Genomic DNA, 52500 nt, shown 5'->3' on the forward strand with positions numbered 1-52500 from the left:
ACACACACACACACACACACACACACACACACACACACACACACACACACACACACACACACACACACACACACACACACACACACACACACACACACACACACACACACACACACACACACTGAGTCCTCTGGTGGCCTGAAGAAACACACACTGAGTCCTCTAGTGGCCTGAAGAAACACACACACACACACACACACTGAGTCCTCTAGTGGCCTGAAGAAACACACACACACACACACACACACACACACACACACACACACACACACACACACACTGAGTCCTCTAGTGGCCTGAAGAAACACACACTGAGTCCTCTAGTGGCCTGAAGAAACACACACACACACACACACACACTGAGTCCTCTAGTGGCCTGAAGAAACACACACACACACACACACACACACGCACACACACACACACACACACACACACACACACACACACACACACTGAGTCCTCTAGTGGCCTGAAGAAACACACACACACACACACACACACACACGCACACACACACACACACACACACACACACACACACACACACTGAGTCCTCTAGTGGCCTGAAGAAACACACACACACACACACACACACACACACACACACACACACACACACTGAGTCCTCTAGTGGCCTGAAGAAACACACACACACACACACACACACTGAGTCCTCTAGTGGCCTGAAGAAACACACACACACACACACACACACACACTGAGTCCTCTAGTGGCCTGAAGAAACACACACACACACACACACACACACACACACACACACACACACACACACACACACACACACACACACACTGAGTCCTCTAGTGGCCTGAAGAAACACACACACACACACACACACACACACACACACACACACACACACACACACACACACACACACACACACACACACACACACACACTGAGTCCTCTAGTGGCCTGAGGAAACACACACACACACACACACACACACACACACACACACACTGAGTCCTCTAGTGGCCTGAATAACACACACACACACACACACACACACACACACACACACACACACACACACACACACACACACACACACACACACTGAGTCCTCTAGTGGCCTGAAGAAACACACACACACACACACACACACACACACACACACACACACACTGAGTCCTCTAGTGGCCTGAAGAAACACACACACACACACACACACACACACACACACACACACACACACACACACACACACACGCACACACACACACTGGGGTCGCCTGTAAAGTTCCACTGGTAAAGACAGTAGTAACCCAGTGTTGAAGCTTCTCCTCTGCTCATCTGAGTTGTTCTGTCGTTCCTCTCGGGGATTCAGATGAAGGTGCAGAGATGAGGATATGCAGAACTGAAGCTACAGCAGATCAACATCCAGAGACATGCACTGAAACCCCCCTGTGTCACTGCTGACCCCTTGTGGAGAGATCCGAGCCGCTCTACATACCAGTGATGCTCTTTCCCAGCACTAATATATAAACATTCCTAAAGCAAGACACATTTACTGGAGAAGAACAGTGACTGCAGATATTAAAGGATTAGTTCACCTCAAAATGAGAATTTCCTGATAATTTACTCACCCCAATGCCATCCAAAATGTTCATGTCTTTCTTTCTTCACTGGAAAAGAAATTTAAGTTTTTTGAGGAAAACATTTTAGGATTTTTCTCCACACAATGGACTTCAATTGCAACCAACTTGTTGAAGTCCAAATCAGTGCAGTTTCAAAGGGTTTGAAGCGCTTCACAGGGCTCTCCAGCTGAGGAACAGGGGCTTATCTAGCGAAACCATCGCTCATTTAAAAAATAAAATAAACATTTATATACTTTTTAACCACAATTGTTCGTCTTGTGCTGGTCGGCGACGCGCCAGGGATTACGTCATAACGTTGGAAACGTCACGATTTTTTTGATATATATATAGGCCTATATATAATAATAATAAATTAAAACAAAGATGTCCGACGATTTTGAAGTTGGATGAGAAAACGGGAGAAAGTGAGAAGGGATTTTTCGCCCTTCCCTGCCTTTTTTAAGCGGAGTACACAGACAAATAACTTAGATGACGTGACGCGTGACGTTTCCAACGTGATGACGTAATCCGTGGCGCGTCGCAGACCAGCACAAGACGAACAATTGTGGTTAAAAAGTATATAAATGTTTTATTTATTTTTTAGAAAATGAGCGATGGTTTCGCTAGATAAGCCCCTGTTCCTCAGCTGGAGAGCCCTGTGAAGCGCTTCAAACCCTTTGAAACTGCATTGATTTGGACTTCAAAACGTTGGTTGCAATTGAAGTCCATTGTGTGGAGAAAAATGCTAAAATGTTTTCCTCAAAAAACTTAATTTCTTTTCCACTGAAGAAAGAAAGACATGAACATCTTGGATGGCATTGGGGTGAGTAAATTATCAGGAAATTTTCATTTTGAGGTGAACTAATCCTTTAACACTTGTTTAATGAAAAATGTGTCAAAATAAAGTGAGTTTGTGCTTAAAACATGAACAAATATCTGCATGTGAAGTCAGAAAAATAATCCTTATTTAAAGGGAAAACAAGATTTTTTTTCCCAGACTTTCTTGTTTAAAGCACAAACTCACTTCATTTTGATCATTTTTTCTTAATATCTTTAGTAATTTCCCTTCACCAGTAAATGTAAGAATGTTTAGATATAGTGCTGGAAAATGAGACAGAAACACTGAGGAAGAACAGCATTTCATGCAGTGCATAATCTTCCTCTAATTATGTTTATTTAATATGCCAAACCTTTAACCTGAAGAATCAAATTGGATCTTCTTCATCCTCACTGGTCTCCTTGCACAGGGTGAGTCCTCCTGCTACAGGTCAAAGGTCAAGCGTTTGTTCCCTGCAGGGTGACCTTTGACCTGGGGAGTTACTGAGGTCAGCATCGTTCTGCCTTCACGTCACTGAAGTCGTCTAATAAATAGTCAATAATTATAAATACAGAGTTATTTGAGTATCACTGAGATACTATTATAGTTTTATTAACAGTTTTATATTTTCCATTGACATTTTAGTTAAAGTTTTAGTCATTTTTTAGTAGGTTTTTTGAATATTCATAGTCTTTTTTGTAATGAAAATGAGAATTTAAAAAAAATATTTTATTTCATAAACATTTCTTTTCATTTCAAGTAACAACATTTCTTTTGTGATTTTAGTAAACAATAATAACCCTGACTAAATAATTAAGAAAATAATGAGTAAAAATATAATGAACATTTATACAAATTATATTTTGCATGAAGAAAAAGAAAGTACTATTAAGGGTTTTGGCTTTGTGACATTATTGTAATGATGATTAAGCACTTTTAACCCCTCAAATTCATATTACTGTAATGCATTGTTTTAAAGTGTTGTTGTTTTTTTCAGTTATGGTTTTTCCTTTTGCTAATTCTCATTATTCTCTATTAGGATTCTGGTTAGATGATCATTGTAATTCATTTACATTTGCATGCATTTAGCAGATGCTTTTATCCAAAGCCACATATAGAAGAAACAATATTCATAGTCTTTTATCTTTTTTAAGTATTATTTTTAGGATAAGAGTATCACTATAATTCTTATTTTTGTTGAATTAAAAATGAGTATGATACCAGTATACAATCAGAATGAATGTAAAGGCAGCATGAAAATGAAATGTTGTGTATTCTCTGTCGTCAGAGAAGATGACTATTATCCTGAAGGAATGTTTGGTCTCGGGTAACGGCGTATTTCTGCCGTCTAATAACAGGCTTTAGGGCGAATTCAAGCTTGTTTCGTCCTGACGTGAAATAATCTCCTGTCAGACGAACTGCTTTTGCCCCCGAGGAGCCGAGAAACATCCGTCGGACACACAAACATTAGAAGAACTCTCGACTGCAGGACGTTTGAGGACGTCTAAGTCTTCCAGATTCAGCTCATGAGAGGCTGATTAACTCTTCACCCGCCAGAGTCCGGACACAAACCTGAGCCTTTCAGCAGTTTGATCATTTCACAAAATTGTCATGGCCCCCAGAATATTTTACTGTATGAATACCTGAACATGCAAAATATCCAAAGAAAGAACAGAGCATCTGCTTTTAAACAAACAAAAACAACAAAAACTTGAATGTGGGGAAGTTTCATAAAAAAAAAAAAACGTTTTTTTGAACAAAAAGCTGATAAAATCATGTTTTTTGTCAAAGACTTCATTCCTGTGATCAAAGCTGAATTTTCAGCATCATTACTCCAGTCTTCAGTGTCACATGATCCTTCAGAAATCACTCTAATATGAGGATCTGATGCTCAAGACACATTTATGATTATTATCAGTGTTGAAAACAGCTCATATTTTTTTGTGGAAACTGTCATACATTTTATTTTTCAGGATTCTTTGATGAATAGAAAGTTCAAAAGAACAGCATTTATTTGAAATAGAAACTTTTGTAACATTATATATGTTTTTACTGATCAATTTTCATGCATCTTCCGCAATATAAGTATTATATAAAACATATATTGCTGACCCCAAACCTTTGAACGGTAGTGTATGGAAGGTGTTTTACATTCAACATAAGAAAATATGCATATACTGTAGAAACCAGTGATTCTTGAAAAATGTCACACAAAATCTTATAAGATAGTTAAAACATCAACAAGTTTATGGGGTTTAATGACAGACATTTGAAAGCAAACTCTATCGCCCTCTTGAGGACTGAGGATGTTTTCTGTCACAGCAACACGAGAACACACTAATGTTCAGCAGTTTGTGTCTGTGCAAGTGTGTAAAGTGTTTCTGCATGTGTGTAAAGTGTTTCTGCATGTGTGTAAAGTGTTTCTGCATGTGTGTAAAGTTTTTATGCATGTGTGTAAAGTTTTTATGCATGTGTGTAAAGTGTTTCTGCATGTGTGTAAAGTGTTTATACATGTGTGTAAAGTGTTTCTGCATGTGTGTAGTGTTTTTGCATGTGTGTAAAGTGTTTATACATGTGTGTAAAGTGTTTCTGCATGTGTGTAAAGTGTGTAAAGTGTTTCTGCATGTGTGTAAAGTGTTTCTGCATGTGTGTAAAGTGTGTAAAGTGTTTATGCATGTGTGTAAAGTGTTTCTGCATGTGTGTAAAGTGTTTCTGCATGTGTGTAAAGTGTTTCTGCATGTGTGTAAAGTGTGTAAAGTGTTTTTGCATGTGTGTAAAGTGTTTATACATGTGTGTAAAGTGTTTCTGCATGTGTGTAAAGTGTGTAAAGTGTTTCTGCATGTGTGTAAAGTGTTTCTGCATGTGTGTAAAGTGTGTAAAGTGTTTATGCATGTGTGTAAAGTGTTTCTGCATGTGTGTAAAGTGTTTCTGCATGTGTGTAAAGTGTTTATACATGTGTGTAAAGTGTTTATGCATGTGTGTAAAGTGTTTCTGCATGTGTGTAAAGTGTTTCTGCATGTGTGTAAAGTGTTTATACATGTGTGTAAAGTGTTTCTGCATGTGTGTAAAGTGTTTCTGCATGTGTGTAAAGTGTTTCTGCATGTGTGTAAAGTGTTTCTGCATGTGTGTAAAGTGTTTCTGCATGTGTGTAAAGTGTGTAAAGTGTTTCTGCATGTGTGTAAAGTGTTTCTGCATGTGTGTAAAGTGTTTCTGCATGTGTGTAAAGTGTTTCTGCATGTGTGTAAAGTGTTTCTGCATGTGTGTAAAGTGTTTATGCATGTGTGTAAAGTGTTTCTGCATGTGTGTAAAGTGTTTCTGCATGTGTGTAAAGTGTTTCTGCATGTGTGTAAAGTGTTTCTGCATGTGTGTAAAGTGTTTATGCATGTGTGTAAAGTGTTTATGCATGTGTGTAAAGTGTTTATACATGTGTGTAAAGTGTTTATGCATGTGTGTAAAGTGTTTCTTGCATTAGTGAGATTCATTGTCAGTCGTGACCAGATGTTAGCTTTCACATGGAGATGCAGAAACCATAAAACTGATCTAATGATGGATATTCTCTTTTCTTGAACTACTTGGCAGGCTTGAGACGTAATAATTATGCGAAGCTCTTCAAAGAGCGTTCCAGGTGCTCGTGACAAGCCCAAACACAGTTCCTCAAGAGAACCTCACAACCACAGACCTGCCAGGACTGTGTGAACTCATGCAGCTTCAACATCAGATTCATCAAGATGCACTAACCTTATAAATCCCCCTGGATCATATTTGATACGCAAAATGCCTCTAAATGATCAAAGCTTTGTTTGCACTAAATAGTTTACAGTGTTTTATCAGTAAAAGCTCTTAACTGTACAGACGTCCTCCTTCAGCTCGAGCTTCACGTGTCTTTAAATCTGCTCTGATTTTCATCAAGTAAACGCAAGAATAACTTTGATATCGTTATTAATATTTCAACTGAACTGAGGTTTACTTGATTATCCATCATCATTTATTAGAAAAAACACGAGTATCAAATATGATCATCAGGCTTTTGAGGAAGGTTTATTTGTTCGTCTCTCGATCATCTTTGTATTGCATTGCATTCTATGTTTTAAAACTGTACAGAGCTTTGATCATAAAACTAAGCATTTAAATATCATCTTACTAAGACATATTATTGATAGATATGGATATTTATATGCATTTTATGCAAGTTATATTATTATAAAGATCTCATTGATTTACATTACAAGCGTCAGAATTTTAAATAAATGTCAGCATCTGCACTAAATTGCGTCATCGTCTTTGGGGCTCTGAATAAAAGTGCCCTGAATCTCCCGTCTCCCCGCTGGTTCCGCATGTCACCTGTGATCCCTCCCTGCCTCCGCTGATTCCCTTTAGCCTCTCTGCATCTCCTACACCATTCTGGGTGGATCTGCATTGGAGCTCGGGGAAGAGAAAGGCGGAGCGATGGGATTCTTCATAGTGGGCGGAGATGTTGACCTGCATCATCTCCGCCCAGTATGAAGAATCCCATTGCTCCGCCTCCAGTCTTAGGACCCATCGTCTCCACCTCGACCTGTCGAGTCATCGTCTCCCTCGACCTGTCGACCCGTCGTCTTCACCTCGACCTGTCGACCCGTCGTCTCCACCTCGACCTGTCGACCCATCGTCTCCACCTTGACCTGTCGACCCGTCGTCTCCACCTTGACCTGTCGAGTCATCGTCTCCACCTTGACCTGTCGACCCATCGTCTCCACCTCGACCTGTCGACCCATCGTCTCCACCTCGACCTGTCGACCCATCGTCTCCACCTCGACCTGTCGACCCGTCGTCTCCACCTCGACCTGTCGACCCGTCGTCTCCACCTCGACCTGTCGACCCGTCGCTCCACCTCGACCTGTCGACCCGTCGTCTCCACCTCGACCTGTCGAGTCATCGTCTCCACCTCGACCTGTCGACCCGTCGTCTCCACCTCGACCTGTCGACCCGTCGTCTCCACCTTGACCTGTCGAGTCATCGTCTCCACCTTGACCTGTCGACCCATCGTCTCCACCTCGACCTGTCGAGTCATCGTCTCCCTCGACCTGTCGACCCATCGTCTCCACCTTGACCTGTCGAGTCATCGTCTCCACCTCGACCTGTCGACCCATCGTCTCCACCTCGACCTGTCGACCCATCGTCTCCACCTCGACCTGTCGACCCATCGTCTCCACCTCGACCTGTCGACCCGTCGTCTCCACCTCGACCTGTCGACCCGTCGTCTCCACCTCGACCTGTCGACCCGTCGTCTCCACCTCGACCTGTCGACCCGTCGCTCCACCTCGACCTGTCGACCCGTCGTCTCCACCTCGACCTGTCGACCCATCGTCTCCACCTCGACCTGTCGACCCATCGCTCCACCTCGACCTGTCGACCCGTCGTCTCCACCTCGACCTGTCGACCCATCGTCTCCACCTCGACCTGTCGAGTCATCGTCTCCACCTCGACCTGTCGACCCGTCGTCTCCACCTCGACCTGTCGAGTCATCGTCTCCCTCGACCTGTCGACCCGTCGTCTCCACCTTGACCTGTCGAGTCATCGTCTCCACCTTGACCTGTCGACCCATCGTCTCCACCTCGACCTGTCGAGTCATCGTCTCCCTCGACCTGTCGACCCATCGTCTCCACCTTGACCTGTCGAGTCATCGTCTCCACCTTGACCTGTCGACCCATCGTCTCCACCTCGACCTGTCGACCCATCGTCTCCACCTCGACCTGTCGACCCGTCGTCTCCACCTCGACCTGTCGACCCGTCGTCTCCACCTCGACCTGTCGACCCGTCGTCTCCACCTCGACCTGTCGACCCGTCGTCTCCACCTCGACCTGTCGACCCGTCGTCTCCACCTCGACCTGTCGACCCGTCGTCTCCACCTCGACCTGTCGACCCGTCGTCTCCACCTCGACCTGTCGACCCGTCGTCTCCACCTCGACCTGTCGACCCATCGCTCCACCTCGACCTGTCGACCCATCGTCTCCACCTCGACCTGTCGACCCGTCGTCTCCACCTTGACCTGTCGAGTCATCGTCTCCACCTCGACCTGTCGACCCGTCGTCTCCACCTCGACCTGTCGAGTCATCGTCTCCCTCGACCTGTCGACCCGTCGTCTTCACCTCGACCTGTCGACCCGTCGTCTCCACCTCGACCTGTCGACCCATCGTCTCCACCTCGACCTGTCGACCCGTCGTCTCCACCTCGACCTGTCGACCCGTCGTCTCCACCTCGACCTGTCGTCCCATCGTCTCCACCTCGACCTGTCGACCCATCGCTCCACCTCGACCTGTCGACCCGTCGTCTCCACCTCGACCTGTCGACCCATCGTCTCCACCTTGACCTGTCGAGTCATCGTCTCCACCTCGACCTGTCGACCCGTCGTCTCCACCTCGACCTGTCGACCCATCGTCTCCACCTAGACCTGTCGAGTCATCGTCTCCACCTCGACCTGTCGACCCGTCGTCTCCACCTCGACCTGTCGACCCGTCGTCTCCACCTCGACCTGTCGTCCCATCGTCTCCACCTCGACCTGTCGACCCATCGCTCCACCTCGACCTGTCGACCCGTCGTCTCCACCTCGACCTGTCGACCCATCGTCTCCACCTCGACCTGTCGAGTCATCGTCTCCACCTCGACCTGTCGACCCGTCGTCTCCACCTCGACCTGTCGACCCATCGTCTCCACCTAGACCTGTCGAGTCATCGTCTCCACCTCGACCTGTCGACCCATCGTCTCCACCTCGACCTGTCGACCCATCGTCTCCACCTCGACCTGTCGACCCGTCGTCTCCACCTCCCATCGTCTCCACCTCGACCTGTCGACCCATCGCTCCACCTCGACCTGTCGACCCGTCGTCTTCACCTCGACCTGTCGACCCATCGTCTCCACCTCGACCTGTCGACCCGTCGTCTTCAACTCGACCTGTCGACCCGTCGTCTCCACCTCGACCTGTCGACCCATCGTCTCCACCTCGACCTGTCGACTCATCGTCTCCACCTTGACCTGTCGACCCATCGTCTCCACCTTGACCTGTCGACCCTCTGGCCCCTCCTACTCCTGTCTTCCCTCTGGCTCCTCCTACTCCTGGCTTCCCTCTGGCCCCTCCTACTCCTGGCTTCCCTCTGGCTCCTCCTACTCCTGTCTTCCCGCTGGCTTCTCCTACTCCTGGCTTCCTTCTGGCTCCTTCTACTCCTGGCTTCCCTCTGACTCGTCCTACTCCTGGCTTTCCTATGGGTCCTCCTACTCCTGGCTTCCTTCTAGCTCCTTCTACTCCTGGCTTCCCTCTGGCTCCTTCTACTCCTGGCTTCCCTCTGGCTCCTCCTACTCCTGGGTTCCCTCTGGCTCCTCCTACTCCTGGGTTCCCTCTGGCTCCTCCTACTCCTGGCTTCCCTCTGGCTCCTCCTACTCCTGGCTTCCCTCTGACTCCTCCTACTCCTGGCTTCCCTCTGGCTCCTCCTACTCCTGGCTTCCCTCTGGCTCCTCCTACTCCTGGCTTCCCTCTGGCTCCTCCTACTCCTGGCTTCCTTCTAGCTCCTTCTACTCCTGGCTTCCCTCTGGGTCCTCCTACTCCTGGCTTCCTTCTAGCTCCTTCTACTCCTGGCTTCCCTCTGGCTCCTCCTACTCCTGGCTTCCTTCTGGCTCCTTCTACTCCTGGCTTCCTTCTAGCTCCTTCTACTCCTGTCTTCCCTCTGGCTCCTCCTACTCCCAGCTTCCCTCTGGCTCCTCCTACTCCTGTCTTCTCTCTGGCTCCTCCTACTCCTGTATTCCCTCTGGCTCCTCCCACCCTCCACTCCCCCATGGACTGCATTGTTTGCACTGGACAAGCTTTTTATTTTCCCTTCTCCATCATTCTGTTCACCTGTTTTCTAATTAATTAGCCTATTTGTCTCTTGTTTGGTTTAGTATTTATAGTTCTGTGTTTCCTGAGTTTTTTTTTTGTCCTGTCTACATTAATGTTGAGGTGTGTGTGTGTGGGACCCATTTCCCTGTGTGTTCCTGAGTAAGTTTTATATTAAAGACTGTTTCATGATCCTTTGTCATGTGCTACTTTTATATAAACACCTGTGACTATATTTGTATATATACTGTATATATATTTTTTCAGTTACATTTGTATGCTGAAGAATGTACAAATGTCTATATATTTTTAAATAGGCATGATTACTAAAATGAATCAGTTTGTCATAACTTGTGAATTTACTAATGAAATCATCCTGTGTTGTTGTGACTGTTGAATTCCTTTAAATTGCAATTAACGAGTTCGTTTGCCCATAAAATCTTTAAGATATTAGGTTAAACTTATTTGGCTTGCTGTCCGCTGGAGAGGGGCTTGATGAAGCAGCTTCAACTCGAGCTCTGATATACCCCCCAGTGGCTAAATGTAGGACCTGTTAATTAAAGGGCAAGGTCCCTAAGGTGAAGGTGGAGTTTTGGGAGGTGGAGGGATACTGGAACAGCTGATACTAGGGAGAGGTAAGCGGCTGCTTATATACTCTGTTTGTTGATTGAAAGATTGGATGGGCTCGCTCCTCCCTAACTTACGTTTAGGAACTTCATTTAAGTAAATTCAACTTCCTGAATATTGTGTATATTCAAATTCACATTCATGAATAAAAAGTATTTATTCTTTCATTCTGAATTTCCCTCAAAGCAGGTTTTCTTTCTCCTGAAGCGTGAAGTGAGTTGTTTGACGCGACACCATCAATCTAGACGTCATGGATTTAGTTTCAGAGAGAAGACGTCTGAAACACCCCCACTAACCCTAACCAACAAAACACTTCCAGCCCTTCCGTCACTCAACTCAATGACATCTGGAATTTCAACAAGACGAGAGAGAGAGAGAGAGAGAGAGAGAGAGAGAGAGAGAGAGAGAGAGAGAGAGACTGCAGACTTTAATCTTAGACTCTTGCTGGAATCAAACTACAAGGAAAAGCAAACAGAAGAGAAAAGAACAGCAGAGAAATAAAGAGGCTTGCTTTTAAACATGAAACATTTGCCATGGATCAGCGCTTTGTCATTCCTGCTTTATTTTTCCTTGGGAACTGCAGATTACAGGTAAGAAGCTTCTCCTGGTTAAAGTTGTGGAGAAAATGCTATTGCTCTTGGTTTCATTTGAGTTTCAGCTAGTTTATATCCATATCTGGTTGCAGACTTTAGTTTGAGAGATTCTCCTGCAGCTCTAGAGGAGAAACGTGTAAGATGACTGATCAAACATCTGAGAAACTAATGAGATCTGCTTCGGTATACACATAACACTGCAGTTTCCATAAGATTAAAGAGGAGACCGTGATTAATGTGCATAAACATTTGTGACCAATGCAACTTTTTTGATTAAGGACAATTAATGAATTTCAGTAAAGCTGAATACATTTTGCACCTACAGTATTGGACAAAGGTGACGATATTTGTTTTTAATGAAAGGACAAGTTCAAAATATGAGGAAAATATTTTTAAAACATGTTAAATGTGAGGAGAGAACAAATCACTAAACTTGTTTAAGGTATTTATCTGACAAAATTATTTGGCAAAAGTGTCAAACTACAGCTACAGGATTATTTTACTATGCAAAAAAAAAATGCACAAGAAGCTGAGAGGAAAAAGCAAACATTGACTATAATATAATCAGTTATTAATATTTGGTACGTTCTCTCGTTTTTTTTTGCATGTGTTCATAATTTCTTTGCCTGGACAAAAATGATGTCGCACAATTTGTCATGTTTCATTGCGTTATTATCACACATAAAACAATCGACTCGAGGGCACAACTACACAACATGACTACAAAATCAATAATAATATTTGAATAAACGATGAAGATTTTCCTAAGCTGGACACTAGTGTAAATGGCTGTCAATTATCAAATCAAATCACGATTGAATACTAAAGTAGCTGTAAATGAGTAGATTTGAAGTAAATATCTGTTGATTTCTGAGTAAATGTGCAGACGAGCTGCTAATTCTGTCGGTAATGAAGCGGCGGCACCTGTTCACACGACCGGCTCCCGGGTTATTTCCGTCAGTTTTATTTCGGTCAGTCCACAGGTTCTCCTCGTCCCTCTGGAGCCACACCAGATTTAGACCAACATGAGAAGCTCGCAGAATTACAAACATCTGGAACACTTATGCACTTCAGGTTGTTATGTTACATATTATGTCGTTATATGAATGCAGTATTTCAGTATTAGCATTGTTTTGTATTTGTGTGTGTATATATTTACCTCAAGCTACATTTTCTACTGTAAATTTAAGTTTAATATGTAAAACTTAAAATGTTGTTTATATGGAGAGGATCTAGTAACCAGAGCTGCCAGTGTTTACTGTCAATTTCACTGTTGTTGTTTGTCACAGGCTTTAGTTGCTAGGCAGATGGGATTGGGGGAGGGGCCTGCTTATTCTAGAGAGCATTTGATTGGACAAAAATTTGCATAGTGCAGGATGAGTCATCAGTATTATCTTTGATCTGTTTTTGGTCCAGGAAGAGAACAATTTTAAAATGTGTATATTTGCTTAAAGTTAGTATTATTATCATTATTGGTTACACTTTATTTTAACTTATTCACTTATTAATATAATTAACTGCACGTACTGACTATAAGGTTAGGGTTTGGTTTATGGTTCGTTGCATGTAATTATGCATAATTTATAGTTATTATTACAGTAATACATGTAACAAGGACACTGTAAAATAAAGTGTTACCTTATTTCCATTTTAGTTGTTCATTTGCATACAACTGATCACAACGATAACAGGATGAACTTAAAAGCCACAAAAATCCAAATCACATTATAATAGTGTCATTTTTCAGCTCAATTCCATTCAATGTTGATTTAGTTCTGGTCAATAACACAGTCGGTGTTGCTAAATTCATGTCACGTTTAATTCAGTTCAAGTTTTGTTCTTATCTGATAGTATCAGTGCAGTTGCATCCAAAATATTGCTGAATATTAATTTTCTTCTAAACCTTTTGAATATTAATTGTAAGTTTGCAATACAATCTTTGTAACCCTATATTATATATATAATCTGATATGGTGTTTTTGCAACGATGCAATGTTTGTATGTGTAGCGGCTGGACGAAGTTGAGAAATGTTTAACTTTATGCAAATGAGGAGATATATAATGTATTTAATGATATAATTAAAAAATGTTGCATGCAAAACTTCTCTACATAATGACGAAGACATATGCTGTTCATCTTGTTCATTACAGATGCGTTATGCACTGATGCGATTTAATTAATTTACAAATTAAATCTCATTCATTTCTCAAGCTAACAAACAAAAAAATATAATCTAAGAACATTTTGCATTAAGAAGTGTTCTGTGAATGTTGAAAACGTCCAGTTTTTTAAAACGTTCTAATGTTATTCTAATTCTAATGTTTTTTCTCGGTAATTCATTATGTATCTGCTAACATTATGGGAACGTCACTTTTGAATTTCTCTCAACATTCTGAAACATGTAACATTTAAAAAATGTTAGAATAAACATCCAACAAAAATGTTTCAGAAAAAATGTTCCATGACCGATATATAAGACGTATTATAATTAGGCCTGTACAAAAGCAGGAGTGCTTCAGAAAGGTTGTGAAAAACGAAAGAGCTCCTTTAAAACCTGTTGAACTGCAGGATCTGAGAGCCGGACTGTGATTGTGAAGCGTTCCTGGACACATGTTGAAGTGTTGTGCTCAAACTCCTGCATCTAAAGTGTGATTCCCATCCACACAGCAGGCTTTAATCACAGGAGGAGACTTCATCTGCCCCTGCTATAGCACCTGTTAAACGCTGAGGAGATGCAAGAGGGTCGTTCGTGAGCACTCGTCATGTCTGTGTTTTCCAGCTCATCTTCAGATCGCCTCGAGGAACCCTGTGACCACACTGCAGACATGCTGCTCTTCCTCAGCGCTGTCTCGTTTTACTGCACTAATATATCAGCATTCCTGAATCAAGACACAGTTACTGCAGAAGTGGAATGACTGAAGATATGAAGTGTTGTTGAATGAAAATATCATACAAATGAAGTGAGTTTTTGCTTGAAACGATAAAAGAGTCAGAAAATAAACTTAATTCGAAGGGAAACTATTTTTCTGACCCCACTGGCAGATATCCCTATCGTTTTAATACAAACTCACTTCATTTTTAGAATTTTTTTCTTTTGCAATGCAAAAGATTATTTTGCTTTCATATTGTCACATTTAGATGAGGGCTCTATATTGAACTTTATAGGGTTCTTGACTCTTAAGAGTGTGTAAATAGTCAAGTCATGTCAAGTCATGTCATGTCAAGTGATGTCATGTCATGTCAAGTGATGTCATGTCAAGTCATGTAATGTCATGTCAAGTCATTTCAATTCATGTCAAGTCATGTAATGTCAAGTCATGTAATGTAATGTCAAGTCATGTCAAGTCATGTCAAGTCATGTCATGTCATGTCATGTCAAGTCATTTCAATTCATGTCAAGTCAAGTCATTTCAATTCATGTCAAGTCATGTAATGTCATGTCAAGTCATGTAACGTAATGTCAAGTCATGTCATGTCAAGTCATGTCATGTCAAGTCATTTCAATTCATGTCAAGTCAAGTCATTTCAATTCATGTCAAGTCAAGTCATTTCAATTCATGTCAAGTCATGTCAAGTCATGTAATGTAATGTAATGTAATGTCAAGTCATGTCATGTCATGTCAAGTCATTTCAATTCATGTCAAGTCAAGTCAAGTCATTTCAATTCATGTCAAGTCATGTCAAGTCATGTAATGTAATGTAATGTCAAGTCATGTCATGTCAAGTCATGTCATGTCAAGTCATTTCAATTCATGTCAAGTCAAGTCAAGTCATTTCAATTCATGTCAAGTCATGTAATGTCAAGTCATGTCATGTCATGTCATGTCAAGTCGAGTCTCCTTCATCTATACAGCGCTGTAACAGTATAGAGTTTCACAGCAGCTTTACAGTGATAACAGGAGATTACAGTAACAGAGAGTGTTTAGGCTTTACAGCAGCTCTAGAATAAAGTTATTGTCCAGATAAAGTTAGTTTTGATTGATTCACTTCTGTTGTAAAGATCATTAGTTATTAACTTAGGGGCCGCTAACACGACACTGTTCTAACAGAAACCCTTAACGCGCTCCGGCTCATTCACACACAACAGTAAAGTGTTTGTGAATAACTGCTGTGTTCCTGCTGTTCCGGACAGAGAGCGCCGGCAGACCGCGGTGAGGAGTGTGTCAGGCGTGAGGAGTGTGTCAGGTGTGTGTCGATACGGCAGCAGAGTCGAGTGTTGCTACGGCTGGAAGAAGAGCAGTAAAGGACACTGTGAAGGTGAACGAGTGCGCATGCACAGAATGAGGATTTACCAGAACGAATGCTCTTTTATTGCATTATTGCATTGGGATAAAACATATTGACTTTGCTCACACAGAGCAACAACTTCCCAAACATTTTCAGATAATTTTTGTAATCATTATTTCGACTTAGTATGTCATATAATTGACTTTTTAATTCATTATTTCAAATTAGTATGTCATACTTATGATTTTTGTCATTATTTTGACTTAGTATGTCATTATTTCGACTTAGTATGTCATTATTTCGACTTAGTATATCTATTAGGATATCTATCTCTGCTGTTGAATGTTTCCCCAGCTCAGTGTGATCTGGGATGCACACACGGCGAGTGTGTCGGGCCCAACAAGTGCAAGTGCTTCCCCGGATACACTGGGAAGACGTGCAGCCAAGGTCAGTGCGCTTCAGGACACACACTCTCAGATGCAGAGGCTCACAACACTTTATGCTTATCTATATAAGAAGAAATGCCTAAAATGATTGCATCATATTTTCATGTTTAACAAGTTATTTAAAATGTTTTCCTAGTGATAAAGTATGTTTGCGGGCTGATTAACTAATAAAATGTAATTAAAAATGAATTAAAACTAAAAAAATTAACTAAATACATAAAATGATCAACATTAAAATAATTATGAGTAAAATTATTACTTTGTCAAAATGATGACTGGCATCATTTTGACTTTCATGTTATAGACTTATTGAGTCATAATTTCAACTTTTTAATGTCATAATTTAGACATATTATGTCATAATTATGATTTTTATGTCATTATTTCGACTTAGTATGTCATAATTTACTTTTTAAGTCGTTATTTCAACTAAGTTGACTTAGTATGTCATAATTATGATTTTTTTAATGTCATTATTTCGACTTAGTATGTCAATTATAAATGTTATGTCATTATTTTGACTTAGTATGTCATACTTATGATTTTTATGTCATTATTTCGACTTAAGTATTAACATAATTAACATCATTTTTACTTTTTAAGTCAGAATTTAGAATTTTTGTCACTATTTTTACTTAAGTATTAACATAATTAACATGTCATCATTTTTACTTTTTAAGTCAGAATTGAGAATTTTTGTCATCATTTTGACTTAAGTATTAACATAATTAACATCATTTTTACTTTTTAAGTCAGAATTTAGAATTTTTGTCATCATTTTGACTTAAGTATTAACTGAACGACCTCTGTCTTCCTCCTGGGTCAGATCTGAACGAGTGTGGTCTGAAGCCTCGACCCTGTGAGCATCGATGCATGAACACTTTCGGCAGCTACATGTGCTACTGCTTAAACGGATACATGCTAATGTCTGACGGGTCCTGCGCAAGTGAGTGACTCTATCAGCAACATAGTGTCGGCCCACATCCGGCCCACATCTGGTACACTTGGATTCCACACGGTCCAGATGTGGGCCGGATCTGGACCGACGCTTTGTGTCTGTATATTCAAACGTTTAAATCAATAGTTCACCCAAACATATTAAAGTTATGTCAAGTCAAGTCTCCTTTATTTATATAGAGCTTTTCACAACACAGAGTGTTTCAAAGCAGCTTTACAGAGATAACAGGAAAATAGTCCACATGTCACAGTCCACATGTTTCATTTCTGTTTCAAAACGTTATTTATTTAGTTCATTTATATATATAGATGTCATCGTCCAGCTCAGTTCAGTTCTCATATAATGCTGTCAATGCAGGAGATCAATGATATTGTAGAATATTAAATGAATGAATTAAATGTCATTATTTCCTCATGCTTATGTTCTTAAAAGGACCAAAAAGCAATATATTCAAACGTTTAAATGCCCTTGATACAAAAACGTCCTAAAAGTCTCTCTGTGACCCCCTGTGCGTGCGCGAGCTAAACGGCTGCGATGCGAGAGCTGTGTGCTGCAGTGACCTGTGCTTGTCCTCAGACTCCAGGACCTGTTCTGTGGCTCACTGTCAGTACGGCTGTGAGGAGGTCCAGGCCGAGGTGCGGTGTCTGTGCCCGTCCCCGGGCCTCCAGCTGGGACCCGACGCCAAGACCTGCGTGGGTGAGGACACGCTCTTCACATCTCTGCTCCAGGGCAGAGCTTCGGTTTCACTCTTAATCACGCTTCTTTACTGTTGCATTGATGGTTCCATGAAGAACCTTTAACCTTTAACGGATCTTCAGATCAGTGTGTTGCTCTATGAGAGAGGCAGTTTTCAGTTTCACTGATACTTATGATTTTATGTCATTATTTTCGACTTAGTATGTCATTATTTCGACTTAGTATGTCATTATTTCGACTTAGTATGTCATTATTTCGACTTAGTATGTCATTATTTCGACTTAGTATGTCATACTTATGTTTTTTTATGTCATTATTTCGACTTAGTATGTCATACTTATGTTTTTTATTTCGACTTAGTATGTCTTACTTATGTTTTTTGTCATTATTTCGACTTAGTATGTCATTATTTCGACTTAGTATGTCATACTTATGTTTTTTATTTCGACTTAGTATGTCATACTTATGTTTTTTGTCATTATTTCGACTTAGTATGTCATACTTATGTTTTTTATGTCATTATTTCGACTTAGTATGTCATACTTATGTTTTTTATTTCGACTTAGTATGTCATACTTATGTTTTTTATGTCATTATTTCGACTTAGTATGTCATACTTATGTTTTTTATTTCGACTTAGTATGTCATACTTATGTTTTTTATTTCGACTTAGTATGTCATACTTATGTTTTTTGTCATTATTTCGACTTAGTATGTCATTATTTCGACTTAGTATGTCATACTTATGTTTTTTATTTCGACTTAGTATGTCATACTTATGTTTTTTGTCATTATTTCGACTTAGTATGTCATTATTTCGACTTAGTATGTCATACTTATGTTTTTTATGTCATTATTTCGACTTATTATGTCATACTTATGTTTTTTATTTCGACTTAGTATGTCATACTTATGTTTTTTATTTCGACTTAGTATGTCATACTTATGTTTTTTGTCATTATTTCGACTTAGTATGTCATTATTTCGACTTAGTATGTCATACTTATGTTTTTTTATGTCATTATTTCGACTTAGTATGTCATACCGTAAAACTTCAAATAATAGCCGAGTCCCAAATAGACGCCTGTCTCTTTTACACGCCTGGTGTGGCTGCAGGTTTGGGTAAATAAAGGCCGGTCTCAAATAGAGGCCGGGTCTGTTTTTTTTAGTTTCGGGTTGTATTTAACCTTCTAAAACCCGTCAGATCGTCCGCTTTTTGGCGGCCGAAAAAGCAAATTTGTGTCCCGCCAAGCCAAAGCCTTTTTTGATCGGTGAGTGATGTAGCGCTTGACAGGGCGCATAACGAGCAGAGAGCGCGCCCCGGCCGCGCGCGCGCACTCTCACGTCTTCATACAACACGAGCGCTGCCTTGCTCTCTCTCCCTCGCGCATATTAATCAAAATCAATTGACACGATAGTAAAAGGTCGGAAAGACAGCAGTTTCACGTGGAGCATTTGGAGATTTTTTAGAGATTCGAGACTCTAGGCTTACACTCAATGAACAACATCTCAACACTAAATTATAAAGGCCGGTCTCATATAGACGCCCGTCTCAAATACAAGCCGGTGCAGTTCGACGATTTGGGAAAATAAAAGCCCGGGCAATTATTTGAAGTTTTACGGTACTTATGTTTTTTATTTCGACTTAGTATGTCATACTTATGTTTTTTGTCATTATTTCGACTTAGTATGTCATTATTTCGACTTAGTATGTCATACTTATGTTTTTTGTCATTATTTCGACTTAGTATGTCATACTTATGTTTTTTATGTCATTATTTCGACTTAGTATGTCATACTTATGTTTTTTATTTCGACTTAGTATGTCATACTTATGTTTTTTATTTTGACTTAGTATGTCATACTTATGTTTTTTGTCATTATTTCGACTTAGTATGTCATTATTTCGACTTAGTATGTCATACTTATGTTTTTTATTTCGACTTAGTATGTCATACTTATGTTTTTTGTCATTATTTCGACTTAGTATGTCATTATTTCGACTTAGTATGTCATACTTATGTTTTTTATGTCATTATTTCGACTTATTATGTCATACTTATGTTTTTTATTTCGACTTAGTATGTCATACTTATGTTTTTTATTTCGACTTAGTATGTCATACTTATGTTTTTTGTCATTATTTCGACTTAGTATGTCATTATTTCGACTTAGTATGTCATACTTATGTTTTTTTATGTCATTATTTCGACTTAGTATGTCATACCGTAAAACTTCAAATAATAGCCGAGTCCCAAATAGACGCCTGTCTCTTTTACACGCCTGGTGTGGCTGCAGGTTTGGGTAAATAAAGGCCGGTCTCAAATAGAGGCCGGGTCTGTTTTTTTTAGTTTCGGGTTGTATTTAACCTTCTAAAACCCGTCAGATCGTCCGCTCTTTGGCGGCCGAAAAAGCAAATTTGTGTCCCGCCAAGCCAAAGCCTTTTTTGATCGGTGAGTGATGTAGCGCTTGACAGGGCGCATAACGAGCAGAGAGCGCGCCCCGGCCGCGCGCGCGCACTCTCACGTCTTCATACAACACGAGCGCTGCCTTGCTCTCTCTCCCTCGCGCATATTAATCAAAATCAATTGACACGATAGTAAAAGGTCGGAAAGACAGCAGTTTCACGTGGAGCATTTGGAGATTTTTTAGAGATTCGAGACTCTAGGCTTACACTCAATGAACAACATCTCAACACTAAATTATAAAGGCCGGTCTCATATAGACGCCCGTCTCAAATACAAGCCGGTGCAGTTCGACGATTTGGGAAAATAAAAGCCCGGGCAATTATTTGAAGTTTTACGGTACTTATGTTTTTTATTTCGACTTAGTATGTCATACTTATGTTTTTTGTCATTATTTCGACTTAGTATGTCATTATTTCGACTTAGTATGTCATACTTATGTTTTTTGTCATTATTTCGACTTAGTATGTCATACTTATGTTTTTATGTCATTATTTCGACTTAGTATGTCATACTTATGTTTTTTATTTCGACTTAGTATGTCATACTTATGTTTTTTATTTCGACTTAGTATGTCATACTTATGTTTTTTGTCATTATTTCGACTTAGTATGTCATTATTTCGACTTAGTATGTCATACTTATGTTTTTTATTTCGACTTAGTATGTCATACTTATGTTTTTTGTCATTATTTCGACTTAGTATGTCATTATTTCGACTTAGTATGTCATACTTATGTTTTTTATGTCATTATTTCGACTTATTATGTCATACTTATGTTTTTTATTTCGACTTAGTATGTCATACTTATGTTTTTTATTTCGACTTAGTATGTCATACTTATGTTTTTTGTCATTATTTCGACTTAGTATGTCATTATTTCGACTTAGTATGTCATACTTATGTTTTTTTATGTCATTATTTCGACTTAGTATGTCATACCGTAAAACTTCAAATAATAGCCGAGTCCCAAATAGACGCCTGTCTCTTTTACACGCCTGGTGTGGCTGCAGGTTTGGGTAAATAAAGGCCGGTCTCAAATAGAGGCCGGGTCTGTTTTTTTTAGTTTCGGGTTGTATTTAACCTTCTAAAACCCGTCAGATCGTCCGCTTTTTGGCGGCCGAAAAAGCAAATTTGTGTCCCGCCAAGCCAAAGCCTTTTTTGATCGGTGAGTGATGTAGCGCTTGACAGGGCGCATAACGAGCAGAGAGCGCGCCCCGGCCGCGCGCGCGCACTCTCACGTCTTCATACAACACGAGCGCTGCCTTGCTCTCTCTCCCTCGCGCATATTAATCAAAATCAATTGACACGATAGTAAAAGGTCGGAAAGACAGCAGTTTCACGTGGAGCATTTGGAGATTTTTTAGAGATTCGAGACTCTAGGCTTACACTCAATGAACAACATCTCAACACTAAATTATAAAGGCCGGTCTCATATAGACGCCCGTCTCAAATACAAGCCGGTGCAGTTCGACGATTTGGGAAAATAAAAGCCCGGGCAATTATTTGAAGTTTTACGGTACTTATGTTTTTTATTTCGACTTAGTATGTCATACTTATGTTTTTTGTCATTATTTCGACTTAGTATGTCATTATTTCGACTTAGTATGTCATACTTATGTTTTTTGTCATTATTTCGACTTAGTATGTCATTATTTCGACTTAGTATGTCATACTTATGTTTTTTTATGTCGTTATTTCGACTTAGTATGTCATACTTATGTTTTTATTTCGAATTAGTATGTCATACTTATGTTTTTTTATGTCATTATTTCGACTTAGTATGTCATACTTAGGTTTTTTTGTCATTATTTCAACTTAGTATGTCATACTTAGGTTTTTTATGTCATTATTTCGACTTAGTATGTCATTATTTCAACTTAGTATGTCATACTTATGTTTTTTTGTCATTATTTTGACTTGGTATGTCATAATTTAGTCTTTTTAGGTCAGAATTTTGAATTTGTGTCATTATTTTAACTTAATATTTCAAATATGTTCTTATATCATTATTTTGACTATGTCATAATTATCCGTGTGGGGGAGAACCGGCTCTTCAGATCAATGTGTTGCTCGGTTTGCACTGATTCCATATCAACATAGTGTCGGCCCACATCCGGATTCCACACACACTATGTTGCTGTCTGTGATTGATGTTAACTGTTCTTAATGGAACCATCAATGCAACAAAAGAACCTTTACTTTTAAGAGTCACCTGTAAAAAATTATCGTGATTTTAACGGTAAAAGACTGTAAAAATGCTACTGTGAAAAACTGTTAATTGGTTAGTTTCTGTACTATATACGGTTAATAACTGTGATAGAACTAACTGTAGATTTAATGTAATTTTACAGTATGTCATAATTATGATTTTTTTTGTCATTATTTCGACTTAGTATGTCATAATTATGACTTTTCAAGTCAGACATTCCCACAATTCCCTGCATGACACTTCGCATTTTATGTATTTTCGTTGAAATAACTGTTTCTTCATAGTTTTTCTTAGTTTTTTCTAATCAGTCATGTAGGTACATTAGGGTTTTATATTACATTTAATGTTGTTAACTTAATATTTATTGCATTTTTTAAATGTCATGTGTGTTATCATGATGGTGTTTAGTGTGTGTGTGTGAATGACACTGCAGCTTCTATATGTTATTATTAACTTTCTCATCTTGTGGAAAAACCTAAAATGTTGCTACCGTATTTTTTACGGTAAATTTCTGGCAACCAGAGCTGCCTGTTTTTACCGTACATTTAACGAGGGAAAAACGGTAATTTAGAATAGATTATTAAAATGTTCTTTACACTAAAAAATGTTTTATTTTAAGAATGTTTTCTAAAATGTTTTCTTCATGGCATCGCTGAATCAACAACAGGAGAAATCATATAACGCAGTGTGTTCAGATGTTGCATTAACTCTTGTCGTTTCCCTCATTGCCTTCTTTAGACATTGATGAATGTGCAACCGGGAAAAATCAATGTCCGTTCAACCGGCAGTGCATCAACACATTCGGGAGCTACTACTGCAAGTGCCAGGAGGGTTACGACCTCACATACGTCAGTGGCAAATACGACTGTGTTGGTAAGAGAAACTGTGTAACTTACTGTTATGACTGAGCAATTCTATCGCATTCTGGGAGAAAAACTCTCCATTTATGAGCTCTGGAGTCGTTTAGTGATCATATCTGCTTCTGTGCAAGAGACAAATCAGAAGCAGATCATGTTGAATGGTGGAATTTAAAGCGAAGAACTAAACTAAGCATTCTTAACTCAAGACACATTTTACTGGAGAAGCAAAACTACCCAAAGCATTAAGTCATGTATGCTTAAAAATGATCAAAATGAAGTGAGTGGGGTCCTTCGGCCCAAATGGACCCGAAGCATTTAAATATATATATATTTTTTAAATCATAGCTTTATCGGAATGGTCCGAAATTTGGTGACTTTGTTGGTACTTGGTATATGAACACCCAAAAAAATTGGGGACAGGATTTGAATAGTCTAAGTGGTTGTAAAAAAGTGCATTTTTTTCGCACAAAAAAAAAGTTTTTTTGTGCGTACAATCTACAAATCAGCCACGATCCAGAAAAAAAGCACACAACAGTGAAGGGGTGAATCTATAAAACATCAAGAGTGCAAAACAGACACATCCACACACACACACACACACACAAACACACTTTTATACACATACACACTAATAAATTCAGATTACATATGGGTTTTGAATTTTTAAAATGCTCAGTTTGTCCACCAGATGGCATCCATCTCATTTCAAAAATTGCTTTCATGAGGCCTAGGCTTGACTCTAAAATGAAATACAGCTTTAAAAAACAAAAACAAAACATTTCTATTATTTTCAATGGGGAAAAAATGGGTCATAATTATTACATTAATATTAATTATAAATCATTTTTATTTTTGAAATTATCTCAAAACACCAAAAAAGAAACGAAAAAATGTTATAAAAAAAACAAGTAAAAAAAAAAAAAGATGATTTTTTTAAAATAAATATTAATCCCACCCTTCCGGCCCATTTGGACCCGAAGGTCCTGAGTGTGACTCTGAAATGAAGGACCCCAGAGGGTTAAGACAAGAGCAAATATCTGTCAGTGGAGTCAGAAAAATCATCTTAATTCAAAGGGAAAACAAGATTATTTCTCTGACTCCACTGACAGATATTTGTTCTTGTTTTAAGCAAAAACTCATTTGGATGATCCCCCCCCCCTAAAATAAGTCTTAAAATCTTCAGTCACTGTTCTTCTCCAGTAAATGTGTCTTGATATAAGAATGTGCTGTAAAACGAGACAGAAACACTGAGGAAGAGCATCATATGCATCTCTTTAATGAAGAATCTTTCAAATGCTTGGGGAAAATTAATAATATACTTCACATGCATAACAGAAAGTTGCTCACCTGAAATGCAAAAGAACATTTTGACTGATTCATGCTTGCTTTGGAGGGCGATAATGAGACTCTGTGATATTTCAGATATTAATGAGTGTGTGTCGGACACACACAAGTGCAGTCTTCACGCCGAGTGCATCAACACACACGGATCCTACAGGTGTAAATGCAAGCAGGGCTTCCGGGGCAGTGGGTTCGACTGTTCAGGTAAGAGAAGACAACACAAAATTCACACGGTTTTAGGAAAAACAAGAAATCTGAGCAACATCCCTCGAATGCTTTGTGTTTTTGTAGTCAAGCCTTTTCCTCACAGATCCTGGGACAGTGATCAGGGAAAAGCGGACGCGTTTCTCAACGGTGAGAAGCAGAGCGAGCGTAGTGTGCATGAAGAGCTTTCCTCTAACTTCTGATCTCAGAACAGGAGAACACCAGCAGTGACACTTCTGCTAGCGCTTTAATGCAACTGGAAACACTTTACAATAAGATCTCATTTGGTAATATTAGTTATGAATTATCTAGGGCTTTAGGGGATTCATTGAATTTTGTTTTAAATTACGAAAACAAAATAATCAAGATCAACTTTGCCACATTCGGCTTCGCAATGATCCTGTCGTTCTGTTCTGTGTTATAAACCCTTAAACCCTTCGCTACGTTTAATTATTTTGATCTAATTTATTGATTATTATATGTATTCATTTATTGATTTGTTATTCTTTTTATAATACATTGATACCTATATAGTGTATTTATATACAGTATAAATATTTATATTAATAATATAAATATAATTTAAAGGTGAAAAATAGATAAATGATCTCTGTGTGTGTGTATATATATATACAGCTGTTTATTAAATAATTTGATTATTTTTAATTACATTTTATTTGATTAAATTACATTTATTGATTTTATTTTATTTATTAATTTATATGATTAAAGGTTTTCTTTTTTGTTAAGTTGCATTTTATTCAATTAAATTTTATTTTTAATGTTTTATTTGTATTAATTATTTTCATTTCATTAATGTTTTATTTATTTATTTCATTTATTTTATTAACTTTTTTATTATTTATTTTATTTTATTTTATTACATTTATAATTTTTAAATTAAATTGTATTTTATCAAATAAAATGTATTTAGTTGATTAATTATTTTTATTTTACACTGATAAAAATACTGATATATATTGAGATATATATATATATATATATATAGAGAGAGAGAGAGAGAGAGAGAGAGAGAGAGTCTGCTATACTGAATATATATTGTCTGCTAAATGCATAATTGTAAATATCGAATATCATCAAAATGTTTTAAAATATCGAGATATACATATTTAGCAGTATCGTCCAGCTCGTTCACTCACTTACTGTTAACAGACGAAACCTTAATATAAAGTGTTAACATGCGACTCATTGCGAACGGCTTCATGCACGGCAGCGATGGGATATTCACTTCGCATGGAGAAGTCTCTGTGTATCCGAACATGCGGTCATGAGCATATAAAGCCCTTGTGTGATTAATGCAATAATGCATGAATCAGTCTCCATATACGCATTTTTGAGTTTTATTTTAAAGATGACATATTATGCCCCTTTCCACAAGATGTAATATAAATCTATGGTGTCACCAGAATGTGTGTGTGAAATTTCAGCTCAAAATACCCAGATCATATAGTTTGTCAAATTGTTGTGTGTGAGCAAAAACAGCCGTTATTGTGTGTGTCCCTTTAAATGCAAATGAGCTTTAGCTCCGCCTCCGTTCAGAAGAGGGCGGAGCCTTCACACGAGCTTCAGAGACTCCGGCAATAACAACACAGGCCGATCTCACTGATCCAGAGTCAGGAGTAACAGCAGCGAGTGCAGCCTTACGGAGAGACTCAGGGAGAGCTTCACTTTTACACGTTTCTGAATGTTAGCGGAGACATTTCTGTAGTTGTTGTGGAGTTACACTGATCATCTCCTCATCATGTTGAACTCTTCCACAAGTGTCCACAGTTCCTGAGGTGTTTATAAGACAGCGCTGACATGTTCTGGTCAATAGTGTTCAGTGTCGTCTGTGCTCGACCACAGAACAGTTTCAGGCTTTGCTGGATCTTCTCCAGTGCGTTAGAACTGGTCTCTGTTGGCGCTCGCCGAACCCAATGTCGCTGGTGTGTGTGAACGTGCAGATTAAGGGCCGGGAATATTATAATAAGATCCTCTTCATACGGCAGAAGGAGTGAAATCTGATTACTGGGTTTCACTTTACATTTTTTCTGTGTTGGTAGAAGCGCGCGATTATAGCACTTACACACGGAGAAAGTCAGTTTAATTGACCCAATGATCTGAGATGATGCACTTTTATGATGGACAGATGCACTTTTATGATGGATAGATGCACTTTTATGATGGACAGATGCACTTTTATGATGGACAGATGCACTTTTATGATGGATAGACGGACTTTTATGATGGATAGATGCACTTTTATGATGGACAGATGCACTTTTATGATGGACAGATGCACTTTTATGATGGATAGATGCACTTTTATGATGGACAGATGCACTTTTATGATGGACAGATGCACTTTTATGATGGACAGATGCACTTTTATGATGGACAGATGCACTTTTATGATGGATAGATGCACTTTTATGATGGACAGATGCACTTTTATGATGGACAGATGCACTTTTATGATGGACAGATGCACTTTTATGATGGACAGATGCACTTTTATGATGGACAGATGCACTTTTATGATGGATAGATGCACTTTTATGATGGACAGATGCACTTTTATGATGGATAGAAGCACTTTTATGATGGACAGATGCACTTTTATGATGGATAGATGCACTTTTATGATGGATAGATGCACTTTTATGATGGATAGATGCACTTTTATGATGGACAGATGCACTTTTATGATGGATAGATGCACTTTTATGATGGACAGATGCACTTTTATGATGGACAGATGCAGATTAAGGGCCGGTAATATTATAATAAGATAAGATCCTCTTCATACGCCAGAAGGAGCGAAATCTGATCGGCTTATTTCAGACATGCTCTCAGAGAAAGACTCACCAGAACAGAGTTACTGGGTTTCACTTTTCACGTGTTCTGTGTCGGTATAAGCGGCGGATTACAGCACTTACACATGGAGAAAGCCAGATGTTCATGATATGTCCGCTTTAATGTCTTTAGAAGATCATTTAACATCAGCACACAGGCTTTCATCCCCGTTTCCTCATGCATTTCCTTTCCCTGCAGTTATTCCCGATTCCCCATCCAAGACTCGTATTCTGGGCCGGTTTGACAACAGCATCCCAGAGCCAGCGGTGACCGACGCTTCTCGCCTCCAGCTGCAACCCTTCGACTACAGCGACGGGCTCTACACCGGCCCTGAGGAGGAGGAGGAGAAGGTGTACGATGAGGAGGAGGAGGACGACACCGGAAACCAGCTGGACCCCCGAGGAGATGTTTTCTGTGAGTGATCCTCGACTCGCACTAAAACTACTCCTCCTATTTATACATGTGGCAGACGCTTTTATCCAAAGCAACTTACATCATATTTCAAGCTACACATTTACATTCTTATCAGTTCTTGCTTTCCCTGGGAATCGAACCCATGACCTTGGCGTTGCAAGCGCTCTTCTGTTTGAGCTGCAGGAAAGCGTCACTGCTGAGTCCACTCATACACACACCGCTCAAAAGAGTCAGTATGTTTATTAATGTTTCTGAGAGAGTCTCTGCTGCTCACAAAAGATGCGTTTATTTGATATGTTTATTTGATTATTGATTTATTTATTTGTAAAAATTGTGAAATATTATTCCAGTGTAAATCAGCTGTTTTGTAAGTGAATATATAGTAGTGTAATTTATTCATGTGATCAAAGCTGCTTTATTTTATCAAAAATACAGTAAAACAGTGTAATATTACTCCAGTGTAAATCATCTGTTCTCTATGTGAATATACAGTAAAGTGTAATTTATTCCTGTGATCAAAGCTGAATTTTCAGCATCATTACTCCAGTCTTCAGTGTCACATGATCCTTCAGAAATCATTCAGCTCCATTTAAATTGACAAAATGATACTTAGTTCAGTTTAGCTCACAATATCAGCACTAATGTTTAGTGCTATTCATAAGACGAGAGGGGTCTGTTTGCAGGGCATGCTGGGACTGAGCCGTACAGTAGCTGTATGGATATCTACTGTACATGTACAGACAGGGAGACTGAGTAAACTTCCCATTCCCAAACACATTCCCGAGATTAATATTTCCCGAGAGGAGAGCAGCGTTGATGTGGTTGCAGGAGGGAAATGCTCATGAAATAAGCGTTTATTAAACTTGTCTCGTCATGTGACTGGAGAAACTGAAGACCATTATCCTTGCAGCATCAATAAACACATTTATTTATAACTTAATTACTTCTTTACACTCCATAAAATGATGTTCTTCCTCAGTATTCAAATCTCATTTTCCAGCACTAATATCTAAAGATTCTTAAATCAGGATACTTTTACTGGAGAAGCAAAATGACTGAAGATATTAAGAATCGTATACTGTAAAAATGTATCAAACAAATAATTAAGATGATTTTTCTGATTTCATTGACAGTTGTTTGTTCTTGTTTCACTTCATTTTTATACATTTTTCAGTCAACAAGATTTAATATCTTCAGTCATTTTGCTTCTCCAGTAAAAGTATCTTGATTTAAGAATGTTTAGATCATTTTTTCCACCACCAAATGGTAATATTATGATTGAATGAGATCATAATTTATACTAAAATTATTATGAAAAACTATACTATACTTATACTAATTTAATTGCTAATTTAATTAAACTTAAACTCTGCATCCGGTTTGCAACGTCAATTCAAATTCATGAACAGACATATTTTGTATAATCAACATACTATTATAGTTTTTATTAAGATTTTGATGTCTATATTTTTTATTCATATTTCAGTTTTAGTTATTTTAGTACTTCAGGTTAAACTAAACGAACATGTTGGCTTGGCAAATAATAATGAAAACAATTTTTTTATATGGTTTTAGTTTTATTTAATGAATTCAATACGAACAATATGGGGTTTCTCTTTTTTATAAATTTTAAAAAGCAAATAACAATAAATTAAAAATCTTACAATATATACATAACTCCACTCTCCTGGCGTTTGTATTTGTTTAACTGAGCCGAATGGATCGGCCTGTGCAGTTCAGAGGTTATTCGGGTCAGATCAGGGGTCAGATCAGGGGTCAGATCCGGGTTCAGATCGAGGGGTCAGATCAGGGGTCAGATCGAGGGTCAGATCAGGGGTCAGATCAGGGGTCAGATCAGGGGTCAGATCAGGGGTCAGATCGAGGGGTCAGATCGAGGGGTCAGATCAGGGGTCAGATCAGGGGTCAGATCGAGGGGTCAAATCGAGGGGTCAGATCAGGGGTCAGATCGAGGGTCAGATCGAGGGGTCAGATCGAGGGTCAGATCAGGGGTCAGATCGAGGGTCAGATCGAGGGGTCAGATCAGGGGTCAGATCAGGGGTCAGATCGAGGGGTCAGATCGAGGGTCAGATCAGGGGTCAGATCGAGGGTCAGATCGAGGGGTCAGATCGAGGGGTCAGATCAGGGGTCAGATCAGGGGTCAGATCGAGGGGTCAGATCGAGGGGTCAGATCAGGGGTCAGATCGAGGGTCAGATCAGGGGTCAGATCGAGGGGTCAGATCGAGGGTCAGATCGAGGGGTCAGATCAGGGGTCAGAGGTCACTCCTGTGTTCCCATGCAACACCAGTGTAGTGTGACCGACCCACAACACGCCGGTGAACTCTATTCACACTCAATAACACACTGTTGACTAATGGCTGTAATATAGAGTTAGCTCACAGAAGCGATCGATCACGCTGTCACACATGATCAATAACTGCTGGAGAAACGCCCTTTAAAGTGCGGGATGGACGTAATAAAGACTGTAATAAAGCATAAAAACACCATAATATGTTTGCAGATATTTAGGAAACACACTTACCTTACCCTAACCCAAAAACTGCAAATGGTTTAACATCACTTTTACAGTACAATTACAAATAACAGTATACATAATATACTTTAAAATTATATAACATTCATATACTATAAAAAAAGTATTATAAAATATACTATAAAAATGTATATACTAAAAAAAAAGTTTTTTGCAAGAAAAAATATGAATTACCATATAATTTACAGTAAAAGAAAACAATAAAAGGACATTCTCAGAAGTCCCAGCATTTTTATTATCAGTAATATACATTAGTGCGATACATGTTATGTAATTTAGTTTATGTTTATTGCATTAAACAAAACAAGACGATGACTAGAACTTGGCTTGACTATAAACAACATAAACTTGAACATAAACCTGAACATGACGCAGGTTACAACAACCCAAAGCAAAACAAGGCATGAGCGAAACATGAGGTGTGTATATATATATATATATATATTGTTGAGAGATGTAGAGATTGGAGAATATATATATATATACACACACAAGGACTAATGACATAAAAAGACAGACCGGAAATTAACGAACACAGTGAATCAATAAAACATGACACATGGGACAGAGGAACCAATGAAAACAAGACGTAAGGAAACAGAGATCACATGACTGGATCACATGGGGAGTCACATGACACTAGAGAGGAACTATGACTATGACAATATACAAAATAAAAGACATGAATGAAAACAAAAACCCAGGAGAGACGTGACAACAGGCTTTAAAACCGGACGTGTCTGGTGTATTCTCCAATCTCTACATCTCTCAACAACACATTAAACTCCAGAATCCCGTCTGTGTGTGTGTGTGTGTGTGTGTGTGTGTGTGTGTGTGTGTGTGTGTGTGTGTGTGTGTGTGTGTGTGTGTGTGTTAGAGATACGCCCGGCCCGAGAGACACACACACACGAGCTCCAACGGGGAAATCCATCATTCCCAGAGGAAGGATCGTCCGGAAAGACCCGGAGCCTTTTATTATCGTTCTGCAGGACAGCTGTTTCACAGTCTTTCATCCGTCGCTCTCGCAATTATCCTCAATCTCTGAAAGTGCAGACAAGTTTCCGCCTGTAGTTTCCTCATATTCTCCATTGTTGCGGCTCCTCTCTTCCCAGTCTGTCAGTAACGCTCTGTTCACTTCCTGTCTCTATGAAGCCCCTCCTCCTGAAAGCACACTGTGCTCTGATTGGTCGGCTGGAGCAGTGTGTTGTGATTGGTCGAGCGCTTCAAGTGTGTTTGGGAAATGTCCCGCCCCTTTCCATAACCGCCAGTTTAACACACTACTGACTAACTCAACCAGGCCCCGCCCCTTTATTCTGCGCATTAATTATTATAATGAGGAATATTGTGACGTGTTCGTTCCCGGAAGAAACTCAAGATACAGTGGAGGCGTTTCAGGAGTTCAGAAACACTGACACTGATATAGAGGAGAACTGGAACAGCAACATTACACACTGAACACAGATGAACATGGGGGGAAAAGTAAAATACGACCCTTTTAACTTATAACCATAGTAAACGTTTGCAATTAAATCATTCAATCAATAGAATTGATTTGCTTCACAGTTTGAAAATATTCAAAATCTAAACAGAATTTATTTGCTTCACAGTTTGAAAATATTCAAAATCTAAATAGAATTTATTTGCTTCACAGTTTGAAAATATTCAAAATCTAAATAGAATTTATTTGCTTCACAGTTTGAAAATATCCAAAATCTAAATAGAATTTATTTGCTTCAGTTTGAAAATATTCAAAATCTAAATAGAATTGATTTGCTTCACAGTTTGAAAATATTCAAAATCTAAATAGAATTTATTTGCTTCACAGTTTGAACATATTCAAAATCTAAACAGAATTTATTTGCTTCACAGTTTGAAAATATTCAAAATCTAAATAGAATTTATTTGCTTCACAGTTTGAAAATATTCAAAATCTAAATAGAATTTATTTGCTTCAGTTTGAAAATATTCAAAATCTAAATAGAATTTATTTGCTTCAGTTTGAAAATATTCAAAATCTAAATAGAATTTATTTGCTTCAGTTTGAAAATATTCAAAATCTAAATAGAATTGATTTGCTTCACAGTTTGAAAATATTCAAAATCTAAACAGAATTTATTTGCTTCACAGTTTGAAAATATTCAAAATCTAAATAGAATTTATTTGCTTCACAGTTTGAAAATATTCAAAATCTAAATAGAATTTATTTGCTTCACAGTTTGAACATATTCAAAATCTAAATAGAATTGATTTGCTTCACAGTTTGAAAATATTCAAAATCTAAACAGAATTTATTTGCTTCACAGTTTGAAAATATTCAAAATCTAAATAGAATTTATTTGCTTCACAGTTTGAAAATATCCAAAATCTAAATAGAATTTATTTGCTTCAGTTTGAAAATATTCAAAATCTAAATAGAATTGATTTGCTTCACAGTTTGAAAATATTCAAAATCTAAATAGAATTTATTTGCTTCACAGTTTGAACATATTCAAAATCTAAATAGAATTGATTTGCTTCACAGTTTGAAAATATTCAAAATCTAAACAGAATTTATTTGCTTCACAGTTTGAAAATATTCAAAATCTAAATAGAATTTATTTGCTTCAGTTTGAAAATATTCAAAATTTAAATAGAATTTATTTGCTTCACAGTTTCAAAAAATATTCAAACTCTAAATAGAATTTATTTGCTTCAGTTTCAAAATATTCAAAATCTATATAGAATTTATTTGCTTCACAATTTGAAAATATTCAAAATCTAAATATAATTTGATAGGCTATATAAATGTTATGAGGATAAAGGCATATTTTGTACATGACTACACATGGCCTTATAAGGCCTAGAAAATGTATCCGACATCTCGTTATTAGACATAATTGAGTGTAAAAGATAATATGAATGTGTCAGCAATGCGCCACCGTAATTATGAGCTCTCTCTTGATTAATTATGAACCCTGCTCATGCCCGTGTGTTTCCCGTGCAGTTCCAGATGAGTTTGTGCCTGTGTATCATCCCGGACCCGAGCCGGAGGAGATCCGAGCAGCGCCGCTGAAGGAAAGTAAGAAACTCTTAGACTCCACAGAGACGCTTGTGTTGTGAACATTCAGAGCTGACCGTCTGTTCTGGGATCAGGGCTCCTGACCGACTGTGACTTTGACCGGGGAGCGTGTGAGTGGGTCCAGGATCACGAGGATGATCGGGACTGGACCATCAAGTATCATGAAAACGGTACAGAACCAGTCTCAGTTTCCTCTTACACTGTGAAGCTATGATTATGATTATGACACCGCTGAATGGATAAACCTTTTACATATTTAATTCCAGTAAAATAAAATATTAGTACTGCAAAATAAATTCATATTAAAGTAACTTGTATTTAGTCACGTTAAGATTTAAATATTTATTAAATATGAAATATTTAAAAGACTAAAATAAAAGTATAATCGAAATGAATAAAATAATCTTACAAGATATTAATATCTTTGTGTGTGTTCATATATATATATATATACACACAAATATATTAATTGTGTAATATTATTTTGTTATATACTTAAGTTTATTTTATTCATTTTTAATCATATTGTTATTTTAGTCACTTTAATATTTTATTTTTTATTAAATATGTGTTGCTTTCAATTATACTGACAGCTTAATCAGTGTATGAATGGATAAACCTTTTCCATATTTAATAAAATATAATAAAATAAATGAGTAGTGCAAATAAATAAATATTAAAGTAACTACATTTATATTTAGTCACTTACATTTATTACAAATTAAATATTTAAGTTGTGACTAATAATATAAATCATATATTAATATTGTTTTAGATTACTTTATTCATTATATATGCATGTATGATATTAAGATATTAATATTTAGGTTTATTTCATTCATTTCTAATCATTGTTTCGTTTTTTTAATAATTAATAATATATTTTATATACACTCACCGGCCACTTTATTAGGTACACCTGTCCAACTGCTCGTTAACACTTAATTTCTAAGCAGCCAATCACATGGCGGCAACTCAGTGCATTTAGGCATGTAGACATGGTCAAGACAATCTCCTGCAGTTCAAACCGAGCATCAGTATGGGGAAGAAAGGTGATTTGAGTGACTTTGAACGTGGCATGATTGTTGGTGCCAGAAGGGCTGGTCTGAGTATTTCAGAAACTGCTAATCTACTGGGATTTTCACGCACAACCATCTCTAGGGTTTACAGAGAATGGTCCGAAAAAGAAAAAACATCCAGTGAGCGGCAGTTCTGTGGGCGGAAATGCCTTGTTGATGCCAGAGGTCAGAGGAGAATGGCCAGACTGGTTCGAGCTGATAGAAGGGCAACAGTGACTGAAATAACCACTCGTTACAACCGAGGTATGCAGCAAAGCATTTGTGAAGCCACAACACGCACAACCTTGAGGCGGATGGGCTACAACAGCAGAAGACTCCACCGGGTACCACTCATCTCCACTACAAATAGGAAAAAGAGGCTACAATTTGCAAGAGCTCACCAAAATTGAACAGTTGAAGACTGGAAAAATGTTGCCTGGTCTGATGAGTCTCGATTTCTGTTGAGACATTCAGATGTTAGAGTCAGAATTTGGCGTAAACAGAATGAGAACATGGAACCATCATGCCTTGTTACCACTGTGCAGGCTGGTGGTGGTGGTGTAATGGTGTCGGGGATGTTTTCCTGGCACACTTTAGGCCCCTTAGTGCCAATTGGGCATCGTTTAAATGCCACGGCCTACCTGAGCATTGTTTCTGACCATGTCCATCCCTTTATGGCCACCATGTACCCATCCTCTGATGGCTACTTCCACCATGTCACAAAGCTCTAATCATTTCAAATTGGTTTCTTGAACATGACAATGAGTTCACTGTACTAAAATGGCCTCCACAGTCACCAGATCTCAACCCAATAGAGCATCTTTGGGATGTGGTGGAACGGGAGATTCGCATCATGGATGTGCAGCCGACAAATCTGCGGCAACTGTGTGATGCCATCATGTCAATATGGACCAAACTCCCTGAGGAATGCTTCCAGCACCTTGTTGAATCTATGCCACGAAGAATTGAGGCAGTTCTGAAGGCAAAAGGGGGTCCAACCCGTTACTAGCATGGGGTACCTAATAAAGTGGCCGGTGAGTGTATATATATATATATATATATATATATATATATATACACACATACATACAAAGATAATAATTGTGTTATATTACTTTGTTATATATATAAATAAATAAAAATATATATACCAAGATATTAATATTTAAATGTATTTAATCATATATTTACACACACACACACACACACACACACACACACATACACACACACACACACAAACACACACATCATTAATATTCATCATTACACCTGAACACACACACACACACACACACACAGACACACACACACACACACACACACACACACACACACACACACACACACACACACACATATAAATATAAATATACACACACATACATATAAATATACAGACACACACACACACACACACATACATATAAATATACACACACACACACACACATACATATAAATATATATACACACACACACACACACACACACACATTGACAGACACACACACACACACACACATACACACACACACACACACACTGACAGACACACACACACACACACACACACATTGACAGACACACACACATATATTGACAGTGTTGCATTACATTTCCTCTGAAAGGAAGTTCCCAGTAAAGGTTGAGCTTCCCGGTGATCAGATCTCACAGTCTGGTTCTCTTGTGTCTCCTTCAGGAAGAGAGTATCACCTGGCCCTCGAGGGCCCGGCGGGGGTCCGGCCCGAGGTGTCGAGGATGAAGCTGCTGCTGGACGATCACATGCGGCAGAGCAGCTTCTGTCTCACGTTCGACTATCTCATCCGGGGCCCCCAGAACACCTTACGGGTGAAGCTGGACGACAGTGAGTCTGCGCTGTGGGAGAGCGGACCGACACACACTCACGGCTGGACAAGATCCGAGAAGATCAGCGTCAGCGGGACCGAGACCCAGACCCGACCCGGAGCGGTGAGAGCGCACACTCACTGAAGAACAGAATAACATGCCTTTCATCTCACAGGTCTGAGCGGATCTGAGCCTGACCCGTGAGCTCTGTACACTCTCAGGGGAAAAGGTACAAAAGCTGTCACTGGGACAGGACCCTTTCAAAGGGTTCTAATATGTACCAGGTACTGATATGTACACTACTGGTACTGATATGTACACTACTGGTACCGATATGTACACTACTGGTACCGATATGTACACTACTGGTACCGATATGTACACTACTGGTACCGATATGTACACTACTGGTACCGATATGTACACTACTGGTACCGATGTGTACACTACTGGTACCCATATGAACACTACTGGTACTGATATGTACACTACTGGTACCGATATGTACACTACTGGTACCGATATGTACACTACTGGTACCGATATGTACACTACAGGTACTGATATGTACACTACTGGTACCGATATGTACACTACTGGTACCGATATGTACACTACTGGTACTGATATGTACACTACTGGTACCGATATACACTACTGGTACTGATATGTACACTACTGGTACCGATATGTACACTACTGGTACCGATATGTACACTACTGGTACCGATATGTACACTACTGGTACCGATATGTACACTACTGGTACTGATATGTACACTACTGGTGCCGATATACACTACTGGTACTGATATGTACACTACTGGTACCGATATGTACACTACTGGTACCGATATGTACACTACTGGTACCGATATACACTACTGGTACTGATATGTACACTACTGGTACCGATATGTACACTACTGGTACCGATATGTGCACTACTGGTACTGATATGTACACTACTGGTACCGATATGTACACTACTGGTACCGATATGTACACTACTAGTACCGATATGTACACTACTGGTACCCATATGTACACTTGTACACTACTGGTACCGATATGTACACTACTGGTACCGATATGTACACTACTGGTACCCATATGTACACTACTGGTACCGATATGTACACTACTGGTACTGATATGTACACTACTGGTACCGATATGTACACTACTGGTACCGATATGTACACTACTAGTACCGATATGTACACTACTGGTACCCATATGTACACTTGTACACTACTGGTACCCATATGAACACTACTGGTACTGATATGTACACTACTGGTACCGATATGTACACTACTGGTACCGATATGTACACTACTGGTACCGATATGTACACTACAGGTACTGATATGTACACTACTGGTACCGATATGTACACTACTGGTACCGATATGTACACTACTGGTACCGATATGTACACTACTGGTACTGATATGTACACTACTGGTACCGATATACACTACTGGTACTGATATGTACACTACTGGTACCGATATGTACACTACTGGTACCGATATGTACACTACTGGTACCGATATGTACACTACTGGTACTGATATGTACACTACTGGTACCGATATACACTACTGGTACCGATATGTACACTACTGGTACCGATATGTACACTACTGGTACCGATATGTACACTACTGGTACCGATATCTACTGGTACTGATATGTACACTACTGGTACCGATATACACTACTGGTACTGATATGTACACTACTGGTACCGATATGTACACTACTGGTACCGATATGTACACTACTGGTACTGATATGTACACTACTGGTACCGATATGTACACTACTGGTACCGATATGTACACTACTAGTACCGATATGTACACTACTGGTACCCATATGTACACTTGTACACTACTGGTACCGATATGTACACTACTGGTACCGATATGTACACTACTGGTACCGATATGTACACTACTGGTATTGATATGTACACTACAGGTACCCATATGTACACTACTGGTACCGATATGTACACTACTGGTACTGATATGTACACTACTGGTACTGATATGTACACTACTGGTACCGATATGTACACTACTGGTACCGATATGTACACTACTGGTACTGATATGTACACCACTGGTACCGATATATACACTACTGGTACTGATATGTACACTACTGGTACTGATATGTACACTACTGGTACCGATATACACTACTGGTACCGATATGTACACTACTGGTACCGATATGTACACTACTGGTACTGATATGTACACTACTGGTACCAATATGTACACTACTGGTACCGATATGTACCTCTGAGATACTAATATGCACACTTTAGGTACACAGATGTAGTATTTGAAAGGGTTCAACCCCAGTTACAGCTTTTGTACCTTTTTTCTGAGAGTGTTTCCACCACAGAATACAAAATAAAACATTTAATCTCACAATTCTGGCTTCTGAATTGCGAGATATTAACAATGGAATTACAAGTAGGGATGTCCCGATCCGATCACGCGATCGGAAATCGGGCCCGATCACGTGGTTTCAGACTCGATCGGAATCGGACGTTACCTCCCGATCAGGACTCGGATATATGTAAATTAGGGGTGTAACGGTACATCTATTCGTAATTATTGAACCGTTTCGGTACGAGGCTTCTGGTTCGGTACGCATACAAACCGAACGATTCCTAGGACCATTTTTCCTGCAGACAAAATCCGCGCTGGCGCGATCACCACAGCGTTGCGCAACATCAAATGGCAAACGTAATGAAAGCGGAACGAAACTGCATTATATTGTGCTTAACGGAGCATTATCAGTTCGGACCAGCAACATCTGTGCAGCGCGAGATCAAGCGACAGAGAAGAGATCCAGTGAAGAAAACATTTGAATTCGCCACAGGAGTAATAACATCGCTGCGAGATCTAGAGAAGCATTCACATTTCTCCATTATTAACCGTAGATCTCTATTGGATCAAACAGCGCTGACGTGGGAACCAGGAGAAACATTGTTCCGTGAATGAACATGGATTTAATGTTGCACTTCAAAACTCAAATATTATATAAATATATATTTAAATGTTATTTTTAATGTGATTACCAAAACATTATTTGTTCATCCTTCAAAGATTACCCCCATTTATAAACCTGAAAGTTTCAAGATGTAGGAAAACTCAAACTTATTTAAAAATATTTTTTCTTTTAATAAATAGGAAATTTCTCTGGCATTTCTTTCTTTTTGCTGTATCATATCGAACTGAACCGCGAATTTTGTGAACTGTTACACCCCTAATGTATATATACTGTATATTCTCATTATTTTTTGATACACTTTTAAAACATTTTTATTTTTTGTTTACATGCCTGCCGGGTATTTTAAGTTGAGGTGCTATTTATTTTTATATTAGACTTTTTCTATATTTACTGTTGCACTAAAGTCCAAAAGTGAAGATTTTATGTTATTTATTACTTGATTGTTCAAGCTACCTCACAGAAGTGCTCTGTTTGTTAACAGAGTTGTTGAATGTTAAAATAAGGTGAATTAAATAAAAAATAAGGAATATCCTGGATCTGTTTTTTCTCTCTTCTTTATTCTTTTTTTATGTATTATATAAGTATCGGATCGGGACTCGGTATCGGTAGATACTCAAAATCAAATGACTCGGACTCGAGGGCAAAAAAACCTGATCGGGACATCCCTAATTACAAGAAATATTTTTTTTTCTGTGGCAGAAACAATTGGCTTCAATAGTGGCTCAAATATTACACACTATTTAAAGAACTTTTAGAATTTTAATAGAATTTACAGTATTTGCTTCACAATTTGGAAATGCCCTAAATCTATATAGAATTTCTTTGCTCAACAGTTTGAAAATATTAAAAATCTAAATAGAATTAATTTCCTTCACAGTTTGAAAATATTCTGAATCTATATAGAATTTATTTGCTGCACAATTTGGAAATGTTCTGAATCTATAGAATTTATTTGCATCGCAATTTGGAAATAATCAAAATCTATATCTAATTGATTTGCTCAACAATTTGGAAATATTTAAAATCTATATAGAATTTATTTGCTTCACAATTTGGGAATATTCAAAATCTGTATAGAATTAATTTGCTTCACAATTTAGAAATATTCTTAATATATAGAATTAATTTGCTTCACAATTTAAATATTCAGAATCTATATAGAATTTATTTGCTTCACAATTTAAATATTCAGAATCTATATAGAATTTATTTGCTTCACAGTTTGGAATTATTCAAAATCTATATAGAATTTATTTGCTTCACAATTTGGAATTATTCCAAATCTATATATAATTTATTGGAAATATTAACATTTTTCTATATTATAGGCTAAATTTTCATTTATAATATTATTACAATATAATTTATTTGCCTCACAATTTGGAAATATTCCCAATATGGTAAGCCTACATTTCCAAATTGTGAAGCAAATAAATTTTATTGAAATTCTAAAAGTTCTTTAAAGGGGTGGTTGATTATGATTTCACTTTTCTAACTTTATTTAGCATAAACAACACCTGCAAAGTTACAACTTTAAAAGTTAAAAGAAAAGGGAGAGATTTGCTTTTAAAGAAAAGGACTACAACAAACGGCTGGTAGGAACTACACGAGCTTCCTCCCGGGTTAGTGACATCACTAACACTAGAATTTACATAAACCCCGCCCCCGGGAACGTGCAACAAAGGGGGAGAGTCCATGTTGAAAAGAGGTAATCGGAGCTGCTAACACACACACACACACACACACACACAAGCTCTTGAAGCTCCGCCCCCTGTGGCGAATTTGCATGTAAAGGGACACACACAAACACGTTTTTTCCTCACCCTCAAAAGGTGACAATTTTAACATGCTATAAAATATAATCTGTGGGGTATTTTGGGCAAAAACCTCACATACACACTCTGGGGACATCAGAGACCTGTGTGTGTGTGTGTGTTCAGGTGTAATGATGAATATTAATGATGTTTGTGTGTGTTCAGGTGTGATGATAATGATGTGTGTGTGTGTGTGTGTGTGTGTGTGTTCAGGTGTAATGATGAATATTAATGATGTGTGTGTGTGTGTGTGTGTGTGTGTGTGTTCAGGTGTAATGATGAATATTAATGATGTTTGTGTGTGTTCAGGTGTGATGATAATGATGTGTGTGTGTGTGTGTGTGTGTGTTCAGGTGTAATGATGAATATTAATGGTGTGTGTGTGTGTGTGTGTTCAGGTGTAATGATGACTATTAATGTTGTTTGTGTGTGTTCAGGTGTGATGATAATGATGTGTGTGTGTGTGTGTGTTCAGGTGTAATGATGAATATTAATGATGTGTGTGTGTGTTCAGGTGTGATGATAATGATGTGTGTGTGTGTGTTCAGGTGGTGTTCGAGGCTGAGCGCGGGAGGACCGTCAGTGGAGAGATCGCTCTGGATCACGTGCTTCTGCTCTCGGGACCCTGTTCAGAAGAGAAAACACACATCTTTTAGGACTTCATTAAAGCTTCTCAACACCAACCAAAGACTCGACTCCGCTGTAGCTCAGCGGGAACAGACGGGGAGAATAAGGAGAGTGACCTTTACTGTAGAAGTGTTATTGATATTGTTTGTTTTCTGATCAGTATGTAGGTATATATCATTCACTATTTGTATGATTATATAAACATTGTAACATTATAACGGCTGTACATTTTGCTTTACATTAAAAAGCTGGAAGAGATTTACCATTTTTACACTTCTGTTCATAGAATTTTTTTAAATAGTTCATTTCAAATTAATAATCATTGTCAGAAATTGATATTTAGAGAAGATATTTAGCCTGATCATATTGTATCATATTATATTACTAGTTATACACCAAAATGTGACCACAGAATTATTATAGTTAGTTAATTTCAAATTAACTGACATATTCATTGGATATTTAGCGATGATATTTAACCTTACTTTAGTGAAGTCAAGTGCCGATGGCTGTCGTGTCGATGAGAGTCTAGTTGACAGTCTCTGCTGGCACTTCAGGGATGCGTCGTGGACGTGTCCGGGCGCAGGTCCTCCATCTGGTCTGGATATGGCCCGGATCCGGCTGACTACAGTAAACCTCGGAATAAGCAAAGAGACTGACATTAGCGTAGATGCCATTCTTCTTATGATGTAACGAGTACATCAGGATTTATGGGAAGTGTTCCCGGTTCCGGCTGACCTAATCTATGCAGTCTAACATTGAATTATAGAAGTCTATAGTGTGTTATGTGTATGCTAGGTCAAAGAGATGTGTTTTTAGTCTAGCTTTGAACTGACAGAGTGTGCCTGATTCCCGGACAATGGTAGGAAGACTGTTCCAGAGTTTTGGTGCTAAATAGGAAAAGGATCTCCCGCCAGCAGTCGATTTAGATATTCTAGGTATTATCAACTGGCCGGAGTTTTGAGATCGCAATAGACGTGAAGGACTATAATGCGTTAAGAGCTCGCTCAAGTACTGCGGAGCTAAACCATTTAGTGCTTTGTAGGTAATCAACAATATTTAAAAATGTATACGATGTTTAATAGGGAGCCAATGCAGTGTTGACAGAACCGGGCTAATATGGTCATATTTCCTGGTTCTGGTAAGAACTCGAGCGGCTGCGTTTTGGACCAGCTGGAGTTTGTTTATTAAGCGTGCAGGGCAACCACCCAGTAGAGCATTACAATAGTCTAGCCTTGAGGTCATGAACGCATGAACTAACTGTTCTGCATTCGTCAATGAGAGCATATGACCAGTGTTGTGCCTGAACGCGTTCAATGAATGATAGATCATGAACTCGTTCATATTTTGGGCGAACGTGAACTGAACGTACTGAATTACTGCCTGATGAACGTTACTGTGAACGTGTTCATTCTGGTGTCTGTGAACGCACGCTCTCTCAGTTTAACTTCGTTCAATAGGGGGCCAGATTTCTATAGAGCCTTCCAGGCGAAAACCCGGCGAAAACACATGTAAACAGGCCTTAATATGAAGCGAAAAAAACACCCAATCTGGCAACACCAGCCGCCAGTGTCGCACCACCGCTCGCGTCATCAAAACAAGAAGCAGCATGAGCTCGACAAAGCAGCGAGGAGGCGTCGTATGATCATTTACACGAGTTTTATGACAAGGTCGGTGAGGATGGGAAAAATCTTACATTTCTGTGCAAACTTTGCCCGTCGATAAAATAATTGCTGTCTGTGGTTGTATATGGGCTGTGGCAATAATAAAAAAAATAAAAAAAGCTTGCAGAATCATGGAAAAAAAGAACTATGAATTAGTTCATTTTTTGAAGTATGAACTATGAACTGAACTAGTTCATTTTAAAATGTGTGAACTGAACTTTGAACTAGTTCATGTAGAAAATGAACTTTCCCAACACTGCATATGACGTAATATAGATATACTTTTAAGATGAAAGAATGCGGTTTTACAGATACTAGAAACATGGCTTTCAAATGAAAGATTGCTATCAAAGAGCACACACACACCCACACACACACACACACACACACACAGGCTCCTAACTGACGACGAGGACTTGACAGAGCAGCCATCAAGTGTTAGACAGTATTCTAGATTAGTATGTGCACAGGTTTTTGGTCCAATAATTAGAATCTCTGTTTTTTCCAGAATTTAGTAGTAGGAAATTACTAGTCATCCAGTTTTTTATATCAGCTATGCATTCCGTTAATTTTGTGAATTGGTAAGTTTCGTCGGGGTGCGAAGAAATATACAGCTGAATATCATCAGCATAACAGTGAAAACTAATGCCATGCTTCCTAATGATATCTCCTAATGGTAGCATGTACAGTGTGTGTGTGTGTGTAGCATGTACAGTGTGTGTGTGTGTGTGTGTAGCATGTACAGAGTGAACAGCAGCGGTCCTAGTACTGAGCCTTGTGGTACGCCATACTGAACTTGTGATCGATAAGACATCTCTTCATTTACTGCTACACACTGATAACGGTCAGATAAGTATGATTTAAACCATGCTAGTGCAATTCCACTAATGCCAACATAATTTTCGAGTCTATTTAAAAGAATGTTGCGGTGAATAGTATCAAATGCAGCACTAAGATCGAGTATTTGTTGATTATGATTTAACGAGTTTAGACAATTATTCCTCTCCTATTTTATTTTACTTTACTTTTCTCCTACTTTACCATGAGCTCTGAGGTTGTATCATATCATATATCATAAATATATATATTATATTATTAGTTTTAGGCTAAAATGTAATCACAGAATATGTGCAACACAGTACCAGTGTGTGAATGTGGGCCTGAAACCCTTCTGTTGTTTATGTAGCAACACATCACGTGATCAACTGTGAGTTGCGTGGTAACGTGACACTCACCCGCCAATAGGATCGCAGGATTGTGGCACCATCAGCGATCAGAGGAAGAGTCCTCGAACTCGTCATGTTTCGCTTTATTGCTTGTTTTGTTTCTGTATATGGAATAGATATTTCCGGTTATTGAAGCCTGATGTGTCCAGAAGCAGCTTCAGGTGAGACTCGGTCGCTCCCAGCCGCTGTTTTACACGCAGATCTGTGTTTATTTCCTTCTGACTGTGTCTCGGGTCAGTGACTCTGTTAAACACAACGGTCGTGTGTGTGTGTGTGTGTGTGTGTGTTTGAGTTTCTTCACTGGAATGACGTCGGTTGGTTTGTTAAACGGTCAATTCGTGTCGCAGAATCTTTGTAAACAAGTTAACGGTGAATGTAATGAAAACGACTCGTATTTCATCCCAAAATAAATGTATGAGTGTGTGTGTGTGTGTGTGTGTGTGTGTGTGAGAGAGAGAGAGAGAGAGAGAGAGAGAGAGAGAGTGAGTGAGAGTGTGAGTGTGTGTGTGTGTCTGTACATGTTTTTATATCCCAGTGGGGACCTGAATGCACACACACTCATGGGGACTCGTGTCACTGTGGAACTAAAGTGAAGAAACAAGCTTAAATCATAACGTTTTTGTTGTTGAAAATGTTAGTGTGTGTGTGTGTGTGTGTGTGTGTGTGTGTGTGTGTGTGTGTGTGTGTGTGTGTGTGTGTGTGAGAGAGAGAGAGAGAGAGTGAGTGAGTGTGTGTGTGTGTCTGTACATGTTTTTATATCCCAGTGGGGACCTGAATGCACACACACTCATGGGGACTCGTGTCACTGTGGAACTAAAGTGAAGAAACAAGCTTAAATCATAACGTTTTTGTTGTTGAAAATGTTAGTGTGTGTGTGTGTGTGTGTGTGTGTGTGTAAGTGACGAGTAGGTTTAGGGGTCGTGTCTGTAAGTGATGAGTAGGTTTAGGGGTCGGGTTAGTGTGTGTGTGTGTGTGATAGGTAGGTTTAGGGGTCGGGTTAGAGTGAGTGAGTGTGTGTGTGTGTGTGTGTGTGATAGGTAGGTTTAGGGGTCGGGTTAGAGAGTGTGTGTGATAGGTAGGTTTATGGGTCGGGTTAGAGTGAGTGTGTGTGTGTGATAGGTAGGTTTAGGGGTCGGGTTAGAGAGAGTGTGTGTGTGTGTGATAGGTAGGTTTAGGGGTCGGGTTAGAGTGAGTGTGTGTGTGTGTGTGTGTGATAGGTAGGTTTAGGGGTCGGGTTAGAGAGTGTGTGTGTGTGATAGGTAGGTTTAGGGGTCGGGTTAGTGTGTGTGTGTGATAGGTAGGTTTATGGGTCGGGTTAGAGTGAGTGTGTGTGTGTGATAGGTAGGTTTAGGGGTCGGGTTAGAGAGAGTGTGTGTGTGTGTGTGTGTGTGTGTATGTGTGTGTGTGCAGCTCCATTCCATCTGGTTAAACTTTGGCTGTGTTGCATGTGATGCAGGACAGAGAAGATCACATGACCAGCGGCTGAAAGCAAACCACTGTGAGTCTTCACTCATTTACACTCATAATGATGATCACTCATAACAATAATCATGATGCATATCAGAGAATAAATATATCTAGTGTTGTAAAGATCGGCCAATATGTGCTGATTTTAATTGGTTTTATTTTTGCTTTTTAAGAAAATAATCACTACTACAACAATATGCATGATGAATAATAATGAAATGAAATATTTCTGTAAAGCATCTCTGCATGAATTACTGTAAAGTGTTGAATAATTTATGCAAACAACACCAACATTAAAATTCCACTGCATAGAGCTTAGCTTCACTAACTAGTCCAGTACGCTGGGTCATATTTCTAATCCAGCAACTCTCTGTTGTAGATTTTGAGCGATGAATTATTCGAGGCAGTGAAGGTAAGCAACACCTCACATTCATAATGCTAAACCTCCAAGGATTATTTTATTAATTGAGTATATGTTCAAATTTACAGTAAAACAGTGAAATATTACTCCAGTGTAAATCAGCTGTTCTCTATGTGAATATATAGTAAAGTAATTTATTCCTGTGATCAAAGCTGAATTTTCAGCATCATTACTCCAGTCTTCAGTGTCACATGATCCTCCAGAAATCACTCTAATATGAGGATCTGATCCTCAAGAAACATTTATGATTATTATCAGTGTTGAAAATATTTTTTTGTGGAAATGTCATAAAGTTTATTTCTCAGGATTCTTTGATGAATAGAAAGTTCAACATTTATTTGAAATATAATCTTTTGTAACATTATAATATCTTTACTGTCACTTTTGATCAGTTTAATCCATCCTTGATGAAAAAAAGTATTAATTTCTTACTGACCCCAAACTTTTGAATGCTTATGTATGACGGTTTCCACAAAAATATGAACTGGTTTCAACATTGATAATAATTATAAAAATCAGCTGTTTTACACTGGAATAATATTTCACATTTTTTTTACTGTATTTTGATCAAATAAATCCAGCTTTGATCACAGGAATAAATACAATTTTACTATATATCCACATAGAAAACAGCCGTTTTAAATTCGAATAATATTTCACAATTTTTACTGTATTTTGATCAAATAAATTCAGCTTTGATCACAGGAATAAATAACATGTACTATATATTCACATAGAAAACAGCCGTTTTAAATTCGAATAATATTTCACAATTTTTACTGTATTTTGATCACATAAATTCAGCTTTGATCACAGAATAAATGAAATTTTACTATATATCCACATAGAAAACAGCCGTTTTAAATTCGAATAATATTTCACAATTTTTACTGTATTTTGATCAAATAAATTCAGCTTTGATCACAGGAATAAATTTAATTTTACTATATATCCACATAGAAAACAGCTGTTTTAAATTCGAATAATATTTCACAATTTTTACTGTATTTTGATAAAATAAATCCAGCTTTGATCACAGGAATAAATTAAATTTTACTATATATTCACATAGAAAACAGCTGTTTTAAATTTGAATAATATTTCACAATTTTTACTGTATTTTGATCAAATAATTTCAGCTTTGATCATAGGAATAAATACAATTTTACTATATATCCACATAGAAAACAGACGTTTTAAATTCGAATAATATTTCACAATTTTTACTGTATTTTGATCAAATAAATTCAGCTTTGATCACAGGAATAAATAAAATTTTACTAGGCTATATATTCACATAGAAAACAGCCGTTTTAAATTCGAATAATATTTCACAATTTTTACTGTATTTTGATCAAATAAATTCAGCTTTGATCATAGGAATAAATTAAATTTTACTATATATCCACCTAGAAAACAGCTGTTTTAAATTCGAATAATATTTCACATTTTTTTCTGTATTTTGATCAAATAAATTCAGCTTTGATCACAGGAATAAATTAAATTGTATTATATATTCACATAGAAAACAGCTGTTTTAAATTCGAATAATATTTCCAAATTTTTACTGTATTTTGATCAAATAAATCCAGCTTTGATCACAGGAATAAATAAAAATTTTACTATATATCCACATAAAAAACAGCTGTTTTAAATTCGAATAATATTTCACAATTTTTGCTGTATTTTTGATCAAATAAATGCATCCTTTAAAAACATAAAAATCTTAATTAAAGCCAAGTCTTAAATGCAATCTTCAGTTTTACAGGACGAGGACAACAACCATGTCATCCAAATCCTCCCTTCTGAAAGTGATTCTGCTGGGCGACGGCGGCGTGGGCAAGAGTTCGCTAATGAACCGCTACGTCACCAACAAGTTCGACGCGCACCTCTTCCACACCATCGGCGTGGAGTTCCTCAACAAGGACCTGGAGGTGGACGGGCGTACGGTCACGCTTCAGATCTGGGACACGGCGGGACAGGAGCGCTTCCGAAGCCTGCGAACGCCGTTCTACCGCGGCTCCGACTGCTGCCTGCTAACCTTCAGCGTCGACGACAGCCAGAGCTTCCGCAACCTCGTCAACTGGAAGAAGGAGTTCATCTATTACGCGGACGTCAAGGAGCCCGAAAGCTTCCCGTTCGTGCTTCTGGGAAACAAAGTAGACGTGATTGAGAGGCAAGTGTCGAGCGAAGAAGCTCAGGAGTGGTGCCGGGACAGCGGCGGATACCCGTACTTCGAGACTAGCGCTAAAGATGCTACGAATGTGGCGGTTGCGTTCGAGGAAGCCGTGAGACGAGTCTTGGCTTTGGAGGAGCGACACGAGCACTTGATTCCTACAGACACCGTTAACCTGCACAGAAAGCCGCGCGGATCCTCGCCGTGCTGTTAATCAGCGGGAAGCGGCCCATAGTTAATGTTTCCTGAATGCACTGGATGAATCTGCGTTATGTTTTGAACATGCACGCACTTGATATGCACTAAACACTGGTTTGGTTTCATTTTGGGTGTCATTCTTGCATCTGAACTGCCTGACGATTCTCTGCATTCAGATGTTTATATATATATATATATATTTATCTCTCTTATGGGGTTTGAGTGGGTTATTGTGCAAGACGGATGTCGTTGTGTGTTCAGCATGAGAGTGATAGTGAAGAAGAGCAAATTGCACCAAGGCTTTTGTTTCCCATTTTAAATATTGAAACCTCATTAAAACAAAAGGAATTTACTTGAGACACTGTTAAAAACTAAATTGTGTTGATCCTCAGGCTCGTTTTCCAGCACAACATCTAAACATTCATAAATCAAGACACATTACCTGGAGAACAAGCAAAACGACTGAAGATAGCTTTACGTACATTTGTACCAAGAATGAGTTTGTGTTTAAAACCAGAACAAATATCTGCCAGTGGACTCAGAAAAATAAACTTAATTCAAATGTATTATTTTTGATAGTCATTCTGCTTCTTCTCCAGTAAATGTGTCTTGATTTATGAATGTTTAGATGTTTGTGCTGGAAAACGATGTGAGGAAGAACATCTGTGTTGGATAATGTTTATTTCTTACCTCATTGACAAATAGTTTGTGTAATTTACTGAAACAAGTCTTAATATATCTCATGCCGTTATGCTTGTCTAGTAAATATATCTAGTTTGATGGATTTTCAGATATTTTTACTGGAAAACAAGACAACAGAACTCGGATGTTCTGATATAACTATGATTGACGTGCGCAGGACAGGCGTTCATACTCTCTGGTGGATTTCTAATATATTAACATTATAAAATTGTGTAGCGTGTGCCAAATATATACAAAGTACTTGTACTAAAAATATGGATAATAAGGTGGAGAGTTTAAGCACTTTGAAAAGATGCATTAAAATCTTAATATTGTAGATTGTTAAATTGAAATTAAAAAGTATGGAACAATACTTGTTGAAACTGTTTATTTGATTTAATTTAATAATGTACAAGTGTGAAATCTTCATCATTAATGTATTTTTGCACTCCTTTATTCCGACACCATTATCAGCTGATAAACACTATAAACAACTCAAACATGAAATATGCATCACAATGTTGAAACAAAAGATTGTGTATAAAACGAGTCAGCCGAGGAGATGCTTCTTCCCGAGGAACTGCACTTTCCTGTCGAAGGCTGTGGAGCGTATCGGCGCGTTGGCTTCATAGAAGGGATTCATTGCAAACTGGGTAAAAACACACATATTAATGTTTTAAAACAAAAGCAGTGCGTTCATATGGTACAGAAATAACACATGGCTTACCTTGATGTACAGATCATAAACATCATTAAAGAAGTTCTTGATTCCGTCCTCTTGCCGGACATCATGGAGCATTATGAATCTCATATGTGTGCAAGTACAGTTAAGGAATAGTCGGATAAATAGGACACGATTCATTACAAACAGTGTTTCATGCCGTCCTGAGATTGGAGGGTTATGACAGACAGGAATGTGTTTATTGCCTATGGTTCAGTGATGCGTCATGTGACGAGGAGGATATGGCCAGCGGTGACGAAGGCGGAGACGAACCACTCGTTGAACTTGTCCACGGTCTTCAGGTACATGTTGCTGGACTGCCACATGTTCTCATCCACCAGATCGAGGGCAGCGTGAGCGATGAACTGGTTCAGGTGCCGGTGATCATCCTGCCAGCAGAGTACAGTACAGACAGCAGCATCATCATCATCATCACCATCACCATCATCATCATCATCAGCTCACTGTTTAATGACATCATCATCAGCTCACTGTTCAATGACATCATCATCAGCTCACTGTTTAATGACATCAGCATCATCACCATCATCATCATCAGCTCACTGTTTGATGACATCAGCATCATCACCATCATCATCATCAGCTCACTGTTTGATGACATCAGCATCATCACCATCATCATCATCAGCTCACTGTTTGATGACATCATCATCAGCTCACTGTTTAATGACATCATCATCAGCTCACTGTTCAATGACATCATCATCAGCTCACTGTTTAATGCCATCATCATCAGCTCACTGTTCAATGACATCATCATCAGCTCACTGTTTGATGACATCATCATCAGCTCACTGTTCAATGACATCATCATCAGCTCACTGTTCAATGACATCATCATCAGCTCACTGTTTGATGACATCATCATCAGCTCACTGTTTAATGACATCAGCATCAGCTCACTGTTTAATGACATCAGCATCATCACCATCATCATCATCAGCTCACTGTTTAATGACATCAGCATCATCACCATCATCATCATCAGCTCACTGTTTGATGACATCATCATCAGCTCACTGTTTAATGACATCATCATCAGCTCACTGTTCAATGACATCATCATCAGCTCACTGTTTTCAGCTCACTGTTCAATGACATCATCATCAGCTCACTGTTTGATGACATCATCATCAGCTCACTGTTCAATGACATCATCATCAGCTCACTGTTCAATGACATCATCATCAGCTCACTGTTTGATGACATCATCATCAGCTCACTGTTTGATGACATCATCATCAGCTCACTGTTTGATGATATCATCATCAGCTCATCATGTTGTCAGGTATCAGTGACATCATCATGTCAGGTATCAGTGACATCATCATCATGTTGTCAGGTATCAGTGACATCATCATCATGTTAGGCTTGTTCGACTTGAACCAGCGCTGCACACACCGATCGGTGAATGACATCAGACGGCTCCGTATGCTTTTCACTCGCTCTCGCGGTACTCTGATGTCTTAAACCCATCGGTCTGTGCAGCGCTGGTTCAAGTCGACCAAGCCTGTTGTCAGGTATCAGTGACGTCATCATGCCCACCTTTGCTTCTGTCTTTCCAGGAGGGAGAAACTCCATCTCAAACACTGGATTATCATGATGACCCACCATGACGAAATAAAAACTCCCTGACATTGTGACTCGTCAGTGTTTAGAGCTGTAAACATGAAACCAACAGTCAGTTATTGACAATACTCGACAATGTAAACAAGGAAGAATACGCACAATACATCTTACCGCAGGAATAATGACG

General features: G+C 38.7%; 4 protein-coding genes across 5 annotated transcripts in view; 2 read left to right on the forward strand and 2 right to left on the reverse strand.

Moving 5' to 3' along the window:
* Positions 1-6987: 6987 nt before the first annotated feature.
* On the reverse strand, positions 6988-10240 carry LOC130072540 (collagen alpha-1(II) chain-like). The gene is made up of 4 exons (XM_056237685.1): positions 8890-10240; positions 7970-8848; positions 7175-7783; positions 6988-7112 (listed from the first exon to the last, which is right to left on the reverse strand). Exons 1-4 carry the CDS (start codon positions 10238-10240, stop codon positions 6988-6990), a joined length of 2964 nt encoding a protein of 987 aa, XP_056093660.1.
* An 828-nt stretch (positions 10241-11068) lies between these two features.
* egfl6 (EGF-like-domain, multiple 6) lies at positions 11069-42427 on the forward strand. 2 transcript variants are annotated; one of them, XM_056237695.1, is made up of 13 exons: positions 11069-11487; positions 15624-15748; positions 16073-16165; positions 16991-17110; positions 17699-17818; positions 23235-23369; positions 24779-24901; positions 24989-25051; positions 27956-28171; positions 33706-33780; positions 33855-33950; positions 36541-36809; positions 42091-42427. In XM_056237695.1, the coding sequence occupies exons 1-13, from the start codon at positions 11417-11419 to the stop codon at positions 42196-42198; spliced, it is 1614 nt and encodes a 537-aa protein (XP_056093670.1). In that variant the 5' UTR covers positions 11069-11416; the 3' UTR covers positions 42199-42427. The 2 variants fall into 2 exon arrangements, with proteins under 2 accessions (XP_056093670.1, XP_056093671.1); XM_056237696.1 differs by lacking the exon at positions 24989-25051 and having other exon boundaries at positions 11070-11487.
* Positions 42428-45064: 2637 nt separating this feature from the next.
* Positions 45065-49344, forward strand: rab9a (RAB9A, member RAS oncogene family). Its single transcript, XM_056237697.1, has 4 exons — positions 45065-45220; positions 46516-46557; positions 46906-46938; positions 48708-49344. Exon 4 carries the CDS (start codon positions 48732-48734, stop codon positions 49335-49337), a length of 606 nt encoding a protein of 201 aa, XP_056093672.1. The 5' UTR covers positions 45065-45220; positions 46516-46557; positions 46906-46938; positions 48708-48731; the 3' UTR covers positions 49338-49344.
* A 1192-nt stretch (positions 49345-50536) lies between these two features.
* trappc2 (trafficking protein particle complex subunit 2) overlaps positions 50537-52500 on the reverse strand; it is a 2130-nt gene continuing 166 nt past the window's right edge. The window contains exons 1-5 of the mRNA XM_056237688.1: positions 52485-52500; positions 52290-52404; positions 50968-51112; positions 50730-50815; positions 50537-50651 (exon numbers count right to left, since the gene is read on the reverse strand). The exon at positions 52485-52500 is cut by the window's right edge and continues 166 nt beyond it. Coding sequence (XP_056093663.1) covers positions 50553-50651; positions 50730-50815; positions 50968-51112; positions 52290-52382 — 423 coding nt within the window. The 5' untranslated portion in view covers positions 52383-52404; positions 52485-52500 and the 3' untranslated portion in view covers positions 50537-50552. The remainder of the gene's footprint in view (positions 50652-50729; positions 50816-50967; positions 51113-52289; positions 52405-52484) is intronic.

This window comes from Rhinichthys klamathensis, unplaced genomic scaffold (genome assembly GCF_029890125.1).
Source record: "Rhinichthys klamathensis goyatoka isolate OS25496 unplaced genomic scaffold, OSU_Roscu_1.1 h1tg000496l_1, whole genome shotgun sequence".
NCBI classification, from domain to species: Eukaryota; Metazoa; Chordata; class Actinopteri; order Cypriniformes; family Leuciscidae; genus Rhinichthys; species Rhinichthys klamathensis.

What these genes read in the sequence shown, in the direction of transcription:
- LOC130072540 (XM_056237685.1), bottom strand. Translation starts at nt 10,240, where the DNA reads ATGCAGTCCATGGGGGAGTGGAGGGTGGGAGGAGCCAGAGGGAATACA. An exon ending in GGTCGAGGTGGAGACGACGG is followed by an intron (nt 8,849 to 8,889) that starts GTCGACAGGTCG and finishes CGACAGGTCTAG; the next exon opens with GTGGAGACGATGGGTCGACA. An exon ending in GGTCGAGGTGGAGACGATGG is followed by an intron (nt 7,113 to 7,174) that starts GTCGACAGGTCG and finishes ATGACTCGACAG; the next exon opens with GTCAAGGTGGAGACGACGGG.
- egfl6 (XM_056237695.1), top strand. Translation starts at nt 11,417, where the DNA reads ATGAAACATTTGCCATGGATCAGCGCTTTGTCATTCCTGCTTTATTTT. An exon ending in TGGGAAGACGTGCAGCCAAG is followed by an intron (nt 16,166 to 16,990) that starts GTCAGTGCGCTT and finishes CTCCTGGGTCAG; the next exon opens with ATCTGAACGAGTGTGGTCTG. An exon ending in CATCAAGTATCATGAAAACG is followed by an intron (nt 33,951 to 36,540) that starts GTACAGAACCAG and finishes TGTCTCCTTCAG; the next exon opens with GAAGAGAGTATCACCTGGCC.
- rab9a (XM_056237697.1), top strand. Translation starts at nt 48,732, where the DNA reads ATGTCATCCAAATCCTCCCTTCTGAAAGTGATTCTGCTGGGCGACGGC.